The sequence below is a fragment of the Scyliorhinus canicula genome, unplaced genomic scaffold, assembly GCF_902713615.1.
Source record: "Scyliorhinus canicula unplaced genomic scaffold, sScyCan1.1, whole genome shotgun sequence".
NCBI classification, from domain to species: Eukaryota; Metazoa; Chordata; class Chondrichthyes; order Carcharhiniformes; family Scyliorhinidae; genus Scyliorhinus; species Scyliorhinus canicula.
Window position 1 is genome coordinate 54494 of NW_024055720.1, and position 68537 is coordinate 123030.

General features: G+C 45.1%; 1 long non-coding RNA gene and 1 pseudogene across 1 annotated transcript; one reads left to right on the forward strand and one right to left on the reverse strand.

Moving 5' to 3' along the window:
• The first annotated feature begins 33673 nt into the window (after positions 1 to 33673).
• On the forward strand, positions 33674 to 55033 carry LOC119960701 (annotated as a pseudogene).
• LOC119960702 lies at positions 51938 to 60468 on the reverse strand. Its single transcript, XR_005459491.1, has 4 exons — positions 60076 to 60468; positions 58833 to 58965; positions 56106 to 56206; positions 51938 to 51963 (listed from the first exon to the last, which is right to left on the reverse strand). It is a non-coding gene; the product is annotated as an uncharacterized LOC119960702 (long non-coding RNA).
• Between the last annotated feature and the right edge of the window lie 8069 nt (positions 60469 to 68537).

Sequence of the window (68537 nt, forward strand, 5' to 3'; positions counted from 1 at the left end):
GCACCCTCCATACCAGGTAACATCCTGGTGAACCTCCTCTGCACCCTCTCCAAGGCATCCACATCCTTCTGGTAACGTGGCGACCAGAACTGCACACAGTATTCCAAATGTGGCCTAACCAAAGTCCGATACAACTGTAACATGACCTGCTGACTCTTGTACTCAATACCCAATCCGATGAAGGCAAGCATGCTGTATGCCTCCTTGACCACTCTATCAACCTGCGTTGCCACCTTCAGGGTAGAATGGACCTGGACTCCCAGATCTCTCTGGACATCGATTTTCCCCAGGACTCTTCTATTGACCATACAGTCTGCTCTTGAGTTAAATCTTCCAAAATGCATCACCTCGCATTTGCCTGGATTGAACTCCATCTGCCATTTCTCTGCCCAACACTCCAATCTATCTGTATTTTACTGTATTCTCTGACAGGCCGCCTTGCTATCTGCAACTGCATCAATCTCAGTATCATCTGCAAACTTGCTCATCAGACCACTTATACCTTCGTCCAGATCATTTATATATATCACAAACAACAGTGGTCCGAGCACGGATCCCTGTGGAACACCACTAGTCACCTTTCTCCATTTTGAGACACTCCCTTCCACCACTGCACTCTGTCTCCTGTTGCCCAGCCAGTTCTTTACCCATCGAGCTCGTACACCCTGAACCCCATACGACTTCACTTTTTCCATCAACCTGCCATGGGAAACTTTATCAAATGCTTTACCGATGTCCATGATTGTGGAAAGCTTCTTGAGATTTGTTGAAGCTGCTCTCCAGACAAGTGGAGAGTATTCCATTACACTTCAGACTTTTGCCCAGCAGGTGATGGACAGGCTTTGGGCAATCGGGATGTGAGTTACTCGCCACAGGGTTTCTACCCTTTGAACTGCTCTGGCAGCCACAGCATTCGTCTGGCTTGTCCAGTTCAGTTTCCGGTCAATGACAACCCCCAGGATGTTGATTGTGCGGTAATCAATGAAAATAAATCTGGCGCATTATTCTGTGGGGCAAGACTTCAGCCGTGAATGAAATTGAGTCTAACAAAATAATATCAGAGAATGGGCTCAACATAATATAAATGGAGACTTGCTGCAGTTGAACAACTGCTCCGAAATGGTGTCTTCTTACATATATAGCAGCATGGATTCATGCATCAATTAATTAATCCGCACATAATGTAATATTAATAGATATAAGGTCTAATGCAATGATTAAAAAAGAGTCAATTGCAGTAGAGAGAGGTGTTGCTCAGTGCATTTCTGAATGTGACTGCATCTATTTGTTAAAACAGTAAACACAGTCTCGTGCAGTCATAACTGAGAATGGGTGAATTGTAGTATGTACAGAAACATGGTCCTTCTTATTCAAATGTTTATCTGTAGATAGAATTATATACACAAATACAATGCTGGGGGAAAGGTAAAACGAAACATGGTCCTGTACAATCATTCCAGAGACAAGACCAAGTATAATAAAACTTGGTACACGGTTAAGTACAGTGATAACTGAAGCAGGGATTAATGTAATACTACGAAACACAATGTGCAGTAAAATATAAATAAATACATGGTCTAACTACAAGTAAAAACTCAACTAGAGTAAATTATTCAGGCCACAGAAGCATGATCTAATGTATTAATAACTGGAATAATATCTAAAGATATAAACACTGAGAGGGTCTAATTTAGAGAGAACTGAGAAAGGACCTATTTTGTTTTAAACAGAGATATGGAAGGGTGCGGTAATAAATGAGATGTAACCCATTGCACGATTAATATTATAAAAAGTCTTACAACACCAGGTTAAAGTCCAACAGGTTTTTTTCAAACCCTCGCTTTCGGAGCACTGCTCCTTCCTCAGGTGAATGAAGAGGTATGTTCCAGAAACATGTATGTAGACAATTCAAAGATGCAAGACAATGCTTAGAATGCGAGCATTTGAAGGTAATTAAATTTTTACAGATCTAAATGGATCTTGTGGGGGGGACGACTTACCAGGGGTAAGCCATGGGGTACGGGCCTCTGGCACGGAGTCTGTCCCTGTTGCTCAGAAGGGAAGGGGGGAAAGGAGTAGAACATTAGTAATTGGGGACTCAATAGTCAGGGGCACAGATCGGAGATTTTGTGGGAGCGAGAGAGACTCACGTTTGGTATGTTGCCTCCCAGGTGCAAGGGTACGTGATGTCTCGGATCGTGTTTTCCGGGTCCTTAAGGGGGAGGGGGAGCAGCCCCAAGTCGTAGTCCACATTGGCACTAACGACATAGGTAGGAAAGGGGACAAGGATGTCAGGCAGGCCTTTAGGGAGCTAGGATGGAAGCTCAGAGCGAGAACAAACAGAGTTGTTATCTCTGGGTTGTTGCCCGTGCCACGTGATAGTGAGATGAGGAATAGGGAGAGAGAGCAATTAAACACGTGGCTACAGGGATGGTGCAGGCGGGAGGGATTCAGATTTCTGGATAACTGGGGCTCTTTCTGGGGAAGGTGGGACCTCTATAGACAGGATGGTCTACATCTGAACCTGAGGGGCACCAATATCCTGGGGGGGAGATTTGTTAGTGCTCTTTGGGGGGGTTTAAACTAATTCAGCAGGGGCATGGGAACCTGGATTGTAGTTTTAGGGTACGGGAGATTGAGAGTATAGAGGTCAGGAGCACAGATTTGACTTCGCAGGAGGGTGCCAGTGTTCAGGTAGGTGGTTTGAAGTGTGTCTACTTCAATGCCAGGAGTATACGAAATAAGGTAGGGGAACTGGCAGCATGGGTTGGTACCTGGGACTTCGATGTTGTGGCCATTTCAGAGACATGGATAGAGCAGGGACAGGAATGGTTGTTGCAGGTTCCGGGGTTTAGGTGTTTTAGTAAGCTCAGAGAAGGGGGCAAAAGAGGGGGAGGTGTGGCGCTGCTAGTCAAGGACAGTATTACGGTGGCGGAAAGGATGCTAGATGGGGACTCTTCTTCTGAGGTAGTATGGGCTGAGGTTAGAAACAGGAAAGGAGAGGTCACCCTGTTGGGAGTTTTCTATAGGCCACCTAATAGTTCTAGGGATGTAGAGGAAAGGATGGCGAAGATGATTCTGGAAAAGAGCGAAAGTAACAGGGTAGTTGTTATGGGAGACTTTAACTTTCCAAATATTGACTGGAAAAGATATAGTTCGAGTACATTAGATGGGTCATTCTTTGTACAATGTGTGCAGGAGGGTTTCCTGACACAATATGTTGACAGGCCAACAAGAGGCGAGGCCACATTGGATTTGGTTTTGGCTAATGAACCAGGCCAGGTGTTAGATCTGGAGGTAGGTGAGCACTTTGGAAACAGTGACCACAATTCGGTGACCTTTACGTTAGTGATGGAAAGGGATAAGTATACCCCGCAGGGCAAGAGTTATAGCTGGGGGAAGGGCAATTATGATGCCATTAGACATGACTTAGGATGTGTTGGTTGGAGAAGTAGGCTGCAAGGGTTGGGCACACTGGATATGTGGAGCTTGTTCAAGGAACAGCTATTGCATGTTCTTGATAAGTACGTACCAGTCAGGCAGGGAGGAAGGGGTCGAGCGAGGGAACCGTGGTTTACCAAAGAAGTGGAATCTCTTGTTAAGAGGAAGAAGGAGGCCTATGTGAAGATGAGGCGTGAAGTTTCAGTTGGGGCGCTTGATATTTACAAGGAAGCGAGGAAGGATCTAAAGAGAGAGCTGAGACGAGCAAGGAGGGGACATGAGAAGTCTTTGGCAGGTAGGATCAAGGAAAACCCAAAAGCTTTCTATAGGTATGTCAGGAATAAAAGAATGACTAGGGTAAGAGTAGGGCCAGTCAAGGACAGTGGTGGGAAGTTGTGTGTGGAGGCTGAGGAGATAAGCGAGATACTAAATGAATACTTTTCGTCAGTATTCACTCAAGAAAAAGATAATATTGTGGAGGAGAATGCTGAGACCCAGGCTACTAGAATAGATGGCATTGAGGTGCGTAGGGAAGAAGTGTTGGCAATTCTGGACAAGGTGAAAATAGATAAGTCCCCGGGGCCGGATGGGATTTATCCTAGGATTCTCTGGGAAGCCAGGGAAGAGATTGCTGAGCCTTTGGCTTTGATTTTTAGGTCATCATTGGCTACAGGAATAGTGCCAGAGGACTGGAGGATAGCAAATGTGGTCCCTTTGTTCAAGAAGGGGAGTAGAGATAACCCCGGTAACTATAGGCCGGTGAGCCTCACGTCTGTGGTGGGTAAAGTCTTGGAGAGGATTATAAAAGATACGATTTATAATCATCTAGATAGGAATAATATGATTAGGGACAGTCAGCATGGTTTTGTGAAGGGTAGGTCATGCCTCACAAACCTTATCGAGTTCTTTGAGAAGGTGACTGAACAGGTAGATGAGGGTAGAGCAGTTGATGTGGTGTATATGGATTTCAGTAAAGCGTTTGATAAGGTTCCCCACGGTCGTCTATTGCAGAAAATACGGAGGCTGGGGATTGAGGGTGATTTAGAGATGTGGATCAGAAATTGGCTAGTTGAAAGAAAACAGAGAGTGGTAGTTGATGGGAAATGTTCAGAATGGAGTTCAGTTACGAGTGGCGTACCACAAGGATCTGTTCTGGGGCCGTTGCTGTTTGTCATTTTTATAAATGACCTAGAGGAGGGCGCAGAAGGATGGGTGAGTAAATTTGCAGACGACACTAAAGTCGGTGGAGTTGTAGACAGTGCGGAAGGATGTTGCAGGTTACAGAGGGACATAGATAAGCTGCAGAGCTGGGCTGAGAGGTGGCAAATGGAGTTTAATGTGGAGAAGTGTGAGGTGATTCACTTTGGAAAGAATAACAGAAATGCGGAATATTTGGCTAATGGTAAAATTCTTGGTAGTGTGGATGAGCAGAGGGATCTCGGTGTCCATGTACATAGATCCCTGAAAGTTGCCACCCAGGTTGATAGGGTTGTGAAGAAGGCCTATGGTGTGTTGGCCTTTATTGGTAGAGGGATTGAGTTCCGGAGCCATGAGGTCATGTTGCAGTTGTACAAAACTCTAGTACGGCCGCATTTGGAGTATTGCGTCCAGTTCTGGTCGCCTCATTATAGGAAGGACGTGGAAGCTTTGGAACGGGTGCAGAGGAGATTTACCAGGATGTTGCCTGGTATGGAGGGAAAATCTTATGAGGAAAGGCTGATGGACTTGAGGTTGTTTTCGTTAGAGAGAAGAAGGTTAAGAGGTGACTTAATAGAGGCATACAAAATGATCAGAGGGTTAGATAGGGTGGACAGCGAGAGCCTTCTCCCGCGGATGGAGGTGGCTAGCACGAGGGGACATAGCCTTAAATTGAGGGGTAATAGATATAGGACAGAGGTCAGAGGTGGGTTTTTTTACGCAAAGAGTGGTGAGGCCGTGGAATGCCCTACCTGCAACAGTAGTGAACATGCCAACATTGAGGGCATTTAAAAATTTATTGGATAAGCATATGGATGATAAGGGCATAGTGTAGGTTCGATGGCCTTTAGATTTTTTCCATGTCGGTGCAACATCGAGGGCCGAAGGGCCTGTACTGCGCTGTATCGTTCTATGTTCTAAAGATAGGGGTAACCCCAGGTTAAAGAGGTGTGAATTGTCTCAAGCCAGGACAGTTGGTAGGATTTTGCAAGCCCAGGCCTGATGGTGGGGGATGAATGTAATGCGACATGAATCCCAGGTCCCGATTGAGGCCGCACTCATGTGTGCGGAACTTGGCTATAAATTTCTGCTCGGCAATTCTGCGGTATCGCGTGTCCTGTAGGCCGCCTTGGAGAACACTTACCCGGAGATCAGAGGCTGAATGCCCTCGACTGCTGAAGTGTTCCCCGACTGGAAGGGAACATTCCTGCCTGGTGATTGTCGCGCGATGTCCGTTCATTCACTGTTGCAATGTACCACACTACGGGACATCCTTTCCTGCAGCGTATGAGGTGGACAACATTGGCCGAGTTGCACTAGTATGTACCTAGTGGGTGGTGTTCTCACATGTAATGGTGGTTTCCATGTCAATGATCTGGCACATCTTGCAGAGATTGCCCTGGCAGGGTTGTGTAGTGTCGTGGTCGTTGTTCTGAAGGCTGGGTAGTTTGCTGCCAACAATGGTTTGTTTGAGGTTGCGTGGTTGTTTGAAGGCAAGTAGTGGGGGTGTGGGGATGACCTTGGCAATATGTTCATCTTCATCGATGATGTGTTGAAGGCTGAGAAGAAGATGTTGTAGTTTCTCCGCTCCGGGAAAGTACTGAACAATGAAGGGTACTCTGTCGGTTGTGCCCCGTGTTTGTCTTCTGAGGAGGTTGGTGCGTTTTCTTGCTGTGGCGCGTTGGAACTGTCGATCGATGAGTCAAGCACCATACCTCATTCGTGTGAGGGCATCACTCAGCGTCTGTAGATGTCTGTTACGCTCCTCCTCGTCTGCGCAGATCCTGTGTATATGGAGGGCTTGTCCATAGGGGATGGATTCTTTAGTATATTTAGGGTGGAAGTGGAGAAGTGGAACATTGTGAGGTGACCCGCAACAACGCAGAATCGCTGAGCAGAAACATATAGCCAAGTTCCGCCTACATGAGTTCGGCCTCAACTGGGGCCTGGGATTCATGTCACATTACATTCATCCCCCACCATCTGGCCTGGGCTTGCAAAATCCTACCAACTGTCCTGGCTTGAGACAATTCACACCTCTTTAACCTGGGGTTACCCCTATCTCTGGATCTGTAAAGACTTAATTACCTGCAAATGCTCGCATTCGAAGCATTGTCTGGCATCTTTGACTTTGTCGATATATATGTTTCTGGAACATACCTCTTCATTCACCTGAGGAAGGAACAGTGCTCCGAAAGCTAGTGTTTGAAGCAAACCTGTTGGACTTCAACCTTGTGTTGTAAGATTTCTTACTGTGCTCACCCCAGTCCAACGCCAGCACCTCCACATCATGATTAATATTGGTATTGTCTCGCACAGTAATAACTAAAGCAGAGAGAATCGCATCATTTATAAGTACAGAAACTGGCATTAAATAAACAGAGCCGGCGGTGTACCGGAATTATTAAAACAAGGATACAAGTGGAGACAGTGCAGTGCAGTAGAAACCGAGAATTTCCTCACACAGTCCAAAGATGCGCAGGTTACATAGGACATAGAACATTACAGTGAAGTACAGGCCCTTTGAACCTCGATGCTGCGCCGACCTGTAAAACCACTCTAAAGCCCATCTACACTATTCCCTTATCGCTCATCTGCCTATCCAATGACCATTTGAATGCGTTTAGTGTTGGCGAGTCCACTACTGTTGCAGGCAGGGCATTCCACGACCTTACTACTCTCTGAGTAAAGAATCTACCTCTGACATCTGTCCTATATCTATCTCCCCTCAATTTAAATCTATGTCCCCTCGTGCTGGACGTCACCATCCGAGGAAAAAGGATCTCAATGTCCACCCTATCTAATCCTCTGATCATCTTGTATGCCTCAATTTAGTCACCTCTTAACCTTGTTCTCTCTAACGAAAACAGCCTCTAGTCCTTCAGCCTTTCCTTGTAAGATCTTCCCTCCGTACCAGGAAACATCCTTGTAAATCTCCTCTGTACCATTTCCAATGCTTCCACATCCTTCCTCTAATGTGGCGACCAGAACTGCACGCAATACTCCAAAGCCGGCCGCACCAGAGTTTTGTACAACTGCAACATGACCTCATGGCTCCGAAACTCAATTCCTCTACCAAAAAAAGCTAACACACCATACGCCTTCTTGACAATCGTCTCAACCTGGGTTGCAACTTTCAGGGATCTATGGACATCGACACGGAGATCTTTCTGCTCGTCCACATTGCCAAGAATCTTACCATTTGCCCAGTACTCTGTCTTCCTGTTATTCCTTCCAAAATGAATCAAATCAAGGATAGGTGGATTGGCGATTCTAAAAGATTTTCCCTGAGTGTACAAAGGTTAAGTGGGGTTATGGGGATAGGATGGAGGAGGGGTCCTCAGTGGGGTGGCGTTTTGGAGGGCCGGTGCAGACTTGATGGGCCGACTGGCCTCCTTGTGCACTGTCGGGATTCTATGATTCTATGATTCTATGATTCTTTGAAAAGACACGGATTCACAATAACTGGGGCAGGGTTCTAATGTACTGGTTACTGTTACAGGGTAAATATTCATAATAACGGAGACAGGGTGTGCAGCAATGATTAATGGAGGGGAGTCCAGAATCAGGGACACAGTCTAAGGATATAGATGAGGAGAAATTTATTGACCTAGAGTGGTGAGCCTATGGAATTCTCTACCACACAAAACAGTTGGGGCCAAAGCATTGTATGTTTACTGGAAGGAATTATATATAGCGCTTGTGGCAATAGGGATCATATGATATGGAGGGAAAGCGAGAACAGTTTACTGAGTTGGATGATCAGCCACGATTAGAATGAATGAAAGAGCAAGTTCAAGGGGTCGAACGACCTATTCCTTCACCTATTGTCTATGCTTCTATACTTCTATTGTTCTATGTAATGCAAAAAAGCCTAAATTAGATATAATCTGAAACAGGATCTAGTACAGTAATTCCTGATACAGGGTCTAGATTAATATAAACCGAGACAAGGTCGAGCGCAGTGATTTCTGATGGGGAGGGGGGGGGGCTGTTCAGTAATATGAATTTAGAGAGGGTTCTCGAGCACTAATTGCTGATAGAGCGTCGAGATTAATATAAAGTAAGACAGATTCTAATGCCGTAATTATTGATGCAGGGTCTAGATTAACGAAAACTGAGATAAGGTCTAATGCAGTGATTACTGACTCAGGGTATACATTCGTACAAAGCGAGGCAGGGTCGATTGCAGGGACTGCCCAAGATTAATGTTAATCAATGTCGGGCCGAGTGTGATGTTCACCGTTACACGTTTGAGATTATATACATTAAGACATATGTGTGTTTTTTTCTGAGTGTTAGTGTGTGTGGACATTTTCACACCAAATTCCTGCACAAATAATTCCTTTGTTTTATACACCAATTAATGGGACGGAGTATGGGGAACTTTACTATCCACATACCCTGCGTTTTTCCTGCTCTGCAAGTATATGATGGTCCGCCAAAAAGGAAGCTTTACTCTGTTCCTCACATGCGCTTTACCTGTCCTTCACATGTTAGATGGCGGATGTTGTGGAGGCGGCTTTGCTCTGTACTGTACCTGTCCTTCGAGTATTTGAGGGGAGATTGTAAAGCGAAGTTTATTCAGTAACTAAATGTTTACTGTTGGGGCCCTGGGAGTATATAATGGGACAGGTTTTCGGAAGTTTTATTCTTTATCGAAGCCTGTGATGCATTTGCCGTGAGAGTGTTTGCTGGTTCAGTGTGCAGGAAGCTTTGCTCTGTATATAACCCCGTACTGTACCTGGCCTGCGAGAATTTGACGGAATAGTTTAGACAAGCAGAGCGTTACTAAAGGTGTCCTTGGAATTCTGATGGGACACGAGGAATGGAAAGGTCTGGGACAAATATCTTAATGTCTGTGTCATATTTGAAAACTGGGGGAAATTTATGCTCAGGTGATGAAAGGGGCAGTAGCAGAATGTGTACAACAGTGACTAAGGGACAGAATACAGTGTAGATGTTAACAATTGTTTCAGATTGGGTGAGATACAGAGTGTTATTCTCCAGTGGGTAATATTAGCAGCACTGCTTTTTCTGTTATATATTAATAGACAGGACTCGGGACTCGGGTTCACAGGATATCAATTGAAAAGTTGCATTTGTCTCCCAAATTGACAATGTAGTAAACAGGGAAGAGGATTACATACATAGATACATAGAAGTTAGGAGCAGGAGGAGGCCTTTTAGCCCTTCGAGCCTGCTCCGCCATCTATCACGATCATGGCTGCTCATCCATCTCAATAGCCTAATCCAGCTTTCTCCCCACAGCCTTTGATCCCATTCTCCCCAATTGCTATATCTAGCCGCCTCTTGAACATATTCAATGTTTTCGGATTAACTATTTCCTGTGGTAATGAATTCCACAGGCTCACTACTCTTTGGGTGAACGAATAACTCCTCATCTCTGTCCGAAATGAATACTGAATCCTCAGACTATGGCCTGGTCTGGACACACCCATCATCTGAAACATCTTCCCTGCATCTACACTGTCTAGTCCTGTTAGAATTTTATAAGTCTCTATTAGATCCCCGCTCATTCTTCTGAACTCCAGCGAGAACAATCCTTACGTAGTCATTCTCTCCTCATATGACAGTCCTGCCATCTCTGGTGTTGTAACAAGGATGTGTCCAGCCTGGCTACAACAGGTCGCTGACTTCTTCATGCACACAGGCAGATAGGTGGCAGATAAAATTCAATGCTGAGAAGTGATGCATTAAAACTACATTTTTGAGGGGGGGGGGGGGTCGTTTGTATCAAAAATTAGAAAACCAAAGTTAAAAGAGAAGGTGAGAGTGCAGGTTAATTATTAGGATATTGACCGAGTAAAACGGGCCGAGGGCGCAGGGGAGGTTAGTAAAGTTTACAGAACACGCACTCGAGGAGGGAGTATGGAAAGTGGCAGGTATACAACTTCAGGCACAGCAGAAAAGTGGAGAACGATGAGAAGGGGTGGTCAACGCAGAGCTGCGGGTGTTGTACCTGAATGTGCGCAGTATATGGAACAAGGTAAATTAACATATTGCGCACATTGTAATTGGTCGGTACGATGTTATGGACATCACAGAGACGTGGCTGTGAGGGGATCAGGGCTCGAATCTAAATATCCAAGGATATGTGTCCTATCGAAAGGAAAGGCAGATGGGAAAAGAGGGCGGGGTTGCATTGTGAGTTAATGAAATTAACTCAACAGCAAGAAGCAGTTTAAGGTCAGAAGGCATAGGATCCCTGTGGGCAGAGTTGACGAATCGCAAAGGAAAAAAGACGCTGATGAGAGTTACTTACAGCCCCCTAGCCGTAGTGAGAATGTGGGGCACAAAATAAATCAGGAGATATAGAACAGTACAGCACAGAACAGGCCCTTCGGCCCTCGATGTTGTGCTGAGCAATGATCACCCTACTCAAACCCACGTATCCACCCTATACCCAACAACCCCCCCCCCCCTTAACCTTACATTTTTTTAGGACACTATGGGCAATTTAGCATAGCCAATCCGCCTAACCCGCACATCTTTTGGACTGTGGGAGGAAACCGGAGCACCTGGAGGAAACCCACGCACACACGGGGAGGACGCGCAGACTCCGCACAGACAGTGACCCAGCCGGGAATCGAACCTGGGACCCTGGAGCTGTGAAGCATTTATGCTAACCACCATGCTACCGTGCTGCCCCAAACGCATATAAGAGAGGCAATATTACAATAATCATGGGGGACTTCAATATTCAGGAGGGCAGGAAACGTTAGGTTGGTAGCAGATTCCAAGAAATGGAATTTGTGGAATTTTGATGAGAAGTTTTTTGGAGCAGCTTGTGATAGAGGTCAGTCGAGAACAGGCAATTCTGCATTTGCTGATGTGTAATGAGCTAGACATGAATAGGGAACGTAAGGTGAAGGAACCCTCACGGGGCAGTGACCACAATATGATAGAATTCATCCTGCAATTTGGAGGTAGAATCTGGAGTCAAATGTAACGGTATTACAATTGAATAAAGGTAACTACAAAGATAAAGGGAGGAGCTGGCCAGAGTTGATGGGACGCAGGGAAGATAGTGGAACAGCCGTGGCAGGACGTTATGGGGATTATTCGCGAGGCACTACACAAATTAATCCCAAGGAGGAGGAACCATGCTAAGGGGAGGACAGGGCATCCATGGTTGACAAGGGAAGTCAAGGACAACATAAAAGCAAAGGAATAAGCAGACAATGTGGCGAATATGAATGGGATGCCAGAGTATACGGAAGCATTTAAAAGCTGATGTAATGTAAAAGCTAATAGAGATTTTTATTATTACTTTTGAACTGGGGGCACTGCTTCTACGTTTTCAGACGATGCAAAGATACGTAGAGGAATAGGTTGTGCTGAGGAAGCAGAGAGGCTGTAGAAAGACCTGGTCAGGCCAAGAGAGTGGGAAAAGAAGTAGCAGATAGAATACAATGTAGAAATGTTTGAGCTTCTACACTTTGGAGGAAACATAGAGTATTTTCTAATTGGGGTAGGGCTGAGGAAATCAGAAGCTCAAATGGACTTAGGAATTCTAGTTGAGGATTCTCTTAAGGTTAACTTGCAGGATCGGTTGGCAGCAAGGAAGGCAAATGCAATTTTAGCATTCATGTTGCGAGGGCTAGATTACAGGGCTAGACTCCATTTGAAATATTGTGAGCAGTTTTGCTCCCCTTTTCTAAGAAAGCCTTGGAGAAGCTCCAGAGAAGATTCACAAGACTAACCCTCGGAATGACGGACTTTTCATAAAAGGAGCGGTTGAGGGCTTTGGATCTGTTCTGGATAGAGTTTAGAAGGATGAAGTGCTGTTGGGGGGGGGGGGGGGAGGGGAAGCGGGGTAGGGGATTGGCTGGGAGGGGGAGCGTGGGGGGGGGGTCACATTGAAACTTACAGAACAGCGAGAGGCCTATTAGGTGAAACTAGAACCCGAGGGCACAGCCTCAGATTTAAGGGACGATCCTTCAAAACTGAGAAGAGGAGCAATTTATTCAGCGAGAGGGTCTTGAATCTGTGGAACTCATTCCCGCAGAAGGTTGTGGAGGCCAAATCACTGAGTGTCTTTAAGATATATATAGATAGGTTCTTGATTAATAAGGGGATCAGGGATTGTGGAGAGAAGGCAGGAGAATGGGGATTAGAAACATAAATCGTGATTGAATGCGGAGCAGACTCAATGGACTGAAAGGCTGGTGTCCGCTCCTATGTCTTATGATTTGATGGTAGGAAGACCATCTATGGATGGCTTGATTGCCGTCACAGATATGGTGGGTGGAAGGGCATCTTTCTATACTGTGAAACTCTCAGACTCCATGACTCTATGACAGGGTCTAAAGCAATGATCACTAATGCAGGGTGTAGATTAACCTAAATTGAGATTGGATCCCGTGCAGTGATGACTGATACAGGGTCTAGATTAACATAAACCGAGACAGGTTGTAGTGCAGCAATCACTGATACAAAGTTTGATTAACCTTAAATGAGATAGCATCTAAAGCAGTGATTATTCATACAGTATCTAGAATATTATAAACTGAGGCAGGATCTATTGCAGTCATTCCTGCTCATATGTGTAAACAGTTAATAGGCCAGACGATTAAAAACGTGGTCGACGAGGCCGGTTATGGGATGATTTTAATAAGGGAGTTGACGTAAAGAGAAGTAGTGTCGAATGGACTTTAGTTTGCGGATTAGTTGCCTGAATACTCTGTATTAATTTTAACAGGCTGCTCGACTATACCTCATGGAAACAGGCACTTGGCAAAGCATGATGGATATTTAGCCTTATTTTTAGTCAAGAAGTTCTGTATGAAACAGTCAAAAAGGTCATACAGTGTAAACAAGCATACAGCTGCACACTGTTTTGCTGACAACAGACAATTATTTTTTCTTAAGCGAGGGACTCAAGGCCTGTCCTAGATATTGCTTACTGTAACTTGCTTGCCTTACCTCTGCAAAGCGGGGACATTTGCAATGACTGTGGTCTATCTAATCCCCCCACGAACTTCGTGTTAAATAAAGACCTTTGGCGAAAACTCGAAGTGCTGACTATTAATTTCTTCAACAAGTAGGGAATGAATACCAGAGCTTAGGACAGAGACATATGAAGACATCGAAAAGTGAACCAAATAATTCAGAAGATAACATTACATCTTGATCGATTGGAGTTGCAAAAAATAAGAAAAATGTTTCATATGCGTACCTACACGAACGGTCAATACGTTTTTGCAGCGATTTTAGTTGATCTTCCTAACCAGATGAGTGTTGTATGATTGGGTGGACATTTCTCCTATGAGTGCCCACCATTACCATCGTGGCAATACTGTGAGAACACGGTTATGTCTAACTCTGCCAGTGCATTAGGTGATGGGTTAATATATGTTTAAAATAAATTTAGAGTACCCAATTATTTTTTCCAGTTAAGGGGCAATTTAGCGTGGCCAATCCTCCTACCCTGCATGTCTTTGGGTTGTGGGGGTGAAACCCACGCAGACACGGGGAGAATGTGCAAAATCCACATGGATAGTGTCCCAGGCCCGGGATTCGAACAGGTGATTGGTTAATATAAATCGAGGCATGAAAATAATCACCATCGTGAAAAAAAACTTTCCAATCGATAGAGTATAACACAAGAGTAAATTAATAATTTTGAACAAAACAGAGATTTCCTCTAAATTTTGGAAATTGCTGTGCACCGGTGTTCACATGTAGACATGTCTCCCAAGACCAGTTCATTCCTGGGATGTTGGTAAAATATTCAACTCAATATTGCCCATATGATAGCAGAGCAAATACACATTTAATACAACTACTTATAGATATTAACAGGAATTAACATAATCTCAAAATCAACGATGATTGTACTTGGAGAAACAAGCAAACATGTACAATCATTGAAAATATCGAGAGACAACAGGAACATGGTCCGGTGTAATATCAACAGAGACAGGCCCTGGTGTGATGTAAAGAAACAAATTCCTGTGGAATATAATGGAGACGGAATTTAATGTAATATAATCCTATGCATATTCTAGCATATTATTAACTGAGTGTAGCACAAACAGTAGTGTAGTATAGACAGGGACAGGGATTACTTTAATAGAAATAAAGACAGGGTCTCATGTAACATCAGAATAAACAGATTTGATGTAATACAGTGCATAGAAAATAGAGCAGGAGTGGACCATTCTGCCCTTCGAGCCTGCACCGCTATTCATTCTGATCATGGCTGATCATCCACCTAAATAACCTGTTCCCATTATCCCCCATATCATTTGGTTCCGTCAGAGTTTTGATCCCCAAGCGCTTTATCTAACTCCTTCTTGAAAACATACAATACTTTGGAGTCAACTTCGCTCTGTGATAGAGAATTCCACAGGTTCACAACTCCCAGGGTGAAGATATTACTCCTTATCTCAGTTTTAAATGGTTTAAACCGTATCCTTAGACTGTGACCCCTGGTTCTACCTTCCCCGCCATCGGACACATCCTTTCTGCATCCGCCCTGTCTCGTCCTGTTACAATTTGATCGGTTTATAATCAGAGGGTGGATTTAATATTTCATAAATTAGTGTCTTCTGTTTTCTGACCCTCCTGCCAGTGAATCAAGTTTCTTCCTAATTAATCAAACAAAACCCTTCATAATTTTGACCATTTTTACACGCATCCCATAACCTGCTCGATTCTAAGGAAAACAATCCAAGCTTCCAACCGCTCTGACCGTGCAGCTCATACAGTGTGAAGACCCAGTTGTATATATTTTTATGCCTTGCTTGTATTCAGATGCTATTCTTCGAATTACTGACATTTTATATGGAGCCAGTGGAATTCCCATTCACCAATACCATCGTGTTAGAATAAGATGTAAGACGGGGGCAGCACGGTGGTGCAGTTGTTAGCACTGCTGCCTCACGGCGCCGAGGTCCCAGGTTCGATCCCGGCTTTGGGTCACTGAGCGTGTGGAGTTTGCACGTTCTCCCCGTGTCTGCGTGGGTTTCGCCCCCACAACCCAAAGATGTGCAGCGTAGGTGGATTGGCCACGCTAAATTGCCCCTTAATTGGGAAAAAATAATTGGGTACTCTAAATTTATAAAAGAATAAGTCACAAGACTAATAAAAGACTAGCCTCTGAAAATTAAATTGACCCATGTGAGGCTGGACCCAGAATTAGAACTTTAGATACACTGAGCAATATCTCAGAATGTAATGTCAAAATGCAAAGCATGATAGGTCTTGTTTCATGCGAATCAATATCACCTCTCACGACAGCCTGTGATCCAATGCAGGAGTATTTTATCTTTCAGTTGTTCCATCTTTTAGATGTGATTTTATTACAGCCTTAGGGCTGCTTCACAATATTGTTGCTGGACTGGTAATCTGGAGGACTGGACTATTACTCCAGAGGCAGTACAAATTCCACCAGGGCATTTTGCAATGATGTGAGCAGTTTTGGTCTCCTTACCTAAGGATAGATATTTTGGAGGCCGTCCAGAGAAGGTACATGGGTCGAATGGCCAACTTCTGTTCCTACATCTTATGGTTTTATAATTGAATGAATTACTAAATTAGCAATAAAAATCGTCGTGTCATTCATAATACTCATGAAGCTCTTGAAATTTCCCAAATCTCAGCAGGTTCACCAATGTCCTTCAGGAAAATAAATCTTCCCGCCTTCCTCTGTCTAGCCTATATGTAATTAGTTCAGCAATGATGTGGTTGACGCTTAACTACCTCTGATATTACCGAGCAAGCCAGTCAGTCGAAGAGAATCAGCTACATAAAGTCAAATGTGAATTCAACTGTGCAAAGTGCACCTTATCTAAAAGGTGGTTCTCATCCGGCTTCACAGGATGGACAGTTAATGCTGACTTTGTCAGTGAGGGTCATAGGCCGGGAATGAATGTTAAAAATAGTGCAAAGTGCTGCAGAATCCGGAAATCTAAAACAAAAACAAAATAAAAAAGGCTGCTCAGCAGGTCAGTGAGCATCAGCAGAGAGAGAAACAGATTCACATTTCTAGTGGATTGCCTCATTTACATAATGCTAAAGAGTAGAGCTGATTTTCCCAGTATCCTCGACCAATGTCCGTTCTTGAACATAAATCACAGATTGGTTGGTCACTGATCACATTTCAGGTTGTGGGATCTTGCTGTGCACAAATTCCCTGCTATGTCTCCAACATTACAGCAGTGACTAAATTCAGCAAAAATATATCAGTGAGTTTTCAGGGCGTTGGGATGACCTGAGGTCGGGTAAAGCGTTTCACAAAAGCAAGCTCTTTCCAAATGCTAACATTTTAAAATGCAGGTTGTAAGATTTTGAAAGATCTGAGATTAATGTGACTATAGATCACTCCTCTGCCTGATGTTTTAATTTATCTACTTTAAATCGGTTAATATTTCAATCAAATTAGCATTCAGTGGAATAACAGCCTGGTTAAAGATGCTTTATTAATTGAGACATCAGAACTTTCAGAATTAATACTTAATTCAACTGTGTTCTTTAATTCAATTAAGTAACATCTGTTCTAATGGAGGGTTCTATACATTTTAATAGACTGTTAATAGTTTTAAAATAACCGGCTATTTTGAGTTGAAACTAATCAATAAGTGGCTGTGTTTATCTCGTTTTGCTGACATTGTGCCAGTGAGGTGTTTATGTAAATAAACACAGAAATAGAAGGCCCAGTTTAGATTGCAGACTGACAAAAACAAAACAACTATTTCCCTGCCAACACAGCACAGAAATAGAGATGAAGATGTAAATAGATTAACGGATTCAAGCAGTAATTGTTTTTGGACATTTATTTCTTCATCAGTTATATTAGAAAAATGTCATCATGATATCTATGTTCAGAATGAGGAAAGTTTCCCTTTAATCTCGAATATTATGACATGCCAAATGTGTTCGTAGAGTTTTCATGTATCTGATATCTGTGTCTTTCTCCCAATTGGTTCTGTCTCATGCCTCTCCACGATGGGTCATTGTCTGTAATCGACAAATTGAAGTCAACATGTGCCCAATATATTTTCTCAGCCCGATCACACCCCATTGGCTTCCAACTAAATGGATCGAATCCAATGAATTGGAATACATAGAGAGAGTTTTCTTCTAAAATGTGGTTAGAGCATTCAATTACCTTGTTGTGTTTAATCAGAACTGTAGAGAAAATTTTACTCTGTATCTAACCTGAGCTGCACAGAGTGGTGAGGATTTGATGTGGCAGTGCCGAATGATCTTTCCCTATATATAACCAGTCTGAGAGACATAGATAGTTTCTTGATTAATAAGGGGATCAGGGGTATGGGGAGATAACAGGAGATGGGCGATTAGAAACATAACAGTCATGATTGAATGAGGAGGGGCAGCACGGTGGCGCAGTGGTTAGCATAGCTGCCTCACAGTGCCGAGGTCGATCCTGTCCCTGGGTCACTGCCCGTGTGGAGTTTGCACATTCTCCCCGTGTTTGCATGGGTTTCGCCGCCACAACCCAAAAGATGTGCAGGGTAGGTGGATTGGCCACGCTAAGTTGCCCCTTCATTGGAAAAAATGAATTGCTGACTCTAAATTTATTTTTTAAAATGATTGAATGAGGAGCATACTCGATGGGCCTAATGGTCTAGTTCTGCTCATGTGTCTTATGGTTTTATGGTATGAAGACCATCTGTGGACGATCTTAGAATAGATAGGTGCTTGATTGCCATCGCCGATACGATGGATGGAAGGGCGTCATTCTGTATTGTAAACCTCTAAGACTCCATGGCTCTATGACATGGTCTAAAACGATTATCACTCATACAGGGTGGAGATTAACCTAAACTAATCCAAAAACCTTTATTGCCACAAGTAGGCTTACATTAACACTGCAATTAAGCTACTGTCAAAAGCTACTCGTCGCAGCATTCAGGCGCCTGTTCGGGTACACAGAGGGAGAACTCAGAAAGTCAAAGTTACCTAACAGCACGTCATTCGGGGCACGTGGGAGGAAACCATAACACCAGGAGGAAACCCATACAGAACACAGGGAGAACGTGCCGACTCCGTACAGTGACCCAAGTCAGGAATCAAACCTGGGACCACGGCGCTGTGAAGCAACAGTGCCACTGAGATTGGATCTAGTGCAGTGATTACTGATACAGAGTCCACACTAACATAAACCGAGACAGGTTCTAGTGCGGAAATTACTGATACAAAGTTTGATTCACCTTAAATGATATAGGACGTCGAGCAGTGACCATTGATTCAGAGTCTGGAATAGTCTAAATTGAGGTAGGGTCTATTTCGGTCATTCCTGCTGCAGGGTCTGGATTAATATATGTCTAAAGAGTTATTAGGTCAGATGATTGAAAGCTTGGTCGACGAGGCAAGTTATATGGGATGATTTTTATTAAGGGAATTGAGGTAAAGAGGAGTGTGGAATGCGTACCAGAGCTCAGGGCCGAGATGCATGAAGACATGGCAAAGTGAAACAATTAATTCCGAAGATAGCATTACGTCTTGATTGATTACTGTTGCAAACATTTCGAACAATGTTTTTTCCACACCGACACGAACGGTCAATACGTTTTTGCAGTGATTTCAATTGCTCTCCTTAACCAGATGAGAGTCTATGATTGTTCAGATATTTATCCTGTAGGTGCCAATCTGGCGATACGCGAGACACGGTTCTGTCTAACACTGCCAGTGCATCAGGTTCTGACGATCCACTCTGCCTATGCTCCTCATAATTTTGTAGACCTCTATCAGGTCGCCGCTCAACCTCCGTCGTTCCAGTCAGAACAAACCAAGTTTATTCAACCTCTTCTCGTAGCTAATGCCCTCCATACCAGGCAACATTCCGGTAAACCTCTTCTGCACCCTCTCAAACGCCTCCACATCCTTCTGGTAGTGTGGCGACCAGAATTGAACACTATACTCCAAGTGTGGCCTAACTAAGGTTCTATACAGCTGCAACATGACTTGCCAATTTTTAAGCACTATTCTCCGACCAATGAAGGCAAGCATGCCGTATGCTTTTTTGACTACCTTCTCCACCTGTATTGCCCCTTTCAGTGACCTGTGGACGTGTACACCTAGGTCTCTCTGACTGTCAATACTCTTGAGGGTTCTACCATTCAATGTATATTTTCCACCTGTATTAGACCTTTCATAATGCATGACCTCACATTTGTCCGGATTAAACTCCATCTGCCATCTCTCCACCCAAGTCTCCAAACGATCTAAATCCTGCTATGTCCTCTGACAGTCCTCATCGCTATCTGCAATTCCACCAACCTTTGTGTGAGAGAGATTCATTGGACTCGAAACGTCAGCACTTTTCTCTCCCTACAGATGCTGCCAGACCTGCTGAAATTTTCCAACATTTTCTCTTTCGCCCTACCAACCTTTGTGTCGTCCGTAAACTTACTAATCAGATCAGTTCCATTTTCCTCAAAATAATTTATATATTCTACCAACATCAAAGGTCCCACCACTGGTCCCTGCGGAACACCACGAGTCACAACAAGCAAATGTATAAAATAATTTATAATATCGAGACAGACAACAGGAACATGGTCCGGTATAATATTAACGGAGACAGGCCCTGGTGTGATGTAAAGAGACACATTCCAGTGGAATATAAAAGAGGCGGAACTTAATGTAATATAATAATGTGCATGGTTTAGTGTAATATTAATTGAGTGTTGCACAAACAGAACAGTGTAGTATAGACAGGGACAGGATTTACTTTAATATAAATAAAGGAAGAGTCTCATTCAACTTGAGAAGAAACAGATTTGACGTAATACAGTGACATAGAAAATAGAGCAGGAGTAAACCATTCTGTCCCTTCTCCGCTATTCATTCTGATCATGGTTGGTCATCCACATCAGTAACCTGTTTCCACTTTCCCCCCTGTCATTTGGCCCCTTTATAGCTTTGATCCCCAAGAGCTTTATCTAACGCCTTCTTGAAAACATAGAATACTTTGGACTCAACTTCGTTCTGTTGTATAGAATTCACAGATTCACAAATCTCAGGGTGAACACATTGCTCCTCATCTCAGTCCTAAATGGTTTACCCCGTATCCTTAGACTGTGACACCTTGTTCTAGCTTTGCCGGCCATCGGGACCATCCTTTCTGCATCCGCCCTGTCTAGTCCTGTTGCAATTTGATCGGTTTATAATCAGAGCGGAAAATGAATTAATATCTCATTAATCAGTGTTCTCTATTTTCTGACCCTTCTTCCAGTGAATTAAGTTTCTTCCTAACTAATCAAATAAAACCATTCCGATTTTGACCATTTTCACCAGGCCTCCCCATAACCTGCTGGGTTATAAGGAAAACAATCCCAGCTTCTAACCGCTCTGACCGTGCAGCTGATGCAGTGAGAAGATCAGGTTGTACATATGTTTCTGCCTTGCTTGCATTTAGATGCTATTTTTGGAATAACTGATATTTTATATGGAGCCAATGGACATCCCATTCACCATTACCATTGTGTCCGAATAAGACCAAGACTAATAAAAGACCAGCCTCTGAAAATTAAATTGACCCAAGTAAGACTGGACCCAGAGTTTGAACTTTAGATACACTGAGCAATATGTCAGAATGTCAAAATACAAACCATGATAGGTTAGCAGTCTTGTCTCAGTGGAATCCATATCACCTCCCACAACAGATACCTGAGCCCATGATCCAGACCTGTGATCGAATTCAGGAGGAGTGTATTATGTTCAGTTGTTCCATCTTTTAGATGTGATGATTTCAGTCTTAGGGGTAGTTTCGCAAGATTATTACAAAACTGGTAACCTGGAGGTCTGAACTAATACTCCAGACACAGGAGTGCAAATTCCTCCAGGGCATATTACAGTGCTGTGAACGGTTTGGTCTCCTTATGTAAAGATAGATATTTGGGGGCAGTCCTGAGAAGGCTTTTTAGGTAAATCCCGAGAGTGGAGGGATTTTCAAAGGCAGGTAGCATTTCACAGCACCGACAGAGGCTCTTCGGCCCATCGGTCCTCTGTCTGTCAGCAAATAAAGAGGAATCCGGCCTTGAATCACAGACCTTGCGGTAAACCGCCAAACATGCTGACCAATTGCACCACAGAGACTGACATGAGGAGAGCTTAAGTAGGTTAGGACTACACGCATTGGAGTTTAGAAGAATGAGAGGCGAAGTTACTGAGATTTATAGTTTTCTCAGGGCACTTGCCAGTGTAGATGTTAAAGGTTGTTTCGGCTTGTGGGAGGGTCTAGGACCATAGGGCACAATCTCAGTGTAAGGTGCCACTCATTTCAGACGAGGATGAGGAGGAATTTCTTCTCTCAGAGGGTAGTGATTCTCTAGAATTCTTTGCCATAGAGAGTTGGCCTGGTCAATCAATATGTTCAAGGCTGAGACAGACAGATTCTTCATCAGTAAGGGAATCAAGGGTTATGGGGATGACGTGGAAATGTGGAGTTGAGGATTTTTACCAGATTTGCCACAAACTCATCGAATGGCAGATCAGATTCCATGGGCCGAATGGCCAATTTCTGCTCCTAGATCTTCTGGTTTTATGGCAGCTGTAGATACTTTCAATTGAATGACTTAATCAATCAGAAAAAAAATCGGCGTGTCATTTATAATACTTATGAAGCTATCGAACTTTCGCAACGCCCAGCAGGTTCACCAAAGTCCTTCAGGAGAAGAAAGCTTCCCTCCTTACTCTGTCTGGCCCATATGTGACTCTAGTTCAGCAATGATGTGGTTGACTGTTGACTATCTCTGATATTGCCGAGCAAGCAAGTTAGTTCAACGGAACATGCTACAGAAAGTCAAATGTCAATAAAATCGATCGAAGTGCACCTTATTAAAAAGGTGGTTCACATCCCGCTTCTCAGGATAGACAGTTAATGATGGCTATATGGCGAGAATGAATGCAAAACTGTGCAAAGTGCTGCAGGTTCTGGAAATCTAAAACAAAAGCAACAAAAAAGGCTGCTCAGCAGGTCAGTGAGCATCAGTAGAGAGAGGAACAGATTCACATTTTAGGGGGGTTACCTCACTGATATAATTCTAAAGAGCAGAGCTGCTTTTCCCAGCATCTTGGACCAATGTCCGTTCTTCATCTAAAATCACAAATTAGCTGGTCACTTATCCCATCTCCATTTGTGGGAGCTTGCTGTGCACAAATTCCCTGCTCTGTTTCCAACATTGGAGCAGTGACTAAATTCAGCAAAAATATATCAGTGAGTTTTAAGGGCGTTGGGATGACCTGAGGTCGGGTAAAGTGTTTTACAAAATCAAGCTCTTTCCAAATGTTAACATTTTAAAATGCAGGTTGTAATATGTTGAAAGATCTGAGATTGATGGGACTATAGATCAATCCTCTGCCTGATGTTTCAATTTATTTACTTTAAATCGGTTAATATTTCAGTCAATTTAACATTCAGTGGAAAAGTAGCTGGTTAAAGATGATTTATTAATTGAGGTATCAGAACTTTCAGAATGAATACTTAATTTAAAGTATGTTTTATTTCAATTAAGTAACATCTGTTCTAATGGAAGTTTCTATTCATTTAACCAACTGTCAACATTCTTAAAATAAACCGCTATTTTGAGTTGAAACTAATCAATAAGTGACTGTGTTTATCTCGTATTGCTGAAATGAACATTTCATTGTGACCAGTGAGGTTTTTATGTAAATAAACTCATAAATAGAAGTTCCAGATTAGATTGCGGACTGAGAAAAGCAAAACAAATGTTTCCCCACCAACACAGCACAGAAATAGATCTAAAGATGCTAATAGATCAACGGATTCCAGTAGCATTTGTTTTTCGACATTTTTTTATTCATCGGTTATATGAGAAAAATGTCATTATGCTACCCATGTTCATAATTAGAAAAGATTCCCTCCAATCTCTAAATATAAGGACATGTCAAGTGGGTTAGTAGAATTTTCCTGTATCCTATCTCTTTCTGTGTCTTTCTCATAACTGGTTCTAGCTCATGTCCCTCCACGAAGGGTCATTGTCTTTAATCGACATGTGGCCAACACTAATAACAATTTTACTGTGAAAAGCCCCGAGTCGCCACATTCCGGCGCTTGTCTAGATAAGATGGAACGGGAATTGAACCCGCGCTGCTTGTCTTGTTCTGCATCACTAACCAGCTGCCTAGCCCACTGAGCTAAGCCAGCCCTCTCACCCCGTTGGCTTTCAACTAAATGGATCGAATCCGATGTATTGGAATCCGTAGAGGGACTTTTACGCTAAAATGAGGTTGGAGCATTCAATGACCTTGGAGTGTTTAATGAGAACTGTAGAGACAATTTTCCTCTATATCTGATTTGGGGTTCACATGATGGTTGAGGGTTTTACGTGGCAGGGCCGAAGAATCTTTCCTTGTACTTAATCAAGCTGCCAGGACATTTGAGCATTTGACTGAAGAGTGTAGAGCAAGCTTTACTTGCATGTAACCTGCACTGAACCTGCTCTGTGAGTGTTTGATATGACTCTGCACAGGGAGATTTACTCCGTACCTGAACTGTGCTGCACCTGACCTGGGTGAGTTTGATGGGAAAATGCAGAGATTTCTTTACCCAGTAACTAACACTACTGTAAACCTGTCTTGGGGACCTCTGAAGGAAGAGTGCAGAAGAGGTTTTGCCTTGTATTGAACTCTTGGTTTCTCGGCCTTTAATGTGTTTGAGCGAGTTATGTAGAGGGAATTTAATTATATATCTAAACAATCTGCAGCTGCTCTGAGAATGTTTGATGGGGACAGTGTAAGGGAGTTTCTCTTTGTCTCCAACCTGTGATGTACCTGTCCTGCGGGTGTTTGAAGGGACAGTCGTCGCTGGCTCTGTATTGAACCAAGCCGTGAGCCCGACTCTGTTTATATTATACTACCTTGTACCTGTGTCATTTTATATTAAATAAGGGCCTATTTCTCTTTGTTCATATTAAACCAGGCCACCAATTAGAAGACATGTCTTGAGCAATAAGGCGTTTAGGAGTTATTGGGAGAAGGCAGGAGAATGGAGATTAGAAACATTAGGAACATGGTTTAATGGCGGAGCAGTCTCGATGGGTCGAATGGTCTAATTCTGCTCCTATATGCTATGGAGTTATGGACCCTGTTTGTCTCTCTTTACATTAACCTAGAACCTGACTCTGTTTTTATTAATTTAAACCTGTCTCTGTATTATATTTGATACAGCCTCAGTTCTGCCCTGGGCCATATCTAGAACATAGAACAGTACAGCACAGAACAGGCCCTTCGGCCCTCAATGTTGTGCCGAGCCATGATCAAACCCACGTATCCACCCTATACCCGTAACCCAACAGCCCCCCCCTTAACCTTACTTTTTATTAGCACACTACGGGCAATTTAGCATGGCCAATCCACCTAACCCGCACATCTTTGGACTGTGGGAGGAAACCGGAGCACCCGGAGGAAACCCACGCACACAGGGGGAGGACGTGCAGACTCCACACAGACAGTGACCCAGCCGGGAATCGAACCTGGGACCCTGGAGCTGTGGAGCATTTATGCTAACCACCATGCTACCCTGCTGCCCCATATGCTATGGAGTTCATCTCTGTTCATATTACATTGGACCCGGCCTCAGTAATTGCTGCGGTAGACCATGTACAATAATTTGGAAAGTAGCCAATTGTGAAGATTTTTAAAAAACTGAGGGGAAAGTGAGAGTCTAAAATTCTTCAGCGAGCAATGCTGATCTATGTCCAGATAAACGTCATAGTCTGTCTTGTCAGCACCCAAGATGCACCTACATACATGCGCAGATCTCCCTGATCTTCTTGCAGCCACTCCAACTTGTACAACTGAAATTCTATTGCCTGAGCCTAGTGCAATAAACTAAGGGAATGGAATAGTTGTAATTGTGTAACATAAACAAAGGGCAATTAGATAAATAACTGAGACAGAAGCTAATGTTACAGCAACTTCATTCTCTTCACAGCAGGCACACAGTAGCTGCATTGTGTAACATCGACGGGATGCACTGCAGCAACTCGCCATGATTTCTTCAACAGCACCTTCCATACCCGAGACCTCCGAGAATCACAAGGGCAGCAAGCACATGGAAACACAATACTCTGCATCCGCCTACACATACAGCTCTCTGGGGTAGGAATTGGTCTTGGGCACTGGCAAAGAAGAAATGCCAACTGAAATCTAATTCGGCTGACTGCACTGAAAATGAATATCAAATGTTGCATAGCACACACTGTATACACCATACATCCCGTTTCAGGCTGTTTCCCTATACTGATTTCTTGTCCAAAATATCTATTCATTATATTATCTTTCCATCTCAAAGACATGTGGAATGATGCGCCCACAATTCAAAATAGAGGCATCGTCTGATGCATTAATAAAAGTGAGCAGATCTCAGAAAAAAATAGGCAGATTCAGGATCAAATATAGAATCCCTACAGGGCAGAAGGCCACTCGGTCCATAGCATCTGCCCCGACCTCTTAAAGAACACCTTCCGCAATCCCCTGCCCTTGCACCATGACCTGCGCATCACTGGACACTAAGGGGCAATTTAGAATGGCCAATAAACTTAACCTACATATTTTTGGATTATGGGAGGAAACAGGAGCATCTGGACGAAAGCTACTCAGACACAGGGAGAAAGTGCAAACTCCACATGGATCGTCAAGAATTGAACCCTGGACTTATGAGGCAGCAGTGCCAACCACTGTGCCACCGTGCCGCCCCTAACATAATCAGAGACTGGGTCTAGTGCAATAGAAACTGAATTCTGGTCTAGCGGATTGTCGATTGATACAAATTGAGACATGACTAATGCAGCAATAAGAGGGATATCGTACAACACAAGAATAACATGGGCAGGGGCTAGTGTTATATAAACAGGGACATGGACAGGTGTAGAATTAAGCAAAGCAGCATTGAGTTTATTAGAATCTAACTATCTTGTCGAGTAATAGCTGAGACCGAACCACATGTGATGCAAACAGAATGTTGTTCCAGTTTACGATGCACAGATAAACGTTCTGATGCTGTAACCATTGTGACGTGTTTCGTGCCAGACTAACCGAGACATGATTCAGTTCAGTTATTATTAATGATTTGTAATATAAACAAGGCGTCGGCCTGTATATTAACAACTGATATTCAGCCGAGTGCAGGGAAACTGAGACAGGACCTGCTGCAATGTGATAGAGACACGGCAAGTGTAATGTAAACAGAGGCTGGGGTTAGGTGAATGTAAGCTGAGAGATATGTTTAGAATTATTTAATGGCATCTTGGTGTCACCAGTAACGTCAGCATTTGATGCCAATTCCTAATTGCCCTCGAGAATGTTGTGTTGAAACCGCTTATTGAACCATTGCATTCCATTCTGAGCAAGTCCACCCACAGAGCTGATAGGAAGGGAGTTCCAGGATTTTGACCAGTGACAGTGAAGGAACAGGGATATTGTTCCCATCTTCTGCACTGTAAATTCTATGAAATCTATGAAGATGGTGTGTGGCTTGTCGGGGAACTTGCAGGTCCTGCTGTTACAATGTGTCTGTCGGGCCTGGTCCTTTTAATTGTCAGAGTTCGTGGGTTTGGAAGGTGGTATAGAAGGAGGCAATTGCTGCAGCAGATCCTTGTATATCGCTCACGCTGCTAGAATTGTACACCCCTGATTCAGGGACTGAATGTTTCAGCCGGTGGTTGGGGTGTTCCTCGAGTCGGCCGCTTTCTCCTGGATGGCGTTGAGATTCTCGAGTGTTGCTTGAGGGGCGCACTTCAGACAAATGGAGAATATTCAGTTAAACTCCTGACTTCTGCTTTCCAGATGATGAGTAGGGGTTGGGAAGTCAGGAGGTGAGTAACTCACCGTAAAATCTCCAGCCACTGACCTGCTCTTGTAGCCACATTATTTAAATGGTTCTTCCAGTTCAGTTTTTCATCAATGCTAATGATGGTGGGGGATTCAATCAATGTAGTGTCATTTAAAATCAAGGGGAGTTGGTTAGCACCTCTATGTTTGGGGTGGTCATTGCCTGACACTTGTCAGCCCAAGCTTGAATGTTGTCCAAGTCTTACTGTATATGAAGACAAACTGCTTCAGTATTTGAGGAATCGAATATGGTGCACAACATTGGGTAATCATGAGCGAACATCCCCACTTCTGACCTTACGATGAAGGGTGAAGCTAAGGCCGGGGGTACTATGCTAGGACACTATACGTGACAAGATGCTCCTTGACACTTTTCATGAAGTTGCTGATGATCGAATGCGGACTGATGGGCCAATAATTGGCCGGGTTGGATTTTTCCTGCCTTATGTGGACGGGTCATGTTTGGCAATGTTACACATTGTTGGGTACATGTCAGTGCTATACCTGCACTGGAGCAACTTGTCTGTGGCGCAGCCAGTTCCAGGCCACACATCTTCAGTATTGCTGCTAGAATGTTGCCAGGGATAATGCATTAGCAGCGCCGTCAGCCGTTTCTTGATATCGTGTGGAGTGAATCAAATTTGCTGAAGACTGACATCCACGATGATGCAGACCACCGGAGGAGGCCGAGATGGATCATCATCTCGGCACCTCTGGCAGAAACATTCACTCTTGTTTTTTGCACTGACGTGCTGGGCTCCCGCATCAATGAAGAGGGGAATTTTATTGAGGCTCCTATTCCGGCCTTTTGTTTATTTATTCATTACTATTCAGGACTGGATGTGGCAAAACTGCAGAGTCAGATACTGTATATTGAAAATAGGATCACATTGATTGTGTGATATAAACATTGACAAGTACTGGTGCAGTATTAATTGAAACAGTGCCGTGTATAAAAACAAAGACACTGTCTAGCCTAACAAAAATACAGATGGAGTCCAATTTAAAATTAGCAGAGGCAGCAGTAATTATTGAGGCAATGTCTGCTTCATGTGATGCAAGTCATCTCGATTTAAATCCCATCTGCTGGCCAAACTTTACAATTGCAGTTGCTGTGAAAATGTTGCTGTCAGGTATAATCCATGAAGTTGATGTATCCATAATCCATTTCCACAAATGTAATATCGCATCGTCTTCTACGGGAGGTGCCAAAATTTAAAGTGTAACTAATTGCAGGTGTGGCTGACTGATTCTCCCACATTGAGATCAGTACCAGAGCAAAGCGGCTCAATTCCTGGTAAAGCGTTTTTGTTCATCTTTGTTAAATAGAGGAATGTTTACCTGGGCGTTCTATGGAGTCCATGGGAAATTTAACATTAATCTCACAAACATACTGCTGGGGAGTGTTTATTGATTGATTGTACCACCTGCAAAATGGTTGGGTCCATTGTGTCCGAAGCTTCCCAGGAAGTTAACATGGGATTTTAATTTTCAAGGGGAAATGTGTGTGCGCGTGTAAGACAGAGAGAATGCATGCGTGGGAGACTGTGTGGCTGTGTTTGTGTGAAACACATGTTGCGCACAAATTTAACAAAGGCCACGGCATCCTTCTATTTCCAATAGATATACAGCAAATAGATCCACAAATGTTGCACATGAAGCTCCCAGTTGTCGTTCTGTGTTGCCGTTTTCTCGGTTTTTGTCGATTTCAAAGCTGCTAAATCCACTGGTCCTGGTGGCTCACACCAGCCGACCGACAATGTCGAATGTTTATTGAGATTGATGAAATTGAGTAAAGTAAGGTGAAGCGGTAGACATGTGGCAGAGGGAGCAGATCGTGTTCAGAGTAAATCTTGCGACACACACACAGCACCTTACTTCCAGCAACATTCCGCCTGCAAGCAGATGAAGTGTTTAAAGTGTAAAGCTAGCAAAGGCCTTCCCAGTGCTGCTATGAGTGAGATATGTCAATAGTTGTTGCACTTCCCTCTGTCCACTTTGTTTCCGATATTGGTTATGATTTTACATCATGAATCTCCTGTGGGATGCCTTATATGTTCCAGCAGAGAAGGCGGAGGCCATAAATGGTCAGAAACATAGCAATTATATTCACCACTTTTCATTAATTTATGAATATAAATGATTAGATTCAGCAATTGCCATCGTTCCACAAAGTCCTGTTTTAAATGAAGTTATATGGTGTGGGCATCGAGGGCATGACTTATTGTCCATCGCTAATTGCCTTTCACAAAGAGGAGGTGAACTGCTTGTTTGAACCTCTGCAGCCACTCTGGTGCAGGTCCACCGACGATGAGGTTAGGGAGGGAGTTCTAGGCTTTTGAGCCAGCGACAGCGAAGATTCGGTGATATATTTGCAAGTTAGGATAGTGAATGATTTGGAGGGGAATTTCCAGGTGGTGATCTTACCATGTATCAACTGCCTTTTCCTTCTAGAAGGATATGGTCCTGGGTTCCGAAGGTGTTTCGAAAGGAGATTTGCTGCGTTCCTGCAGTGTATCTTGTGGATGGGACATTATTGCCATTATTCGCCGGAGGTGGATTGAATGAGTGTTTGCACATGGGATGACAATAAAGCTTCTTTAGCCTGGATGGTGTCGAGCTTCTTGAATTTTGTTGGAGCTGCACCCAGCCAGGCAACTGGAGTGTATTCAATTACACTCCAGGTTTCTGCTTTGTAGATAGTGAACAGGCTTTGGGAGTCAGGAGGCGAGTTGCTCACCGCAGGTTTCCTGGACGCTGATCGGATCTTGTAGCCTCAGCATTTATATGGTCAGTCCAGTACAGCTTCTGGTCAATGGTAACCCCAGTGTATTGATCGTGGGGAATTCAGCGATGACAATATCAGTGAATGTCAAGGAGCGATGGTTCGATTCTATCTTGTTGGAAATGGTCATTGTTTAGCAATTCCGTGGCGAATATCACCAATTGTCACAAGTCACAAAGTTAAATAATGATATTATTCAATTATCATCAACACAACATAAGAAGTTCCATTCACCAATTATGATCCGCACTTTCTTTTACAAAATGTAAATAGAATTCATTTAATGGAGGTGGTTTTGAGACCTCGAAGAGATCAGCCACGATGATTGAATGGCGGAGCAGGCTCGAAGGGCTTAATTGCTTATTTCTGCTCCTAATTCTTTTCTTGTGTGTTTAACATAATTTATTAAGGTTAAACGTAATTGAATAGCATTGACCATTCTGTCACCAAGAAGTCACATCTACACCGGAATTCAATGTGAAATGGAATTAAACCACACCGAGGAGAGTGTGCAGCTACCCAGCAGCCTCTGCGCTGTATTGGTCAGTAATCTCGTCATCGTCACACAGAATCTCCAGACTGGAGGGTGAGATGATATTTAAAGTGCCGGTAGAAATAAAAATGCCTTTACCTAATGTGACGTTAATGAATCTTTCCTTCCCAATTTCTTATTACACTGTTTTGGAAAGTAATTCAACATTTACAGCTCTCCACTGAGTTTCACAGTATTTCTGTTTTCACATTAATATGTTTTTAGTCTGCTGTCTTCATTAATTTGGGTGAGGACATCTTGAGTGACTTATTGTACACGAAATGGCCACATGTTCCAAATATTACAGCCGTCCCTCCTCAATGTAATCACGTTCCCGCTTTCTGTTTTTGAGATGAAGATTCGCCATCAGCAGAGAAGGATCACCAGCACCGCAGGAATATCTCCAGTTCCCTCTTAGTGACGTCTAGCTCGTTATTTGCCGATAGTCTGGGGAGGGAATTCACCCAGAAAGGCTTCAGCCACCGAATGTATCAGGCGATACAAATTATAAAGGACCAACTTTAATTTGTGAAATCATCAAGCGCAAAACTGAGAATGTAGAACAGCATCTTTCAGGGCCATCTATCCATCCATCCATCAACCCCATTCACTGATTCCTCAATCACAATATTCAGGCATCCAACTAACACTCATCTCTACATCAAATCAGTGATCCCTTTATATTTTGGGTGGATGGTGATGCAGCATTAATGTTATTGGGCCAGTAATAAAACTGCCCGGGTACAAATGCTCGGGAACAAATCCCACCATAGTCGGAGGAAGAATTTGGTTCCACTTAATAAATCTGGAATACATATTACATGAAATCCGCTCTGTTTCACCAATGAAGGAAATCTGTCATCTCTCCCTGGCTTCACCTACATCAGGCTCCAGTCGGACAGCAACATGTCTGACTCTTCCATTCATTCTGAACTGGCAAAGCAAACCACTCAGTTCAAGAGTAATTAGGGGCAGGGTCTTGTATTGAGTCCCACAATCCTTGGACGTATATAGGGGGAAAACATGAATATACGTGTTGGTCTGTTACAAATGGACCCTCTGTCTGATAGTCTGATTGTATTTCTATCCGTCATCACAATGTTATGAGATGTGGGAGAGATCCTCCAGCGGGATATTGCTGCTAAGAGGGGCTACAAATCCTTTCCATAGAGATGGGAACAGTACAAATAGGTTCACAATTAAAAACATAATATGATCTCCAGTACTGTTGCTGGGTAGATTTGTTTATAAATAGTTCTCATTGACAATGTTAAGAGTTTGAAGTTGGCTTGCAGCCAAGCGGTCAGTACTGAGCAAACAGATCTCTGAAAAAAAAATCCAGATGCTTCCTGTAAACAACATTGAACATTCGAGCCTCCCTGACTGCAGGCGGCTGGATTGCTGCCAAATACTTTGTGGGGCAGATTAGCCTGAATATGAATGGATTAAATGGGATTGATCCATTCAAACAATAAATGTTTAGTTGCACATGAAGTAAACGTTTTAAATGGTGTTCCATGCAAAGAAATATATTCACTGAATGTTTTGTTCACTATGAGATTAAACACAATCTGAAAATAGTAACCTGACCAGATGCTATTTAATTTATATTAGTTCTGAGTAAAGGTCACTCTAGTTATTAAAGTCCGTTTGTTAAAAACCTAATGAAGTGGGAGTGAGTGGTGTTGGTGGACCCAATCCATAAGTTCAATAAGATGACTCCAATTACAAAAAATAAAATAAAATGAATTAAAAGTTTTAAAATACTGCATTGAATTCGCGGGGAATCCTGGAATATTCTCCGAGTTGTTGATCTCCTTTAAACGGAGTCTTCTCTTATATCCGATTAGCACCGTGTTCTGTACAGTTTAATTTGTCTGGATTTCCATTATTTAGAAGTCCCTTTCATTGCTGCTAATGAGTGGAGAAATTACCAGTTCATGACCAGCTTCAGTGGAAGATAAAACATTTATTCCTGTGATATTGTGTAATATGCCACAAAGTCCTGATATCCTGTGTTCCCAACACCAGTGAATGCTAGACAGCCGGTGGTCAGTAAAATTAGCTGCAATGGTTTGGATGCTGAAGGATAACTTTGCTGATCGCCGCGTGTTCTGATTCATTAACTTCTCTGTCAAAAGCTGATGTGAATTTTATGTTTCTCTGTCAACTCACTGCTGAATTATCAGGCAAGCGGCTTCTTTTACCGCTAATGTTCACAGGACTGTCTGAGGCTCAGGGACAGTTCGAGAAATGTGAAGAGAGACATTGTATAATGTGAGGAGTTTCTTCTTGTCGACAGACCCACAATGTACAGTGATGGCCATCCGCACTGCAAATGTAATCACGTCATTCATTCCCTCATTTAGTTACATTTCGTCTGATAAATTATACTTTATTGTTGCAATGGGATAGAGTCCCGGAGTTTTGCATATCTGAGTGACAGACAATTTATTCCCTGATAGTGTAAATTAATCTGTCTGTGTTCATCCCTTTATATTGGAGTGCAGAAATAAAGAGACTTAATATATAATGGAATTCGATTTTACTTAGAGATGTTCAAATATCATTTTCCATTCAGATGAGGATAGACATTACAATGAATCCATTCAGCCAAACAAATATACCGATACCGATCAAATATCGTTTTTTAAATAATAACCTATTTAAATATCTGAGTCCATTCTGTTGGGGGTGTGGAAGGTGGAACGTGGATCCAGTCGCCGCCTCCACCAGGGAATCAACAGGTGGCGCATGGAAAGCCGCCCCCTTCTGCCGGGTATTTAAATGCCGCTCACTGGGACCCGAATCCAACAGTCCGCGAGCTGGTTTGTTCACTGAGTTCCTGACACAACCATTTCCCCCAAATGACCAGAAGGATGAGGTGGGCCATTTCTCTCAGTTTGTTGCTGACTTTCTTATCCCGTGAGTAGTTTTTATTGTCCAAGTCTCTCACTGTTACTGTCTCAGTGTTAGTCTCTCTCTGGAATGTTCCAGAGTCACCAATCATTTCACCAGCATTAATCCTCGGGCTTTTTGATATATTTTTACAGGTGTCCAGTCGGATGTTGTGTTGACTCAGCCAGAGGCAGAGACCGGGCGTCCCGGAGGCTCCCTGACACTGACCTGTAAAACCAGCGGCTTCGATCTTGGCAGCTACGCCATGAACTGGGTCCGCCAGGTTCCCGGACAGGGGCTGGAGTGGTTGGTATATTACTATACTTCATCCAGCAACGGCTACGCCCCAGCCATTAAAGATCGATTCACTGCGTCCAAAGACACTTCAAACAACATCTTCTCTTTGGCCATGAGGAGCCTGAAGACCGAAGACACCGCCATCTATTACTGTGCAAGAGACCACAGCGAGAGGAACCAGGGCTGGACCCGCACAAGAACAGCTCGAGAGGGAATTCAGCAACTTGCACCTTAACCTGAAGGTCAGTACTTGATTCAAATGTAATATTAATGTCAGTGATCAGAGTCAAAACACACGCTGCTTCTTACATAACTCACACAGAGTAAATTAAACAGTAAAACTGAACAAACTAATCGATCTAATAGGATGAGCTTTTGTCTGTTTATATTTACTGTTCACATTTTCAGCAATTAGAGACTTGGCTATAATCCTGGTTTTATTATTTCTGATTCTTGGAGAAAGTGTATGTACATTCGGTTTTATAAACTGCTGTCAAATTGTAAATTAGATCAGAAGTAAACGTGTATTTGAAGTGAATATTGAGCGGCAGGACTGAACAGAGAGTGAGTGCAGTTTTTGTGCGGGTGTCTGTCACTGTGACTACAGTGGGTCACAGTGCTGTGCACAGCGACATCCTCATACAAAAACTTCAGTGATAGAGTTTGTTCAAATTGGTGATCAGCGCCACAACAGGATTGTCAAGGCAAATGAGGCTTAAATAAAACACAATATTAGTTTGCAAAAAGGTATAAAAATCTTCCACTTTATCACTGTTGACCGACTCGCTAAATGTGCACAGAAGGTTTAAAAGTGTTCAGATCCTCTTTATAAATGTAATGACCAGGACAATCTGAAATAACTCACCCATTCGCTCTTGGAAGAGACAGAATTTGTTTTTTGAGTGAACAGTGAAATTAAATCTCTGTATTTTACAGTTAACAGTCTGCCACAGTATTTGACACGCTGTGTCTCACTGTGATAGCTGGGGCACAGCAGTTACTGTCAATACAAAAAGCCCTTCAGCACTAATTAACTGAGGCTGGCTCAGTGCTCGCTTTTACAATCCAACTTTATTTACAGTGAAGCATTATTTATTTCCAGCACTGACAAAATAATAAGAATTAATATGGAAATTTGGTGGTCGTTAGTTAGTCACAGTTGGTGTTTTCAGTAACATTTCCATATCTGTGAAATGTAAAACATTCGGTCATTTATGAAGAGAGAGCGGTATCCACAAATATTAATATAATTTCCTGAAAATTAATCGTGAATTTTCTTTGCCGTTGGTTTGTGAATATTTAAAATAATGCTGGATTTCTGTCTATTTTGTGCAGATGCGGTTATTGTATGGAGCAGCTCAGGGAATGTGACACTGTGACTACTTCGACTACTGGGGACAAGGCACCATGGTGACGGTGACTGCAGGTAAGAACCATTCCGTCATTTACCAACTGTTTTACTTGAGTATTTGTTTTATATTTTTCTGCATTTTCAAAATCCATTCGTTCACTGAAATGTGTTTTGGTGGATCATGTATTGAGATGTTGTTGCAATGTTTCATTTGATTCTGCTGAAAGGGGGATATAGAATCCCGCGGTTTCTTGACAGAAAGATGCTGCTGAGGGATTCAGTCCCTGTTTGCTGTGATTTGGTGTTTATTTGCTGAGGATACCGTGTGGTTCGGTTAGTTTAAATACAAAACGTCTGTTTGTACGATGTTTAATCTCGGTTCTATCTAGTGTCTGCACTTTGTACCGTCTTCTGCACAAGTGGATGAGATCGATCCCAACATTGACAAAATGTGCTAAAGTTTCTGTATTATCTTATTGAACACGTTCTGCTTACTGAAAGTGCTGATGATATCATTCAAATTTTCTGTTTAGTTTACTGTTCATTCATTTGATGACATGAGGGTTTGGTGCATTCTAAATTGAGATTTTCTTGCAATGTTACATTCGATTCTTTTGGAAGCGTTTTGTAGAATTGAGCTGCTTCTCTAAGATGTTTCACTCCTTCAGTGATGTGATTTGGTGTTTTCCTGCTGCGGAATGTTTTTGGGTGACTTTGTGTAGAAAAGTTTGTGAAACGGTTTGGTGTGTCTGTATTGTTTCAACTCGGTGACACTGAGCGGTTACACGTTTTGTGATTGAATGCAAAGTATACGTGTTTGAAACTGCTTGTCGCAGGATTGTCGGCAGAGAACAGGGAGGCTGTTGGTGCATCGTGAAAAAAGTGAAAATTGCAGATTAAACTAAGCCACGTTTTACCACAAATCCTTTCCGAGCACAAGTTGTTGCTGCAATCAGTTTGCCGTTTGTGCAAAGTTTAATCTCGGTGGCATCTGATGGTTGCAGCTTTTACCATCAACTGCAAACATTAAAAGCATTTAAATGTGTTTGAAAAATGACTCAGTATGAAAAAATGGTTAAGTTTCAATATTTATTTGTTGTTAATATTCGAGCACCTCGCAATGCTATTGCTGTTATTCCACATTTCTGTTTAGTTTAATAATTCATACATTTGGTGACTAGCTGGTTTGCTGGATATTGATAGTTTCTTGCAAAGTTAAGTTTGATGCTGTTCGACGTAGAATTGAGCTGCTTCTCCATAAGCGGGTTTCAGTCCATCATTGATGTAATTTAGTGTTTTGTTCTGCTGAGGAGATTGTGTATCTGGGTGACTTTAAATGATTCAGATCTGTCAAACGGTTCAGCGTTTCTGCATTGTTTCTGCATTGTTTAAACTCGGTGACACTGAGCGGTTACACGTTTTCTGGTTGAATGCAAACAGTCTCCGCGTTTGAAAATGCTTGAAGGGCGATTGTCGGGTGAAAACAGCCAGGCTTAAGAAAATAATCGAATAAAGATATATTGATGCATTTTGTAATTTTAACTGATGCTTCCAGATTAAACGAAATAGTGACTGAAACGGCCATGCAGAACATAGTAACATTTATATAATTCAAACAATTCCAATGCGGTTATACAACTCCATATTAACCAAAGGTTATTATATATTAATATAATTCATCATTAATCACCTTTCACAATCCTGCTGTGTTCCGCACGAGGTTAACTTGACCGGACAGGTTTCTAGGCTGGAAATACTTTGTAATTCCAGTTATTCTATTATTTCTGTGGCGCTGCAACCATATTATACCTTCACTGTAATGCGTAGTTGGATAGCGAGGTAATTATCATTAATCTAATCTTAGATAGGTTTCTGAGATGTGGAAGTCGCTGCCAATCAAGGAATTGTTCTGATGATTTTATTTGTATTGTAGGAAAGTTCAGATTGTCTATGGCAAGAGATTGAAAAGTAAAAGCTTGAATGTCAAACCGGTTTATTTATTTACAAAAGGTTAAAAGTAGCTTTGCATTTGATAATGACATCCTGTCTCCCATAGCTGTGCTCTACACACGATAGAATTATAGGAAGAACAGATGATTGGAAAGGAAGAATGATTATATCTTAGCTTTAGGTTTAAATTTTATTAAATGCTAAATTCAACAACAAATTGTCGACTCCACTTGCTCATAATGGGTGAGTTTTGCAAATGATTTGAATAAACATTACTGAGCTGTTCTCGTTATATTCATTACTTTCTGAGAATAGATCGAGTCTATGATTTATCAATGTTTTCAGAAAGGCGCATATTTTACACATTTGTAGGTCAAATAGAGCAATTGGAGTTTAAAGAAATGTGAATATAGTCAATTAAATGTTAAGATGATTCCATCGAGTAATTTGGAGTTTATTGTTCAACATTGTTTGATTGTCAGGTTGTTTTAATTAAACCCCAATTATTTCATAAAGCTCTGGGTAAAAACAATTTGGAGATTATTGAATGCTATTTTTATTATATTTATTATTATAGTACAGATAATCGAATAAAGAATTAGCTGACAATTAACAATAACTTACAATACAATATCAGTGCGAATTAATTCAACATAAATGATCTCCTACAATTGAGTTGTATCCTGGCGTAATATCTCAAATGTTTTAGTGAATTTTAATAATATCTGAAATTAATTGAGGAAACCATACATTTCTTTATACTGCTGTGTGCAGCTCAATTATTTTACTGATTACATTCTTTTGCCCTGATTATTTTTCTGATTACATTTAATTGTGTTTTTAGATCATATCAGTGGATAATGTGAATATTTCCTGGTTTGTTTAATTATTGCCCTGTCACTGAGTCTCTATTCTGTCATTAATCTACCCTGACTCTGTGATATTTAATCTGCTCATTTTCAGCAAAACTACTTTTTGCCCAATTATCGAGTTTTGAGATAGACAGACAGAAATAGTTAAAAACCGAATGCAGTTCTGAAATTAATGTCAGTTTAATTTCAAATAAGTCACTAAATTATTGTTGTCGGAAGTTGACCATTGATAAATTAGAATCAAACAGTTTCATGAAACTGACAGATTGAACAGATCTATCTGCTGGAACTCGATTGTTGCCATTTGTGTCTGTTCAGTTTCTGTGCGCGCGGTCACTGTGCTGGGACCAGGAATCTTCCTGACTGGTTGTAAATCTTCTGCTTCATTTTCCAGTATTTCAGGAAGTGCAATTTGATCAAGCCCTTCAATAAAACTTGTGTATGTGTGAAATGTGGAAATTGTACTTGATGTTTGACTAGGCGACTCAGAAAGGGGATTCCAAACCCAGATAATGACAGTCAGAAAGAATTCAGCAACGCCAGGCAGGCTGGAGAAGGAGATTTGGTTGATTTTTAAGCAGTGATATATCGGTCTTGGGAATTTTCGATTCGGCACTGCAGAGAGCGATTTATTGGGTTATATGGCAGTCCTTGATCTATTTAATGGCTCACTCACACAGCCTCACTCACACAGCCTCAGTCACACAGCCTCACTCACACAGCCTCACTCACACAGCCTCACACACATCCTCACTCACACAGCCTCACTCACACACCCTCACTCACACACCCTCACTCCCACAGCCTCACTCACACATGCCTCACTCACTACCGTCACTCACACAGCCTCATTCACACAGCCTCACTCACACAGCCTCACTCACACAGCCTCACTCACACACCCTCACCCACACAGCCTCATTCACACAGCCTCACTCACACAGCCTCACTCACACACCCTCACTCACACAGCCTCACTCACACAGCCTCACTCACACACCCTCACCCACACAGCATCACTCACACACCCTCACTCACTACCCTCACTCACACAGCCTCACTCACACAGCCTCACTCACACACCCTCACTCACACACCCTCACTCACACACCCTCACTCACACAGCCTCACTCACACAGCCTCACTCACACACCCTCACCCACACAGCCTCATTCACACAGCCTCACTCACACAGCCTCACTCACACACCCTCACTCACACAGCCTCACTCACACAGCCTCACTCACACACCCTCACCCACACAGCATCACTCACACACCCTCACTCACTACCCTCACTCACACAGCCTCACTCACACAGCCTCACTCACACAGCCTCACTCACACACCCTCACTCACACACCCTCACTCACACACCCTCACTCACACAGCCTCACTCACACAGCCTCACTCACACACCCTCACTCACACAGCCTCACTCACACAGCCTCACTCACACACCCTCACTCACACAGCCTCACTCACACAGCCTCACTCACACACCCTCACTCACACAGCCTCACTCACACACCCTCATACACACAGCCTCACTCACACACCCTCACTCACACAGCCTCATTCACACACCCTCACTCACACAGCCTCACTTACACGCACTCACTCACACACCCTCACTCACACACCCTCACTCACACACCCTCACTCACACACCCTCACTCACAGACACAGCCTCACTTACACATCCTCACTCACACAGCCTCACTCACACAGCCTCACTTACACATCCTCACTCAGACACACTCACTCACTACCCTCACTCACACAGCCTCACTGACACACCCTCACTCACACACCCTCACTCACACACCCTCACTCACAGACACAGCCTCACTTACACATCCTCACTCACACAGCCTCACTCACACAGCCTCACTTACACATCCTCACTCAGACACACTCACTCACTACCCTCACTCACACACCCTCACTGACACACCCTCACTCACACACCCTCACTCACACAGCCTCACTCACACACCCTCACTCACACAGCCTCACTCACACAGCCTCACTCACACACCCTCACTCACACAGCCTCACTCACACACCCTCATACACACAGCCTCACTCACACACCCTCACTCACACAGCCTCATTCACACACCCTCACTCACACAGCCTCACTCACACGCACTCACTCACACACCCTCACTCACACACCCTCACTCACACACCCTCACTCACACACCCTCACTCACAGACACAGCCTCACTTACACATCCTCACTCACACAGCCTCACTCACACAGCCTCACTTACACATCCTCACTCAGACACACTCACTCACTACCCTCACTCACACATCCTCACTGACACACCCTCACTCACACACACTCACTCACACAGCCTCACTCACACACCCTCACTCACACAGCCTCACTCACACACACTCACTCACACAGCCTCACTCACGCTACCCTCACTCACACAGCCTCACTCACACAGCCTCACTCACACAGTCTCACTCACACAGCCTGACTCACAGACACAGCCTCACTCACACAGCCTCACTCACACAGCCTCACTCACACAGCCTCACTCACAGACCCTCACTCACACACACTCACTCACACAGCCTCACTCACACAGCCTCACTCACACAGCCTCACTCACACACCCTCACTCACACAGCCTCACACACACACACTCACTCACACAGCCTCACTCACAGAGCCTCACTCACACAGCGTCACTCCCACACCCTCACTCACACACCCTCACTCACACAGCCTCATTCACACAGCTTCACTCACACACCCTCACTCACACAGCCTCACTCACACAGCCTCACTCACACAGCCTCACTCACACAGCCTCACTCACACACCCTCACTCACACACACTCACTCACACAGCCTCACTCACACACCCTCACTCACACACCCTCACTCACATACCCTCACTCACACACCCTCACCCACACAGCCTCATTCACACAGCCTCACTCACACAGCCTCACTCACACACCCTCACTCACACAGCCTCACTCACACAGCCTCACTCACACACCCTCACCCACACAGCATCACTCACACACCCTCACTCACTACCCTCACTCACACAGCCTCACTCACACAGCCTCACTCACACACCCTCACTCACACACCCTCACTCACACACCCTCACTCACACAGCCTCACTCACACAGCCTCACTCACACACCCTCACCCACACAGCCTCATTCACACAGCCTCACTCACACAGCCTCACTCACACACCCTCACTCACACAGCCTCACTCACACAGCCTCACTCACACACCCTCACCCACACAGCATCACTCACACACCCTCACTCACTACCCTCACTCACACAGCCTCACTCACACAGCCTCACTCACACAGCCTCACTCACACACCCTCACTCACACACCCTCACTCACACACCCTCACTCACACAGCCTCACTCACACAGCCTCACTCACACACCCTCACTCACACAGCCTCACTCACACAGCCTCACTCACACACCCTCACTCACACAGCCTCACTCACACAGCCTCACTCACACACCCTCACTCACACAGCCTCACTCACACACCCTCATACACACAGCCTCACTCACACACCCTCACTCACACAGCCTCATTCACACACCCTCACTCACACAGCCTCACTTACACGCACTCACTCACACACCCTCACTCACACACCCTCACTCACACACCCTCACTCACACACCCTCACTCACAGACACAGCCTCACTTACACATCCTCACTCACACAGCCTCACTCACACAGCCTCACTTACACATCCTCACTCAGACACACTCACTCACTACCCTCACTCACACAGCCTCACTGACACACCCTCACTCACACACCCTCACTCACACACCCTCACTCACAGACACAGCCTCACTTACACATCCTCACTCACACAGCCTCACTCACACAGCCTCACTTACACATCCTCACTCAGACACACTCACTCACTACCCTCACTCACACAGCCTCACTGACACACCCTCACTCACACACCCTCACTCACACAGCCTCACTCACACACCCTCACTCACACAGCCTCACTCACACAGCCTCACTCACACACCCTCACTCACACAGCCTCACTCACACACCCTCATACACACAGCCTCACTCACACACCCTCACTCACACAGCCTCATTCACACACCCTCACTCACACAGCCTCACTCACACGCACTCACTCACACACCCTCACTCACACACCCTCACTCACACACCCTCACTCACACACCCTCACTCACAGACACAGCCTCACTTACACATCCTCACTCACACAGCCTCACTCACACAGCCTCACTTACACATCCTCACTCAGACACACTCACTCACTACCCTCACTCACACATCCTCACTGACACACCCTCACTCACACACACTCACTCACACAGCCTCACTCACACACCCTCACTCACACAGCCTCACTCACACACACTCACTCACACAGCCTCACTCACGCTACCCTCACTCACACAGCCTCACTCACACAGCCTCACTCACACAGTCTCACTCACACAGCCTGACTCACAGACACAGCCTCACTCACACAGCCTCACTCACACAGCCTCACTCACACAGCCTCACTCACAGACCCTCACTCACACACACTCACTCACACAGCCTCACTCACACAGCCTCACTCACACAGCCTCACTCACACACCCTCACTCACACAGCCTCACACACACACACTCACTCACACAGCCTCACTCACAGAGCCTCACTCACACAGCGTCACTCCCACACCCTCACTCACACACCCTCACTCACACAGCCTCATTCACACAGCTTCACTCACACACCCTCACTCACACAGCCTCACTCACACAGCCTCACTCACACAGCCTCACTCACACAGCCTCACTCACACACCCTCACTCACACACACTCACTCACACAGCCTCACTCACACACCCTCACTCACACACCCTCACTCACATACCCTCACTCACACACCCTCACTCACACAGCCTCATTCACACCGCCTCACACACACCCTCACTCACCCACCCTCACTCACACAGCCTCACTCACACAGCCTCACTCACACAGCCTCACTCACACAGCCTCACTCACACAGCCTCACTCACACACTCTCACTCACACAGCCTCACTCACACAGCCTCACTCACACAGCCTCACCCTCACAGCCTCACTCACACAGCCTCACTCACACAGCCTCACTCACACACCCTCACTCACACAGCCTCACTCACAACCTCACTCACACAGCCTCACCCACACACCCTCACTCACACACACAGCCTCACACACACAGCTTCACTCACAAAGCGTCTCTCACCCACCATTTCCCATGCACCTTCACTCACAATCTCGCCCATCCTCATTCACACACCCTCTCTCATGTTCCCTCACACACCCTCACAGAGCCACCCTCACTTACACACACTCATGCACCCACCCTCTTTCACTCACTCTCACTCAACCTCACACCCTCACCCACTCTCATTCACTTACCTTCACTCACTCACCCTCACTTACTCACACTCACTCATCCTCACACTCACTCTCATTAACGCACTCACCCAACCTCATTCAATTACCCTCATTCTCTAACATTCACTCACTCATGCACCCACTCTCATTCACTCACTCACCCTCACTCACCCGCTAACTGTCACGTACACTCCTGGCTCACTCACCCTCACTCACTCACCCTCACTCAATCACCCTCACTCATTCAGCCTCACTCATTCACCCTCACTCAATCACCCTCACTCAATCACCCTCACTCAATCACCCTCACTCAATCACCCTCACTCATTCACCCTCACTCAATCACCCTCACTCAATCACCCTCACTCATTCACCCTCACTCATTCACCCTCAGTCATTCACCCTCACTAATGCACTCTCATTCATTCACCCTCCCTCACCCACCCTCACTCAGTCACCTTCACTCTCATGTTCACTGCACACCTGTGAATATAGTCAATTAAATGTTAAGATGATTCCATCGAGTAATTTGGAGTTTATTGTTCAACATTGTTTGATTGTCAGGTTGTTTTAATTAAACCCCAATTATTTCATAAAGCTCTGGGTAAAAACAATTTGGAGATTATTGAATGCTATTTTTATTATATTTATTATTATAGTACAGATAATCGAATAAAGAATTAGCTCACAATTAACAATAACTTACAATACAATATCAGTGCGAATTAATTCAACATAAATGATCTCCTACAATTGAGTTGTATCCTGGCGTGCAATATCTCAAATGTTTTAGAGAATTTTAATAATATCTGAAATTAATTGAGGAAACCATACATTTCTTTATACTGCTGTGTGCAGCTCAATTATTTTACTGATTACATTCTTTTGCCCTGATTATTTTTCTGATTACATTTAATTGTGTTTTTAGATCATATCAGTGGATAATGTGAATATTTCCTGGTTTGTTTAATTATTGCCCTGTCACTGAGTCTCTATTCTGTCATTAATCTACCCTGACTCTGTGATATTTAATCTGCTCATTTTCAGCAAAACTACTTTTTGCCCAATTGTCGAGTTTTGAGATAGACAGACAGAAATAGTTAAAAACCGAATGCAGTTCTGAAATTAATGTCAGTTTAATTTCAAATAAGTCACTAAATTATTGTTGTCGGAAGTTGACCATTGATAAATTAGAATCAAACAGTTTCATGAAACTGACAGATTGAACAGATCTATCTGCTGGAACTCGATTGTTGCCATGTGTGTCTGTTCAGTTTCTGTGCGCGCGGTCACTGTGCTGGGACCTGGAATCTTCCTGACTGGTTGTAAATCTTCTGCTTCATTTTCCAGTATTTCAGGAAGTGCAATTTGATCAAGCCCTTCAATAAAACTTGTGTATGTGTGAAATGTGGAAATTGTACTTGATGTTTGACTAGGCGACTCAGAAAGGGGATTCCAAACCCAGATAATGACAGTCAGAAAGAATTCAGCAGCACCAGACAGGCTGGAGAAGGAGATTTGGTTGATTTTTAAGCAGTGATATATCGGTCTTGGGAATTTTCGATTCGGCACTGCAGAGAGCGATTTATTGGGTTATATGGCAGTCCTTGATCTATTTAATGGCTCACTCACACAGCCTCAGTCACACAGCCTCACTCACACAGCCTCAGTCACACAGCCTCACTCACACAGCCTCACTCACACAGCCTCACACACATCCTCACTCACACAGCCTCACTCACACACCCTCACTCACACAGCCTCACACACATCCTCACTCACACAGCCTCACTCACACAGCCTCACTCACACAGCCTCACTCACACCCCCTCACTCACACACCCTCACTCACTCACTCCCCTCACTCTCACAACCTCACTCACTCAAACAGCCTCACTCACTAGAACACCCTCACTCACCATCACTCTCACACTCATTGACTCACACTTGCTAGCCCAACATAAATTGCTCACTCTCATTCACGCGCACTCATTAACACACCCTCAGTCCAGCTTAGTCACTGACACTGATTCACTCACCCACCCTCACTCACTCAGCATCACACACCCACCCTCACGCATCCTCACTAATCCTCAGTCATGGAACCTCACTCAGTCACCCTTACTCATTCACCCTCAGCCACACACCTTCACACAACCGTCATCACTCACCCTCATTCATCCTCCCTCACTCACTCTTCCTCGCTCACCCACCCTCATTCATTCACCTACCGACCCTCATTCACCTTCATTCAGTAACGCACCCACGCACCCATCCTCACTCAGCTTAACACACCCACCCTCATTCATCCTCATTCAGACTCTCAGCTCAATTAATCACCCATCCTCACTCACTCACCCTCACTCACTCACCCACCCATCCTCACTCACTCACCCTCACTCACTCACCCACCAACCCTCACTTACTCACGCTCAGTCACACACCTTCACACACTCACCCTCATTCACTTACCTTCACCCACCCATGCTTACTCACCCTCATTCACTCTGCTCTCACTTACTCACCCTCGTTCGCCCACACACCCTCACTTACTCACCCCCAGTCAGACAGCCTCGCACACTCACCCTCATTCACTTACCCTCACCCACCCACCCTCACTTACTCACGCTCAGTCACACACCTTCACACACTCACCCTCATTCACTTACCTTCACCCACCCATGCTTACTCACCCTCATTCACTCTGCTCTCACTTACTCACCCTCGTTCACCCACACACCCTCACTTACTCATCCTCAGTCAGTCAGCCTCACACACTCACCCTCATTCACTTACCCTCACCCACCCACCCTCACTTACTCACGCTCAGTCACACACCTTCACACACTCACCCTCATTCACTTACCCTCACCAACCCATGCTCACTCACCCGCACTCAAACTGCCCTCACTTACTCACCCTCGTGCACCCACCCACCCTCACTTACTCACCCTCAGTCAGACAGCCTCACACACTCACCCTCATTCACTTACCCTCACCCAGCCACCCACCCTCACTCACGCTCGGTCACACACCTTCACACACTCACCCTCATTCACTTACCCTCACCAACCCATGCTCACTCGCCCACACTCACACTGCCCTCACTTACTCATCCTCACTCACTCACCCACCCACCCTCGATTACCTTAATTCAGTACCTTACCCTCACTCAGTCACCCACACTCACTAACACACTGACTCACCCACTCTCCCTCCCAACTCTCATTCACTCAACCTCACTGACACCCTCAATCACTCACCTCACTCACTCTCTCACTCACTCAGCCACCCTCAGTAAACTACCCTAATTCAGCTCCACTCACTCAACATTACCCCCACCATCACTCACCCATCATCTCGCATTCACCCACCCTGACTCACTACCATCACTCACACAGCCTCATTCACACACCCTCACGCACACAGCCTCACACACACCCTCACTCACACAGCCTCACTCACCCGCCCTCACTCACACAGCCTCACTCACACACACTCACTCACTACCCTCATTCACACAGCCTCACTCACACAGCCTCACTCACACACCCTCACTCACACACCCTCACTCACACACACTCACTCACTACCCTCATTCACACCGCCTCACACACACCCTCACTCACCCACCCTCACTCACACAGCCTCACTCACACAGCCTCACTCACACAGCCTCACTCACACAGCCTCACTCACACAGCCTCACTCACACACTCTCACTCACACAGCCTCACTCACACAGCCTCACTCACACAGCCTCACCCTCACAGCCTCACTCACACAGCCTCACTCACACAGCCTCACTCACACACCCTCACTCACACAGCCTCACTCACAACCTCACTCACACAGCCTCACCCACACACCCTCACTCACACACACAGCCTCACACACACAGCTTCACTCACAAAGCGTCTCTCACCCACCATTTCCCATGCACCTTCACTCACAATCTCGCCCATCCTCATTCACACACCCTCTCTCATGTTCCCTCACACACCCTCACAGAGCCACCCTCACTTACACACACTCATGCACCCACCCTCTTTCACTCACTCTCACTCAACCTCACACCCTCACCCACTCTCATTCACTTACCTTCACTCACTCACCCTCACTTACTCACACTCACTCATCCTCACACTCACTCTCATTAACTCACTCACCCAACCTCATTCAATTACCCTCATTCTCTAACATTCACTCACTCATGCACCCACTCTCATTCACTCACTCACCCTCACTCACCCGCTAACTGTCACGTACACTCCTGGCTCACTCACCCTCACTCACTCACCCTCACTCAATCACCCTCACTCATTCAGCCTCACTCATTCACCCTCACTCAATCACCCTCACTCAATCACCCTCACTCAATCACCCTCACTCAATCACCCTCACTCATTCACCCTCACTCAATCACCCTCACTCAATCACCCTCACTCATTCACCCTCACTCATTCACCTTCAGTCATTCACCCTCACTAATGCACTCTCATTCATTCACCCTCCCTCACCCACCCTCACTCAGTCACCTTCACTCTCATGTTCACTGCACACCTTCACGCACAAACTCACCCTCGCAGCCTCAATCAGCCAGCCTCACTTATTCTGCACCTCTCACTCACTGTCCCTTACCCATCCAGACCCAGCCACCTTGAGTGACATACCCTCACCCATTTACCCTCACTCCATCAACCACCCATTCTCTCCCACTCATCCACACTCCAACCGTTACTCAGGTACTCACTCACCAGCACTCATTCTCCTACCCTCACTAAGTTACTCACTCACCCGCACTCACTCTCCTACCCTCACTCAGTTACTCACTCACCCGCATTCACTCTCCTACCCTCACTCAGTTACTCACTCACCCACACTCACTCTCCTACCTTCATTCAGTTACTCACTCGCCCACAGTCATTCTCCTACCCTCACTCAGTTACTCACCCACACTCACTCTCCTACCCTCACTCAGTTACCCACTCACCCACACTCACTCTCCTATCCTCACTCAGTTACTCACTCAGCCGCACTCACTCTCCTACCTTCACTCAGTTACACACTCACCCACACTCACTCCCCTACCCTCACTCAGTTACCCACTCACCCACAGTCACTCCCCTACCCTCACTCAGTTACTCACTCACCCACACTCACTCTCCTACCCTCACTCAGTTACTCACTCACCCACAGTCACTCCCCTATCCTCACTCAGTTACTCACTCACCCGCACTCACTCTCCTACCCTCACTCAGTTACTCACTCACCCGCACTCACTCTCCTATCGTCACACAGTTACTCACTCACCCACCTTCACTCTCCTACCCTCACTCAGTTACCCACTCACCCACGCTCACTCTCCTACCCTCACTCAGTTACTCACTCACCCGCACTCACTTTCCTACCGTCACTCAGTTACCCACTCACCCACGCTCACTCTCCTACCCTCACTCAGTTACTCACTCACCCGCACTCACTCTCCTATCTTCACTCAGTTACTCACTCACACGCACTCACTCTCCCACCCTCACTCAGTTACTCACTCACTCTCCCATCCTCACTCAGTTACTCACTCAACCGCACTCACTCTCCTACCCTCACTCAGTTACTCACTCACCCACCTTCACTCTCCTACCCTCACTCAGTTACCCACTCACCCACGGTCACTCTCCTTCCCTCACTCAGTTACTCACTCACCCACACTCACTCTCCTACCCTCACTCACTCACCCACACTCTCTCCTACCCTCCTCACTTACTCACACATCCTCTCTCACTGATGCTCAGAAAATGGACAAGGGAGCGTCTGCAACGGGTGAGGAATGGAGAACTGGAACGAAACTGATGACGAGTGGCGCCCGATTGTGGCTGCATGACACGGGATTGCCGGGAGCCGGAGGAAAGTGCAGACAGCCGGGGGAAGGAGCAGAGAACCGGGGGAAGGCGCAGAGAGCCGGTGGAGTAGCAGAGAGCCGGAGGGAAATCCATGGAGTGGGTCATAAGCGATAAGAATCGGGGTAAAGCGAACCGTGCTGGTGAAAAGCTCAGAAAGCCCGCACAAAATGCCAGGAACCGGGAAAAGCACAATGAACTGGGAAAAGTGCAGCACACATGGGCAAAACACAAAGAGCAGGAAGACAATGCAGAGTCGAGAGAAAGTGCAGAGATGCGGAGGAAAGCGCAGAGAGCTGTGAAAAAGAGCTAAAAGAAAGTGAAGGGACCAGGAGAAAGGTACAGAAATCCAGCGGGAACGGCGGAGAGATGGGGGACGCACAGGGGGCGCGGGGCGGGGTGCGGGGGGATTGCAGACAGCCCGGTCTCAGTGACAGGCGGAATGTGAAACTGCACAATCAACACAGGCAGGAGCTCACTGAATGGGGAGGAGACTCGACAGACCGAATGGCCGACTCCTGCTGTTAATGTGCAGGATCCTAAAATTAGAGACTGTTGCAATTACTCAAATGTAGTTTTATTGTAATTATATAAATGTGCATTCAGTTAGCTGGATTGTGACGTACACAGCTCAGTTAGCTGGATTGTGACGTACACAGCTCAGTGAGCTGGATTGTGACGTACACAGCTCAGTCAGCTGGATTGTGACGTACACAACTCAGTTAGCTGGGCGGCTGGTTCGTGATGAAGATCAATCCCAGCAGCGCGGGTTCAATTGCTGCACCGGCTGAGGTTATTCATAAAGACCCCCATTCTCAACCTTGCCCCTCGCCTGAGGTGTGGTGACCCTCAGGTTAAATCACCACCAGACAGCTCTCAAAAGGAGAGAGCAGACTCCGGGTCTATGGGACATTACATTTTGTTTTACACGATGGCTGACATAATGGGGAAAATCATCCGCTCTTTGCTTTCGCTTTCAATCCAATGCAAATTACATCATTCAGATTACATCAAAATGTTGTTTTTATGCGATAGAGACGGAGAAAGATGTGAGTTTCTAATGAGGGGCAAACAGGTGTTGGTTCTCAAATGATAGAACTAATAGAAGCTGAAATGTGGATGTAGCATTTGTTAGGAAAATGTTGGAATAAACGCATAGTTCTCGTCAAATTTTGAAATGTTTGGTTACTGAATAAATACAATCCCAGAGTCTAATTTGTTGAATGGGCCATTCTCCCCCAGTGACACCGACTCCGCCCACTCTCTACAGCCTGGTCTCCTCATGTCAGCAACACAACACCGACGGCTCCGTGACCTACGGCTGTTTGGCGATGGACTACTCCCCAGAAATCACCAGCCTTACCTGGAAGAAAGATGGGCAGCTGATCGCCACTGGAGTTAAGAAATACCCTTCAGTGAGAAACAAGAAGGGAACCTACACCCTGAGCAGCCAGTTAACCATCACCGAGTCAGAGGGGGAATGCAGCAAAATCAGCTGTGAGGTTCGACACAGCGTCTCAGACAAGAGCATTGGAATGACATGTAAGTGTTGTGGAATCTGTGAGAATCAGAAACCTATGATTAACTTGTATAGGGTCTTGGATATAACTAATTTTAATACTCTGCATATTTCTGATCCCTGGAAAATCAAGCTTTGTGTCTATTGACCACAAACATGTTTTAAAGCATATGAACTCATATGCTTTGGGGCAGCAGGGTAGCATGGTGGTTAGCATAAATGCTTCACAGCTCCAGGGTCCCAGGTTCGATTCCCGGCTGGGTCACTGTCTGTGTGGAGTCTGCACTTCCTCCCCCTGTGTGCGTGGGTTTCCTCCGGGTGCTCCGGTTTCCTCCCACAGTCCAAAGATGTGCGGGTTAGGTGGATTGGCCATGCTAAATTGCCCGTAGTGTCCTAATAAAAGTAAGGTTGGGGGGGGGGGGTTGTTGGGTTACGGGTATAGGGTGGATACGTGGGTTTGAGTAGGGTGATCATGGCTCGGCACAACATTGAGGGCCGAAGGGCCTGTGCTGTGCTGTGCTGTGCTGTGCTGTACTGTTCTATGTTCTATGAACTCATTTTTTTCATCACTTTCTTCTTCAAGAAATATCTAATTGTGTTTCTTGAAGGTCCCAGAATGTATGCTCCAAATGTTCTCCTCACCGTGAGTTCCAGTGAAGAAATCACAAGACAGAAATTTGCAACCATCGTCTGTTCAATTAACGATTTCCAGCCAAATTCAATCACGGTGAAGTGGCTGAAGAATGGACAACCCATGGGGTCAGGAATTGTCACCTCTCCCGCCTGTGAAGTGAACGGGAACTTCTCAGCGAGCAGTCGGCTGACACTCTCCGCTGGGGAATGGTTCAGCAGAGCGGTCTATACCTGCCAGGTCACTCATCAAGAGGTCACCCAAAGTCACAACATCACCGCGTCTGGTAAGAGACACAAACAGAGGAAACAATAAATGATCCTGCATTCTGATGTTAATCCAAATCAGGAATTTACTGAAGTTAGTACAAAGCACAGAATAACTTCTAATTTACTGCCATGTAGTTTGTGTTTCATTCTGATGGAAAAGCTGCATTAGGATTGCTCACCATTCAGGATTTGATCAGTATAGAAATACATGTTTCACTCTAATTTGAAGTCATTTAGTGAGTGAGGTGGCCTTGATATCAGCTTTATCCTGAGACCGCTGCTTATATTTAAGAGTCAGTGGGTGTCTGAAACACTTTACTGATAACAGCTCCGGGACGAAAGTGTTGGAAAGTTCAATCCAATCTATTTATAAATAAGCCCTCAGTACTTCGTTCCTGAGATCAGCACTTGAGTATTTGTATTGGGAATGCTGCAATACTGATTCGTTAGAATGGCATCGGGGCTGACTGTATTTCATAATGAGAATAGTTTACACTGACCAAACGTGTATAGAAGATTAATGGCGATCATTAGAAGTCTCGAAGTTGATTCATTCCCATTGAGTGAGAGAATGCTGAATCCTGCTGTCCTATTCTGAAGATGAAACTTGGGTTGATTTCCACTTTTTTCATTCACAGATCCTTCCGTTTGCACTGTTGCCTCAGTAACAATACTGCCACCACCAATAGAACAGGTCTTGCTGGAGGCGACTGTAACCTTAACCTGCGTCATTTCGAATGTTCCTTATGGAGTCAACGTGTCCTGGAGTGAAGCGAAGAAGCCGCTGAAATCAGAGATTGCCGACCAGCCTGGGGCAGATACTGAGAGCGTGCTCAGCAAATTAAACATCTCGACACAAGCCTGGCTGAGTGGGGCTGTGTTTGACTGTGTGGCGAGCCATCAGGACCTGCCAACTCCTTTAAGAATTTCAATACACAAAAAAATAGGTGAGCGGTGAGACTGAAGCAATAAGTGAGTCATTGTGTCTATTTCTGGTGTCAGTGCAGCGGTCAGTATTTAGCATTCAGTGTATTTATGATCCATTCTGATTGGTAATTCCACTAACTAAATACTCTGGGCCCTCAGAGTTTAAGGGGGAAATTGATATGTAGCAGAATGAACAATGAATTGAAAACAGTGATATTGGGTTTAGACGGAGCGAGACCATAGACCACAAGACTTAGGAGCAGATGAAAGCCATTGGGCCCATCAACGCCGGCCCAGCCTTCAGTGAGGTCATGACTCATCTGCTGTGATAATCTTCAACTCCTCTTTCCCACCTTATCCCCATATCCCTTGACGCTTTTACTAATTGAAAATGTTTCTCTCTCAACCTTGAACATACCGACCGACCTAGAATCTCCAGCCCCCTGGGTTAAATAATTCCACAGCTTCACTGTCCTCTGAGAGAGGAAATTCCTTCTCATCTCGGTCTGAAATGGGCGAACCCTCACTTTGCGACCATGCACGCTGCTCCTACAAGGGAAAACAATCTGTCAGCGTATATTCTAAGAAGCTCCCGGAGAATATTTCATGTCTCGATTAGGCCGCCTTCATTCTTCTCAACTCCAATATGTACAACCCAAAATATTTAACCTCTCCCCATAAGAAAATCCCTCCATACTCGGGATCAACCTCGTGATCCTTCTCTGGACTGCCTTCAAAACCAATCTGTCTTCCTCAGATAAGGGCATCACAACTATTCAAAGTGTATCAGGTGTTGACTAACTAATGCCTTGTATAGTTTGAGCTAGACTTCCCCATGTTTATATTCTATTCCCTTTGAAATAAATGTCAACATTCAATTTGTCTCCATATTACCTGCAGAACTTGCTTTTGTGGTTTCTGCATGAGGACCCCCAATTCACCCGTTACTTCAGCTTTCTACAGTCTTTCTCCATCTAAAAAATATTCCGTTATGTTCTTCCTCCTCCCAAAGTGTCTAACCTCACATTTTCCAACATTATGTCCCATCTGCCAAGCTCAGTGACTGAAGCTGTCTCTGTCCCTCTCTAGATTTTCTGTAATCCTCACCACTTGCCTTTCTATTTTTGTCAGCTGCAGCCGTGGGAATAGTACATTCATTTATTAAACACAGTTTTGAAATTCATGTATATCACACCTACTGGCCCCCCCCCCTCTCTATCCTTCTCGTTATCACATCAAATAAGGGCAATAAATTTGTCAGGCATTTTACCCTTCACGAAGCCGTGCAGACCCTGCTTGATTATACTCTGTATGTCTAAATGCTCAGCTACGAAGGTCCCTGGCCTATAATTATCTGTTTTTGTCTCCCTCCCTTTTGAATAAGGGTGTTACATTGGCAGTTTTCCAATCCTCTTGAGGTAGGGGGAGTTTGGCGTGGAGTTTATACACCAGCACAGAACAGTTGGGCCGAATGGCCTGTTCCCCTGCTGTACATTTTCTGAAACTTTCGAATTCAACATCCGTAAATTCTCAGGGAAAAGGATTGTGTCCACTTCTGCTCCGAGCTAGGAAACCAGACAGATCCCAAAGTGGCAAATGGAAACCTTTAAAATCCAACACAAAACACATTCTCTCACATCTAACCGGCGGTTCCATTGTCTCCGGAATTCCCCATTTTATTAACATTTATTGTACATTTTCTGCAGATCCCAATCCGCGGGAACCGTCCGTCTCTGTCCTCCTGCCCTCGGCTGAAGACGTCTCCGCTCAGAGATTCGTCTCCCTCAGCTGCTTAGTGAGAGGTTTCTCCCCCCGAGAGATTTTCGTCAAGTGGACCGTCAATGACAAGCCGGTGAATCCCGGTAACTACAAGAACACCGAGGTGATGGCGGAGAACGGCAATAGCTCCTTCTTCATGTACAGCCTGTTATCCATTGCAGCGGCGGAGTGGGCCAGCGGCGCTTCTTACTCCTGTGTGGTGGGACATGAAGCCATCCCCTTGAAGATCATCAACAGAACGGTTGATAAATCCAGCGGTAAACCCAGTTTTGTGAACATTTCCCTCGCTCTGATGGACACCGTTAATTCATGTCAATGAGAATCTATTGATTATATTTTGAACTAAAATAAAAATAATAAAGATTTTTTTTCCTCCAATTGTGATTTAAATACACAGCCGCTTAATTAATGGAGCTTCCACTTTGCTGATATTAGATCTGTTGAATGAGACCCGGATTTCTACAGGTCTCAGCCCCAAGTCTGATACAATCAGTGCTCCCAGCTCAGATACACCCTGCGTAAGAGACAGAGTAAAACTCATTCATTCCAGGATTCAGCAAAATATCTTCATTGGCTTTCCTCCCGCTGAGGAGAAATCGGACACGTTCCCATTTCAGACAAAGAAACATCACATTTAGATCTCGGTGTTCCTGCTTTTCTCATTGTCCATCCCTTAAAATTAATGTCAGCTTTAAGTTGCTGCATCACACCCACTGGGAACTGAATTGAGGGTCACACAGAAACATGGACCAACAATCCCCAGTCAAAGAGAGGGGAAAGTGAAATTGTTAATCCACTGAATCTACACTTCACCAACAGAGAGAGGGGGAGGGGCTTTAATTAATCCACTGTACCGCCACTTCCACAATAGAGAGAGGGGGAGGAACATTAGATAATCCACTGTTCCCCACATCCCGAATAGAGAGGTGTGGGGCATTAAATAATCCACTGTACCCCCACTTCCCCAAGAGAGAGAGGGGGAGGGGCATTAGTTAGTCCACTGTACCCCCACTTCACCAACAGAGTGTGGGAGGGGCTATAGTTATTCCACTGTCTGCCCACTTCCCCAACAAAGAGAAGGGGAAGGGCATTAGGTAATCCACTGTACCCCCAATTCCTCAAGAGAGGGGGAGGGGCATTAGTTAACCCACTGTAAACCAATTCCATAGCATAGAGAGGAAGAGGGCATTACTCAATGCACTGTACCCCCCCCCCCCCTCCACCAAAGGGAGGGGTAGGGGCATTAGGTAACACACTGTACCTCCACCTGCCCAGCAAAGAGAGGGGAGGGACATTAGTTAATACACTGTACCTCTACTTGCCCAGCAAGGCGATGGTGGGGGCTGAATTAATCCACTGCACACCCGCTTCCAACAATTAATGGAGCGGCATTATTTAATCCACTGGACCCACACTTCCCCAACAAAGAGAGCAAAGGGGCAATACTAACCTATTTTACCTCTACGTTCCGACCAAAAGAGGAGGAAGGTGATGAGTGAACTCTCTGTATCTCCACCTCCAGCAGGGAGAACCCAAAGGCAATTTCCTGAGCTGACCAGAGAGAGGGAGATTATTAACTCAATATCTTCCCAGTCCCCAAGAAGGGAGTTTGAAAGTAAACGGCTCTCTGGACTAAGAACTCAGTTACTGACATTACAAGACGGCATATAGCTTACTGCCTGAAGGGTTTAAGAGACCATCATGATTAAGATGTTCTTAAAATATATATTCATGCAACAGAATTTTTTTTAGCACTCTTGTTCCTCTTATCCGTATGGTGAAACTGATTCACCATAATCCAAATCCAGACTGGTGATTGAATTCTCCCTGGGTTTTCACTGTTCACTCCTGAGGCACCTCCTTGTATTTTTGCATTCGGTCACCTGATGTCAGCTTGCAACTCACAGAAAACACATTTATAAGCAGAAAGTTCAACATATTCTACATCGGTACCAATAATACCCACAACTGGCAAAGCTACAGGCAGCTGATACAAATACACAGACAGATATAGACACAGGCACTACACACACATGCACACAGACCCACAAACACACACACGCTCACACGTAGACACAAACACATACATGGACACACACATAGACACACATGCATAAACATACATCCAGACATAACGAACCACACATATTTTGACACAAAAACACATGCAAACGTGCGCACAAATTCACAAACATGGACATAAACACAAAAAAGCACACGTGTATACACACACAGACACACACAAATCCACACACACAAGCGGGTACACAAATGTACACAAACAGACACATACAACCACGTGTCCACACAGATACACAAACATATAAAACCAGACAAGCAGGCTGACAGAAGAATATGAAACACAATTGTAACCAATAACATATACATTAGCAGAATTTCACGATGACAGAAATATTTCCATTCAGAGACAGTAATCCACATTAACACACTTGTGGACACATGGAGACACATATTAGCAGACTTGTACAAACGCTAACACGAACACATATGAATACACATGGAGGCATCAATACACAGCAATAGATAGTTATAAACAACCACCAACGCATAAATAGCACTGCTGCCTCACAGCACCATAATCCCGGGTCCAATTCCAGCCTTGGGTGATTGTCTGTGTGGTGTTCCCACGTTCTCCCCGTGTATGTTCCTGTTTCCTCCGCCTGCTCCAGTTACCTCCCACAGTCCAAATATGTGCAGGTTCGGTGGATTGGCCATGCTATATTACCCCTCATTGTCCACAACGTTAGGTGGGGTTACGAGGTTCTGGGGATAGAGCAGGGGCATGCGTCCAGGCAGAGTGCTCTTTCCGAGGGTCGGTGCAGACCCAATGGGCCGAATGGCCTCGTTCGGCACAGTAGATATTATACGATGATGATTCTGTGATGAAATACACGCATCAACAAACACACACACACACAAACACACTTATGCAGACACAAACATTAAGACACTGACATGCATGTTGAACGCATAAAGACACATTAACATTTATTACTGGGCAGGGACGTATAAACATATATTAGCACAGGCATTAATATATAAACATAGACTTCAACACACAAACACGCACAATCAAACACTCATATATACACATTGACAGAAGATAAACAAAGTTCACATTCAGGCGCTGACACACAAATACACAGATCAATACTCATTGACACATGAACAGACACAATGACATTTATAAAGACATCGGGACACACAAAAGAGTAAAGCAAAACACGAATTTCGCATCTACATAGACACAAAAGATAAAGAACAAACACAAACGTCAGGCAAGGGCGGCACGGTGACGCGCTGCTGCCTCACGCCACCATGGACCTGGGGTTGATCCCGCTCCTGGGTCTGTGTCCCTGTGGAGTTTCCACGTGACCCGTGGGTTTCACCCCCACAACCCAAAGATATGCAGGGTAGGTGGATTGGCCATGCTAACTTGCCCCTTGATTGGAAGAAAAAAGTTACAGAGATCGATTTATGAGTGTCATGAACTCAACAGTATGAAGTTACTGAAAATATATTAAAGAATTAATTAGCAGCGGGAGAAAATGAAACGAGAATACTGAAAATAAATCCTGCATTAACAAACAATCTGATAATATTTATTCGGCTCTATCCTCGTAGATACCACAGACCACACCTGGACTGAAGACGATGAGGATGATAACGGGAACATCTGGACAACCGCTTCCACATTCATCACCCTGTTCTTCCTGAGCATTTCCTACAGCGCTGCAGTCACTCTGGTGAAGGTGGGAAGATTCAATCCACTCACACTTCAAACTGAATGAAGCCGTTTAAAAAAATCTCTAAATGTTTGATTGATTAAAAACTCTAACATAAATGTTCCAGATCATAAACATCTGCTTCATCATTTTCTCTCTCTTTTACAGATCAAGTGATGGGTTGACGTTCGGATGCTGTAGATTTCCCTCAGCTGTTTATTATGATCTATGTGTGACACAAATACAATATCTCCTCTTGGTGACTAACAGTAAAAATATCTCAGTTTATTATTCTGCATCGGTAACTGAGACAATCATGGACAGTATTTCTGCTTTTCAGTTTAAAATGTACGAGATAATTTTGGCTGTAATGTAATTGTAGCTAATAATTTCCCTCAATGTTATGTATAAATAAGTAACTTATCTCGTACCTTATTCACAACAGTTGCCTTCCCTTTATGTTGAGCTCCTTTTCTCTCTTGTGTCTGTTACAGTTGTACATACATTTGGCAGCTCAGAGGGCATGTGTTCTGTTCTTACTGTGACCCTCATTCGTTATGTTCCCTTTTGTAAACATCAAAATAAACTTTTGTGTAATATTTTCGCTGACATTTTAATAAATATTGAATAAAAAATGAAGAAAATAAGACTAATCTGAACTCCTTTCTCTAAGATCCATCGGTACCGCTCCACTTCCCCGGTTATACAGTTTGCTCCCCTTTCCCAGACAGATATTTCTCACCAGTCCTGTCTGGGATGTGTCTGAACTCAAGGCCCATCAGTGAAAGAGCCACTGCGCCACCAAGCGGCCCATCCGGGTTAAGACACCTTCACCTTTGTCTTTTTACGGTAAAACCCCAGAGATATAATGCCAGCTGAAGAATTCCACAGATTCACTACCCTCTGATGGAAGAAATGTCTCCTCACCTCTGTCCTAAACTTGAGACCCCTTCCTCTGAGATGATGCCCTCTGGTCCTAGACTCTCCCACAAGAGGAAACAAGATGATTTTTCAGGCTGTGTAACTGGTTAAAGCTCTTTCCACAGTCAGTTCACTGGAACACTCTCACTGGGGGGTGTGTGGGTCTCGGGGCTTTTCCAGTCTCACTGATGTTTGAAATCTCTTCCCACAGTCAGAACAGACAAGCACATTGACAGTTTGTGATATTTAGATGCTAATGAATTGAGTGACTGTCAGATCTTCATGTTATATTTGGTTCCAGTTGCCCAGCTGCCAATCCTCCCGTTCTAATGCCTAAAAAATAAGTTTACAAAAATGATCACTATAATAGGATAGTAATTCACAACAGATCATTCTAGTTTCTATCAAACCTTCTTTCGTCTCTTGCTTTCCCCAAGCATGTGGTCCAGTCAAAATAAAGGACCAAAATTAGCTAGAACCCAACAAAAGTGTCACTGCCTGTGCGGAGTCTGACAGTTCTCCCCATGTCTGCGTGGGTTTGCTCCAGGTGCTCCGGTTTCCTCCCACAGTCAAAAGATGCACAGGTTAGGTGGATTAGCCATGCTAAATTGCCCTTATGTTAGATGGGGTTGCTGGGTTACAGTGATAGGTTGGAGGTGTGGCCTTAAATAGGGTGCCCTTTCCAAGAACCGGTGCAGACTCAATGGGCCGAATGGACTCCTTCTGCACTGTAAATTCTATGATTCTACCTACCTCTATGATTATTGAGTCAATCAGCGAGTCAGCCAGAAATCTGCCTCACAATGCCCGGGTGATTGACGGCAGCACGGGACCAATAGGAAGAGGAGGGACACTGGAGGACGGACCGGAAGCAGCTAGTCCTCCAACCAATCGGAGTGAATGAGGGGCGGGGCACCGCTGTGATTGAAGCATGCGTAGTGTGGGTAATGGCGATGCAGAAGGACGTCTTTTTCAGATCGGAAATTGGTAAGAGACGTTTAACAATACGGAGGGAGCGAGAGATCGCGGGGGCGGGCGGAAACGTTGTGTAAAGTTGTTGCAATCGCAAACCTCGGAAATGTTTACGAGACCCAGTTTGTACCGAGCGGAGCTGCAGCTCCTCATCTTCGGCTCGGGTTAACGGCCGCCATCTTTATTGGATGTGAATTAGGGCGCATGCGCGTTTCTCATCTTTGTCGGGGCGATGTCACAATGAGTGGGAGGAGCTTGTTCCCCGTTGTTCAGAATGGAGACAACTTGTCCATCAAACTGGATTAGTCTTTGAGTCCCAATGTCTTATTGATGATGCAAAGCAGTGACAGAGATGGAAAGAAAAGGAAGCCAATCCTGCTCTCTAGATTTCACTGTCTCATTGGACATCCAGGCCCATTTGTCCAAAGTTCTGCGTCTCTGTTCAGCAGGGCAGAAACTCACAATCCTGAGGCAACATCACTCTCAAATGAGGTTAGGTGATTGGCAATGCTAAATTTCCCTTCGTGTCCAAAAAGGTTGGGTGGGGTTACGAGGATAGGGTGAAGGTGTGGGCTTGGGGAGGGTGCTCTTTCCCAGGGCTGGTGCAGACTCGATGGGCAAAATGGCCTCCTTCTGCACTGTAAATTCTAAGGTCTAACTGCCCTTGAGGGCTGGTAAGAGTCAACAACATTGCTATGGGTCTGGAGTCACATGTAGGCCAGACTGGGTAAGGATGGCAGATTTCCCTCCCGAAAGGATGTTAGTGAACCAGCTGGTTTAATAGACTTTTAATTCCAGATATTTTATTCCATCAGCTGAGATGGTGGGATTCGAATCCAAGACCCCAGATCATTATCCTGGTTCTCTGGATTACAAATCCAGCGATTATACCACTGCATCACTGCCTCCCCATTGTGTAATTGGTGAAAGCTCTTTCCACAGTCAATTCACTCTCACTCCACTCTCACTCGGCTGTGTGTTGTGTGGGTCTCGGTGCTTTTCCAGTCACACTGATGTTTTAAATCTTTTCTCACAGACAGAACAGAGAAACATTTCTCCTTCCACATTCAAAGGATGATATTCAGGTCCTGATGAATCAACTGATCTCTCCGATTTTGATGCAATATTTAGTTTGAATATCCCGAATACAAATCTTCTAATGTCCTGTAAAGGGAGTTTACAAAATTCATCACTGTCAGGACAGGATAGATATTCACAACACATTGTGCTCGTTTCTATGGAATATCCTTCCCCTCACATCCCCAAAACCTGTATCTTTCCATCTCACACACACTCCCTCCATTCTCGCTGCTGTGCCGAATACACACCGTCCCAATTCTTCTGAATGACAATTCATGCTGATGGCCAGGTCCATGATCACTAATTCCTGTACAGGACAAAGGGACCTGAAAAGGATCATATAGTCTGTTAGCCATGTACAGGTATATATTACTGGATTAAAAATGTGTAATAGACACTGCATCACTTGGTGAGGTGATGGCATAGTGGTAATATCACATGACTAGTAATCCAGGCCCTGAGTAATTCTCTGGGAACTGGGGTACGAATCCCACAATGGCAGATGGTGTCATTTCAATTAAATAAAAATCTAATGGTGACCATGAAAACATTGTCAATTATTGTAAAAACCCATCTGGTTCACTAATGTCCTTTAGAGAAGGAAATCTGCCCTCCTTACCCGGTCTGGCCGACATGTGACTTACATAGAAAATAGAGTAGGAGGAGGCCATTTGGTCCTTCACGCCAGCTCCGCCATTCATTATCATCATGGCTGATCGTCGATTCAATACCCTGACTGTGGAAGGAAACCGGAGCACTCGGCGGAAACCCACGCAGACATGGGGAGAAGGTCCACGACAGCCACCCAAGGTCGAAATTGAACCTGAGTCCCTGGCACTGTGAGACAGCAGTGCTAACCAACGTGCCACGCTACCAGTCGACTCTGGTGGGATTTGAACCCACAACATTTGAATCCCTGACTTGCCATTAAGTAGAAGTACAACACACTGTCCATTGCACCACAGAGCTGCACATATCCTTTAATCCCTTTCGGCCCAAGAGCTGTATCGAACTCCTTCAAATTGCACAATGTTTTGTCCTCAACGACTTTCTGTGGTAATGAATTCCACAGGCTCATCACTCTCTGGGTGAAAAAAATCTCTCCTCACCTCAGTCTTAAAAGTTTTACCCCTTATCCTCAAACTATGACCCGTCTAGTTCTGGACTCTTTATGAATCTACTCTGTCCACCCCTGTTGGATTTTTATATGTTTCTATGAGATCATTTCATTAAAAAAAAGATAGAGAAGCATAATTAGGCCATTCAGCCCATCGGGTTTGCTCTGCCATTCGATCATGGCTGATATGATTCTCATCCCCATTCTCCTGCCTTCTCCCCATAACATCTGAGCCCCTTATTAATCAAGAACCAATATATCTCTGTCTTAAAAAGACTGACGGGCATGGCCTGGTGACACGTGGCATCAATTAATTTCCTTTCATAGAACATAGAACAGTACAGCACAGAACAGGCCCTTCGGCCCTCAATGTTGTGCCGAGCCATGATCACCCTACTCAAACCCACATATCCACCCTATACCCGTAACCCAACAACCCCCCCCTTAACCTTACATTTATTAGGACACTACGGGCAATTTAGCATGGCCAATCCACCTAACCCGCACATCTTTAGACTGTGGGAGGAAACCGGAGCACCCGGAGGAAACCCACGCACACAGGGGGAGGACGTGCAGACTCCACACAGACAGTGACCCAGCCGGGAATCGAACCTGGGACCCTGGAGCTGTGAAGCATTTATGCTAACCACCATGCTACCCTGCTGCCCCTTTCCCGCTAGAGAAATCAAGGACTTGACATAGTGTGTTTGAGACAAAGCTGATTTATTTCACAATCAACAAGATATTAAACACTAGCCCAGCTCAGTTACAGGGAATCGAAATAAACCCCAATTGTCAGAATGAAGATGGTTCAGTTCTGGATGTGATTAACAGTGACAGTAACAGCAGAATCAACACTTTTCAGATGAACAGGGGGTAAATATAAATTCCTTCCGTTGGTTTGACAGTTCAGGAACCGTCAGTGGCATCTTATGATATGGAGAAATTAGCTCAACAATCCTCTGAACTAAAATTTAGTCTGGCCTGGTGTCACCAAGCTGAAATCCAGTCTTTCTCTGACACATTAGTCTCAATGACAGAGCTGACAGGTTAAGAGTGAAAAAGTCAACTGTTAGCAGTAAGGGGGAAGAGGCAGGTTTGTAGATGTTCTACAGTGTTACAGACTGGCTCGTTGGATCTTATTCTGTCCCATCTTACATTCAGCGAACAGAAAAATGACTAAAAGACTGCAACATACAGGCATTTGGGGACAACGGTGAGTTTACTGTTCAGATTAGTTAAAGTCTCCATATTGTAAAATGGATCTAGAAGTACTGGAGAAGATGCAGGAAAAGATATTTGAATTATGTCTGAATTAGCAGGTTAGACCCAGCAAGAAAGATTTGGCAGGGTGTAAACCTTTCTCTGGAAAAGGGAATGAAGGATGACCTGATCATGTAAGATTATGAAAAGGTTTGATATGATAGACAAGTGGAAGATGTTTTCACTGGATAAGAATAAATAGTCATTAATTAATCTAATGTGCAGTTCAGGAGCAGTTTAGAGGGAGATCACTCACACACTTCACATGTGCAAAGGTATTTCCTCAGTTTTCCACTGGTCAACACTCCAAATTTAAAAGCACAAACCATTTGATCCAATTTCAGCACATTGTTATTGGCGAGGGGTAGTTTAACTTTTGTCCAAGAAGACAAAAATCACTGTTCACCTGAACCTGCTCAGACCCCAACCCGTTAACAACTCACTGTCCGTGTGTGGTCTGTTGTCAATCACACCCAGGACAGAACTGTGGTGGAGGGCCCAGACTATTTAAGTTCCTTATTAATTTATTTAATACATTTGTTACCTTGGCACAATGGTACCAATCGGAATCGGATCGCAAAGCATAATTTCGATCAGGAATATCGATTTCAGTGACAGGGTTATTACCCATCGTGCGTTGCGGCTGTGAATGTGCTCCATCCACATTACAGAAGTTGCTCACACATGCGCAGAGTCCGGCTGTGACCGGAGCATGCACAGTTCAGGTTGTCGCTGATGGTGCGAGAAGCGGGAAAGAAGCAATTGAGCGACTTTCAGGATTGGAGCCGGTGGGTGGCCGGGGAGCAATAGAAGCTGCGGAGTGAGCCGGGAGGCTTCATAAATACCCCGTGGAGGCTTCAACTCCCGAGGAAAATGTTAACGGTCCCGTCTTAAGCAGCACCGAACAGAGTGAGAGCTGAGCGGTGACAGGCCCGGGTTACCGGCTGCCACCTTTACAGAGGACAAGGTGCCGCAGGGCGCATGCGCTGTGAGCCTGGACCGGATACCAACTCTCCCGGATTGACTGGCTGGAGTCTCCAGGATTTTATTTTATTCATTTGTGGGAGTCACTGGCTGAGCCAACATTTATTGCCCATCTCTAATTTCCCTCAAACTGAGTGGCTGGCTCAGCCATCTCGGAGGGCATTTAAAGAGTCAACCACATTGCTGTGGTTTGGAATCGTGTCGGCCAGACCAGGTAAGGATGGCAGATTTTTTTTTCTGTTCATTCCCGGGATGTGGGTGTCGCTGGCTGGGCCAGCATTCACTGCCCAGCCCTAATTGCCCTTCAACTGAGTGCATCTCCGAGAGCATTTTACGGGTCAATCCTTGGGCAACACGGTAGCATTGTGGATAGCACAATGGCTCACAGCTCCAGGGTCCCAGGTTCGATTCCGTCTTGGGTCACTGTGCGGAGTCTGCACATCCTCCCCATGTGTGCTCCGGTTTCCTCCCACAGTCCAAAGATGTGCAGGTTAGGTGGATTGGCCGTGATAAATTGCCCTTAGTGTTCAAAATTGCCTTTAGTGTGGGTGGGGTTACTGGATTATTGGGATAGGGGGAGGTGTTGACCTTGGGTAGGGTGCTCTTTCCAAGAGCCGGTGTAGAGTCGATGGGCCAAATGGCCTCCTTCTGCACTGTAAATTCTATGATAAAGCTGACTGTGGATCTGGAGTCACATGTAGGCCAGACCAGGTAAGGATAGAAGATTTCCTTTACTGAAGGACAGGAGTGAACCAGATGGGTCTTTGCAACAGCCAACAATGATTTCATGGTCACAAGTAAACTTTCAATGAATTCAAATGTTACCTTCTGCCTTTGTGAGATTCATACCTAGCTGTCTGGAAAATCATTAGGACAGTAAAAAAGATTTTTGCGTCTCTGGAAAATGATAGGGACAATAAAAGCGATTTTTCCGACACTGAAAAAAATAGTCAGCCCCTCGAGCCTGTTCCTTTCATACAAACTAGGAGTCGGCCCCTCGAGCCTGCTCCTTACATACAAACTAGGAGTCGGCCCCTCGAGCCTGCTCCTTACATACAAACTAGGAGTCGGCCCCTCGAGCCTGCTCCTTTCATACAAACTAGGAGTCGGCCCCTCGAGCCTGTTCCTTTCATACAAACTAGGAGCCGGCCCCTCGAGCCTGCTCCTTACACACAGACTAGGAGTCGGCCCCTCGAGCCTGCTCCTTTCATACAAACTAGGAGTCGGTCCCTCGAGCCTGCTCCTTACACACAAACTAGGAGTCGGTCCCTCGAGCCTGCTCCTTACATACAAACTAGGAGTCGGTCCCTCGACCCTGCTCCTTACATACAAACTAGGAGTCGGTCCCTCGAGCCTGCCCCTTACACACAAACTAGGAGTCGGCCCCTCGAGCCTGCTCCTTACATACAAACTAGGAGTCGGTCCCTCGAGCCTGCTCCTTACACACAAACTAGGAGTCGGCCCCTCGAGCCTGCCCCTTACACACAAACTGGGAGTCGGTCCCTCGAGCCTCCTCCTTACACACACTAGGAGTTGGTCCCTCGAGCCTGCTCCTTACACACAAACTAGGAGTCGGCCCCTCGAGCCTGCTCCTTACACACAAACTGGGAGTCGGCCCCTCAAGCCTGCTCCTTACTCACAAACTAGGAGTAGGCCCCTCGAGCCTGCTCCTTACACACAAACTAGGAGTCGGCCCCTCGAGCCTGCTCCTTACACACAAACTGGGAGTCGGCCCCTCAAGCCTGCTCCTTACACACAAACTAGGAGTCGGCCCCTCAAGCCTGCTCCTTACACACAAACTAGGAGTCGGCCCCTCAAGCCTGCTCCTTACACACAAACTAGGAGTCTGTCCCTCGAGCCTGCTCCTTGCACACAAACTAGGAGTCGGTCCCTCGAGCCTGCTCCTTACACACAAACTAGGAGCCAACCCCTCGAGCCTCCTCCTTACACACAAACTAGGAGTCGGTCCCTCGAGCCTGCTCCTTACACACAAACTAGGAGTCGGCCCCTCGAGCCTGCTCCTTACACACAAACTAGGAGTCGGCCCCTCGAGCCTGCTCCTTACATACAAACTAGGAGTCGGCCCCTCGAGCCTGCTCCTTACCCACAAACTAGGAGCCAACCCCTCGAGCCTCCTCCTTACACACAAACTAGGAGTCGGCCCCTCAAGCCTGCTCCTTACATACAAACTAGGAGTCGGCCCCTCGAGCCTGCTCCTTACACACAGACTAGGAGTCGGCCCCTCGAGCCTGCTCCTTACATACAAACTAGGAGTCGGCCCCTCGAGCCTGCTCCTTACACACAGACTAGGAGTCGGCCCCTCGAGCCTGCTCCTTACATACAAACTAGGAGTCGGCCCCTCGAGCCTGCTCCTTACACACAAACTAGGAGTCGGCCCCTCGAGCCTGCTCCTTACAGATAAACTAGGTGTCGGCCACTCAGCCCCTCAGGCCTGCTCCACTATTCAATGAGATTATGGCTCATCTAATTTTCAAAAAAAAAATTTTGATTACCTATTTTATTTTCCATTTTTTTCCCTTTAAATACAGAGTTGCCAATTCTTTTCTTTTCCCAATTAAGAGACAATTTATAAAGGCCAATTCACTTAACTTGTTCTTGGACTGTTGGAGGAAATCTGAGCACCGGGTGGAAACCCACGCAGACACAGGGAGAAAGTGCAAACTCCACACAGACAGTCACCAAGGCCGGAATTGAACCCAGGTCCCTGGCACTGTGAGGCAGCAGTGCTAACCACTGTGCCACCAGAAGCATAGTTTCAATCTCAATATTACTGTTTATGAAGCTCAAGATCGCATTTGCTTTGCCAACTACTCTCGTAATATGTCTTGTAGATATACAAAATCCCTTTTTACCCCTTTCTCCTCCCAAAGAGGCCAGTTGGGTTTTTATGACAATCCAGCAGTTTTCATGGCCCTTATCCCTTGTTTCGGCTCCACAAATGACCAGATTCATTCAGCTCAATTTTGCAACCTGTTTTTGTGGGTTCTCTCTCACTCCTTATTTTCTGTTTTAAATCAGTTTCACAGGGTGTGCGAAGGGAAGCTTCAAAGTCCAGAAACTCAAAGCAAGCATCACATCAGGATCTGACAGAGTCCTCAATTTATCATATCCTGAATATCATGGGATTTTGAACATGGAAGCAAAAAGCATTGTTCACAGTGGGGAGAGTTGTGTGTGTGGACGAGGATTCACTCAACCATCAAGCCTCACAAGCCACAAATGCAGTCACACTGAGGAGAAACCGTGGAAATGTGCGGACTGTGGGAAAGGATTCACTTCCCCATCAAAGCTGGAAACTCATCGACGCAGTCACACTGGGGAGAGACCATTCACCTGCTCTAAGTGTGGGAAGGGATTCACTCAGTCATCCTCATTGTCCACACACCAGCGAGTTCACTCCAGGGAGAGACCATTCACCTGCTCAGAGTGTGGGAAGGGATTTACTATTTCAGCCCACTTGCTGAGTCACCAGCGAGTTCACACTGATGAGAGACCGTTTCAATGTCCAGACTGCGGGAAGTGCTATAAAAGTTCTGGGGAACTGATGCGCCATCAACGTGTTCACACTGACGAGAGACCGTTCAGGTGCTCTCGCTGTGGAACTGGGTTCAGGCAATCCTCTGACCTCACTGTACATCAGCGAATTCACACTGGGGAGAGGCCATTCACCTGCGCCAAGTGTGGGAAGGGATTCACTCAGTCATCCGATCTGCAGAAGCACCAGCGAATTCACACTGGGGAGAGGGCATTTACCTGCTCCAAATGTGGGAAGGGATTT